General features: G+C 48.7%; 5 protein-coding genes, 1 non-coding gene and 2 pseudogenes across 7 annotated transcripts; 2 read left to right on the top strand and 6 right to left on the bottom strand.

The window, feature by feature from the left end:
* Positions 1-6,039: 6,039 nt before the first annotated feature.
* Positions 6,040-6,554, bottom strand: LOC120662934. Its single transcript, XM_039941981.1, has 2 exons — positions 6,414-6,554; positions 6,040-6,369 (listed from the first exon to the last, which is right to left on the bottom strand). The coding sequence occupies exons 1-2, from the start codon at positions 6,552-6,554 to the stop codon at positions 6,040-6,042; spliced, it is 471 nt and encodes a 156-aa protein (XP_039797915.1).
* Positions 6,555-11,648: 5,094 nt separating this feature from the next.
* On the top strand, positions 11,649-15,473 carry LOC120661880 (uncharacterized hydrolase YugF-like). The gene is made up of 5 exons (XM_039940872.1): positions 11,649-12,498; positions 14,426-14,518; positions 14,736-14,803; positions 14,917-15,058; positions 15,232-15,473. Exons 1-5 carry the CDS (start codon positions 11,821-11,823, stop codon positions 15,235-15,237), a joined length of 987 nt encoding a protein of 328 aa, XP_039796806.1. The 5' UTR covers positions 11,649-11,820; the 3' UTR covers positions 15,238-15,473.
* A 240-nt stretch (positions 15,474-15,713) lies between these two features.
* TRNAM-CAU lies at positions 15,714-15,801 on the bottom strand. Its single transcript is given in 2 exon segments — positions 15,714-15,749; positions 15,764-15,801. It is a non-coding gene; the product is annotated as a tRNA-Met (tRNA).
* Positions 15,802-16,125: 324 nt separating this feature from the next.
* On the bottom strand, positions 16,126-18,776 carry LOC120662933 (annotated as a pseudogene).
* A 15,174-nt stretch (positions 18,777-33,950) lies between these two features.
* On the top strand, positions 33,951-37,750 carry LOC120661879 (phospho-2-dehydro-3-deoxyheptonate aldolase 2, chloroplastic-like). Its single transcript, XM_039940871.1, has 5 exons — positions 33,951-34,640; positions 34,748-35,025; positions 36,024-36,300; positions 36,416-36,661; positions 37,196-37,750. The coding sequence occupies exons 1-5, from the start codon at positions 34,104-34,106 to the stop codon at positions 37,472-37,474; spliced, it is 1,617 nt and encodes a 538-aa protein (XP_039796805.1). The 5' UTR covers positions 33,951-34,103; the 3' UTR covers positions 37,475-37,750.
* Positions 37,751-40,569: 2,819 nt separating this feature from the next.
* On the bottom strand, positions 40,570-43,417 carry LOC120661878 (40S ribosomal protein S6-like). The gene is made up of 6 exons (XM_039940869.1): positions 43,267-43,417; positions 42,587-42,651; positions 41,817-41,874; positions 41,625-41,733; positions 41,251-41,523; positions 40,570-41,077 (listed from the first exon to the last, which is right to left on the bottom strand). Exons 1-6 carry the CDS (start codon positions 43,270-43,272, stop codon positions 40,833-40,835), a joined length of 756 nt encoding a protein of 251 aa, XP_039796803.1. The 5' UTR covers positions 43,273-43,417; the 3' UTR covers positions 40,570-40,832.
* Positions 43,418-43,687: 270 nt separating this feature from the next.
* Positions 43,688-48,605, bottom strand: LOC120661877 (serine/threonine-protein kinase SAPK2-like). 2 transcript variants are annotated; one of them, XM_039940867.1, is made up of 9 exons: positions 48,182-48,605; positions 46,649-46,723; positions 45,248-45,349; positions 45,111-45,164; positions 44,937-45,029; positions 44,769-44,861; positions 44,532-44,636; positions 44,327-44,425; positions 43,688-44,240 (listed from the first exon to the last, which is right to left on the bottom strand). In XM_039940867.1, the coding sequence occupies exons 1-9, from the start codon at positions 48,299-48,301 to the stop codon at positions 43,962-43,964; spliced, it is 1,020 nt and encodes a 339-aa protein (XP_039796801.1). In that variant the 5' UTR covers positions 48,302-48,605; the 3' UTR covers positions 43,688-43,961. The 2 variants fall into 2 exon arrangements, with proteins under 2 accessions (XP_039796801.1, XP_039796802.1); XM_039940868.1 differs by lacking the exon at positions 48,182-48,605 and adding an exon at positions 47,246-47,266.
* Positions 48,606-50,092: 1,487 nt separating this feature from the next.
* LOC120658068 lies at positions 50,093-50,801 on the bottom strand (annotated as a pseudogene).
* Positions 50,802-69,714: the final 18,913 nt, after the last annotated feature.

Below are 69,714 nucleotides of genomic sequence, written 5' to 3'. Positions count from 1 at the left end.
GGATTAAGCCGTTATCTCTTTCTACTTGCTCGTTCGTGCACGGGTGTCCGACCGATGCCGAGTCGATTCGGATCCCGTATCCTTCCGCGAACTCTTGGAAGTAGTGACCTGTGAAGTTGGTCCCGTTGTCGGTGATAATGGAGTTGGGCACACCGAATCTGTACACGATGTCCAGGAAGAACTTGATGGCCTCCTTGGAGTCGATCATGGTTATCGGTTTTGCCTCTATCCATTTTGTGAACTTGTCGACTGCGACAAGTAAGTGGGGGAACCCCCTGATGTCTTCTTGAGTGGCCCCACCATGTCCAGACCCCATACTACGAATGGCCATGTTATGGGGATGGTCTGGAGGGCTTGGGCCGGCAAGTGGGTTTGTTTGGCGTAGAACTGGCATCCTTTGCATGCACGGACAATGTCTTCCGCATTGCGCAGGGCTGTTGGCCTGTAGAATCCTTGTCGGAAGGCCTTTCCGACCAAGGAGCGTGGTGCAGATCCCAACTTGTATCTCGAGAAGGAGCTCCTTGCCCGGGGCAATGGGGATGCACTTCATGAGAATGCCAGTCTCTGAGGGGCTGCGCTTGTAGAGCTCGCCGTCGATCACAGCAAAGATTTTGGCTCGTCGGGCTACCCGACGGGCTGCGTTGCGTTCCTCGGGGAGGACTTCATGGAGGAGATAAGCCAATAGGTCTTCTCTCCAATCTTTGTTGTCTGCCTGGCTTGGGTCGGATTGTTCCGTAGCGAGGCAGACTGTTGCCCCGGGTACCTGGTCGTGGGCTGGGTCAGATGGAGCGTGCTCTTTTTTTGGCGCATGCTCTACTTTTTCTATTTTTGCTCTGTCTGTGGCCAGCTGCTTCTCTCGCGCGGACGACACATTCAGGTCGTTGAGGAAAACGCCGTTGGGCGCCGGCTTGCGCTCGGCGGCCATTTTTGCGAGAGCATCGGCATCGGGGTTTTGCTTCCGTGGAATGTAGTGGAGCTCCAGACCTCGGAATCTGCCTTCTAGCTTGCGGACTTCTTGGCAGTATGCGTCCATGAGGGGGCTCTCGCAGTTGGAGTTCTTCCTGACCTGGTTAAATACGAGCTTGGAGTCGCCGTAGACGTACAGGCGGGTTGCTCCGATGTCGATGGCTATGCGGAGGCCGCTGATGAGTGCTTCATATTCTGCAACGTTGTTGGATGCAGGAAAGTGGAGGCGAACTTCGTACTGGAACTTGCCTCCTTCTGGAGAGACCAGGATGACCCCGGCCCCTGCGTGAAGCATCCCCTCATAAGAGAAGACTTAAAAGTGATACAATATCAGTCCCAGGAGGCTGATAACACTTTTATTACATCAGATGGTACATCACCGTACAACTCTACGCGGAAGTGGGCAGTGAAGCGCCACTATCGCGAGGATAACAACTAACACCCACACAATGATATTAACTACGAGGAGGGGGTCGTCAGAGTCTTGCGCCATACGAAACTTCCAGCGGGTGACCCTACCCACAGGCAAGGTTGGGTACAGGACGGAACCCCTACTCAACGTCTTCGGGAACGTAGTCTGGATCTTCCTCTGTAAAAATTAAGAATGGGGTGAGTACAAACGTACTCAGCAAGTTCAACCACACCCACGGAGGGGGTATAAACAGAATATAATGCACAGGGTAAACCAAGGATAAGGCTAGGGTTTAATTTGCGGAAAGCTAATTTTTATGCATGGGTTTACTTGAAAGAAAGGTATTTTCAAAAGCCATTAGCTTGCACTGAGTACCACGTAGGGTTGTTCCACACAAGATCCAAGTTTTAAATTGCTACCGGACTCCTCATCCGCCGTAGCACACGGCACAACTGCTGGACACTTTTCCAAAACAACTCACACCAACCCATCCATTCCCAGAAGAAACACTAGTTGTGTGACCAAACTGTAACTTGCCCAGTACCGTGGGCACGGCTATCCGAATAGATTTATAACTCTGTAGAGGTGTGCAACTTTACTCACAAGTGGGGTAACACAGCACGGTCACCTTAGTGTCGGTGCAGATGCCAACAAAGCCATTACCCACCTTAGCTAGACCTGACTAGCCACCACGGGATCCATCAAGGGGCCATTGACCTATCTCCGAGGTTTAACCGGGGTATAAATCACACAGAGTTTATCCCTTCTCCTTGATCACCCGTTGCTCTCAGCTCTCCTGATGGCTATCAGACTAACTAGTGGATTTTATGCTAAGCCGTTGCGCATACAACGGTCGAGTAGTTTGCACGATAGAGGAGTTAGACAAGATGACACACCAACTCGGTCCTTAATTGTGACGAGATGGATATCTCCCAACCTTACTCAACCAAACAGGTACGAGCACACCATTCGGCAATTCACACAGAAGTGACATCCATCCCATCTAAACTCATTTTTTTGAAAATTCCACATTTTCCCTTCCCACACACTCACACATTTTCCTTTTATAAAATAAGTTGTACCGTGTTTAAGGTCCTAAGCGTTCTAGCAGCGATTAACGTCCAAACAAATCACATTCAGACATTAATCTAGGTGGTCAACAAATAGTTATAGCAAATCAAGGGGTGGCTATCCAACAATATTTTCAGCAATCAAGACATATGCAGTTTTGTAAAACAAGCCAATAGGTTGTGTTTATAAAACTGGGACGAAACATGCATCAAAGGATGAGATTGAACTTGCCGTTCTCAAAGCCTTCCAGGAAGTCCTGATCGAGGTACTGTCCTTCGGGCTCGGGGTCGCGAAACTGGTCCTCGTTCACTTGCTTGTAGTACTGCTCGTCGACGGGTTCTCCCTCGTTCACACCGTGATCTACGACGCACACAAGCAAACACACAATCAAGAAAAGAAATAAACATTTTATCGCTGAGCTCGAATCGGCAACAATTAAGATATGGAGATAGGAGTAATATTTTTGGGCAGTTCTCTAATGGCATGGCCAAAATTATATTAGAAATGGCGTGGTAAAGTTTTAGGTCGATCGGAGATTGTTTGGCGCATTAAATGATAGGTCAGAGAGGGGTTTAGGGTTAGACCGGGGTTCAGGGGCCTCTTTGTAATTAGTTTTGGAAATGGAAGGACTAGATTGTAATTTTTAGAAATACACGGGTTACTCTAAATTGGGCAGGGGCATAATTGAAATTGTGTTTATATGGTGGAAGGGTTTATTTGCGAATAAAAGAATGGGAAGGGTCTCTTTTGTAAAAGAGCTAGAAAGGTGGGAGGACTTTTTAGGAAATAGGAGGGGCAGGGGGTTATGGGCAAAATTGCCCTTTCTTCTCCCCCACCTCCCTTCCCGCAGAACAGGGGAGGAGGCCGGCGCGCCGGCGACGGCCCTGGGCCGGCGGCCTGGGAGCTCGTCGACGCTCGGGGAGTGGGGGGAAACGGAGAGGGCGGAACGGTGAGTTGATTCCCGGCCGCGGCTCGGGCGGAGGTGGCCCATGGGAGCTTGGCCACGGCGGTGGGCGGCGGCGACCGTGGAGGCGGCGCTGCAAGGCTCGACGGCGGCCCGAGGCTGGGGGAAAGAGGGAGGGGACCTCGGGGATTCTATTGCGCCCCTTACCTTGGGCAGAGGTGGCGCAAGGAGGCGGCTCCGCGGTGGCCGGCGGGGCTCGGCGGCTATGGTGGGCGGTGGCAGCGTTGGGAGCTCGGGAAAGAGGCGGGCGGTGGCTGAGGCGGCCGTGGTGCTCGGAGGCGAGGTGGAGGGCCTACTTATAGGCGTGGGAAGGTGGTGGAGATGGCGGGGCGCGGGTGGAGGCCGGCGAGCGGTGCGGGGCGCCTTTAATGACGTTTGGTGTCGCGACGCGGCGGCGGCGCGATTCGCGGCGGCCTAGGTTGATGCGACAGCTCGGGCAGGTCCTGGCGGCGCGCGGGCACGTGGAGGGGCCGGCTGTGGGGCTCGGCGTCGAGCATAGCGGCGCGAGCGGCGAGGCAGCGGCGCTGTGCGAGAAATGCGTGCGTGTGCATGGGCAGGGCACAGGAACGGCCGGCGGCGAAGGCGGGCACAGGAAGGCGGTGCCGGTGCTGACCAGCGGGCGGCGCGGTGAGCTTCGGGGTTGCGTGGAAAGCGTGCGGCGCGTGGGCAGGCGAGCGGGTGTCGCGGCGTGTGCGGCTCGACGGGCCGAGCGCGGCGAGCACGTGCGTGCGCAGCAGCGGCTCGCGCGGCGCGAGCAGAGAGAGGCAGCGGCGGTGTGCGTGCGCTCGGCTCGACGCAGCGGAGAGGGAGGAAGGAGAGAGAGGGGGGGAGGGAAAAAAGGAAAAAGGAAAAGAAAAATGGAGAAAAAGAAAAGAGAGAGAGAGATGGCGGGAATCGCGGCGGCGACCATGGCCAAAAGCGCACGCGAGCCGGTCGGGCGTGACTCGCGGGACGAGGGCGAATAGGGAGATGGGACAGTGATGGTTTCGGATGTCGGGACCGGTTTTTCGGTCGATCAGGAGATCAGGCCGGAAAAGCTCTGAGCTCAACTACGAAAAGAATTTTGAAAATTGTTTTTTTAGCATGTGATTTATTTGGTAAATTTTTGGGATGTCACACTGCGCCGTGTCCCATGACTGACCCGTCGAAGTAGAGGGTCCAGTACTCGTGAGAGATTTCTGGGGACGGAGCTTGGACTTCCGTCCACTCGACGATGAAATCGGCGAGGGCCTGGGACTTTATCGCCGTGCGTGGCACGAACTTGACGTCATAGCCCATCAGCTCGACTGCCCATTTGGAAATCCGTCCCACGACATCGCGGTTTCGAACAACTTCTCCGAGTGGGAACGAGGTGATGACCGACACCTCGTGCTCGGTGAAGTAGTGATGCAGCTTCTTGGCCGCCATGGTGACGGCGTAGAGAAGTTTTTGTGTCTATGGGTACTGCGACTTGGTGTCGGTCAGCACTTCGCTGACGAAGTAAACGGGTCGTTGGACCTTAAGGGCATGCCCTATTCTTCCCTTCCGACCACCAGGGCGGCGCTGACCACATGGTTAGCGGCAGCTAAGTAGAGCAAAAGTGGTTCGCAGGGATCTGGTGTGACGAGCACTGGCGGAGAGGATAAGAGGGCCTTGAGGCGGTTGAGGGCCGTCTGTGCCTCCTCTGTCCAGACAAAGGTGTTGGATTTCTTGAGGAGTTTGTACAGTGGTAAGCCTTGCTCTCCCAGCCGAGCGATGAACTGGCTGAGCGCCGCCAGGCACCCGGTTAACCTCTGGACACCCTTAACGCCGCGGATGGGCCCTATGTTGGTGATGGCTACGATTTTGTCTCGGTTAGCTTCGATGCCACGCTCGGACACCATGTACCCGAGAAGTTTGCCCTTGGGCACACCGAATGTGCATTTCTCGGGATTCAACTTGATGTTGAATCTCTTGAAATTTGCAAATGTGGCGCTCAGGGTGGCGGCCAGGTCGTCCGCGCGCGGTGTTTTGACGACGATGTCGTCAACGTAGACCGCGACCGTCGCCCGAGGCGAATCCGGCCGGTCGGGGTCGGTCAGCGGGTTGATCTGGTCGGAAAAGCAGGCTTGCATACATAGCGGGTTGCCCCTACGTTCTTGAGACCGAACGACATCGAGATGTAGCAGTATGAGCCAAACGGTGTGATGAAGGATGTCGCGAGCTGGTCGGATTCCTTCATCGCTATCTGGTGATAGCCCGAGTAGGCGTCTAGGAAAGACAAGATTTCACACCCGGAGGTGGAGTCGATTATCTGATCTATCCTAGGCAAAGGAAAAGTGTCTTCGGGGCAAGCCTTGTTCAGGCTGGTGTAGTCAACACACATCCTCCATTGACCAGTTTTCTTTTTTACAAGGACTGGGTTAGAGAGCCAGTCGGAGTGGTAGACTTCCTTGATGAAGCCAGCAGCTAATAGCTTAGCTATCTCCTCTCCTATGGCCCTGCGCCTCTCGTTGTCGAAGCGGCACAGTCGTTGCTGGACGGGCTTGGATCCTGGCAAAATGCGGAGCTCGTGCTCGACGACCTCCCTTGGGATGCCCGGCATATCGGACGGCTTCCAGGCAAAAGTGTCCTTGTTGGTACGGAGGAAGTCGACGAGCGCGTGTTCCTATTTGGTCGGCAGCTGGGAGCCGATCCGCACCGTCTTGGTTGGATCGGCGTCGTCGACCACAACCGTCTTGGTCTCGTCGGTTGAGACGAAGGCCGGTGCCTGGCTAGGCCTGCCAGGGTCAGGGCGGCACTCGGCGGTGGCGGCACGAAGCTGGCCGAGCTCAGCCGAGTTTGCTGCGGTGGTGGCGAGGTCATAGTACTCGCGGCTGCTCACGTAGGCCTGTTCGTAGGAGCCGCTCACGGTGATGACACCGTTTGGGCCCGACAGCTTGAGCTTAAAGTAGGTGTTGTTGGGCACCGCCATGAACTTGGTGTAGGTGGGGCTTTGCTGCCAAACGTAATCAGCAAGTCGATGTTGCCGACCGGGTACGCCTTCATGCCCGACAGGATGCCGTAGAAGGGGAAGAGGGATTCCCGCAAGCAGTCTCGCGGGATTCCCATGGCTTCCAAGGTGTCAACGAAGAGGATGTTGAGGCTGCTGCCTCCGTCCATCAGTACCTTGGACAGGCGCATGTTGCTGACGACGGGGTCAACGACGAGGGGATAGCTCTCGGGTCGAGGGACGTTTGCCGGATGGTCGTCCTGATTGAAAATAATGGGCGTGGACGCCCACTTCAGCTTTCTAGGAATGGAACTTGCGGCAGCACATACCTCGCGGAGCCGAACCTTCTGTAGTCATCTGGGGCACTCATCCTCCAGGCCGCCGACAATCACCAAGCATCGATCCACGTCCGGGAACTCTCCATCCGCCGGCTTCCCTCTGTCTAGGTCGGCGTCGGGCCTCTTGTTGCGACCGTCGTAGTCGGTCTTGGCTGTCCGTTGGAGGAGGCGCTTCATCATATCACAGTCCCCGAACTTGTGGTTCACCGGATAGCCATGGTTGGTGCATGGCTTTTCCAGGAGTTGGCTGAAGTGGTCGTTTCTCGGCGGGCGCTTATCTTGGCGTTCCGCTGCCGCGACCTCGCCGGTAGCGGGACATCGACGGTTCTTCTTGCTCTTCCTGTCCTCGCGGCTCGAGGAAGGCCTGTTGTGGTCACGTCGCTTTTCTTTCGCCGCGTGCGGGTCGCGCTCGAAGACGGCCCCAACCGCCTCCTCGCCGGAGGCGTGGCTGGTGGCGATCTCCAGGAGCTCGTGCATAGTGCGCGGCTTCTGGCACGCTAGTTTGTGGACCAGGGTCTTGCAGTGCATCCCGCTAAGGAACGCGCTGATGGCGTCGGCGTCGACGACGCCTGGCAGTGAGTTGCACTGCTTGGAGAAGCGCCGAATGTAGTCGCGCAGAGACTCGCCGGGCTCCTGCTTGCAGTTCTTGAGATCCCAAGAGTTGCCAGGACGTACGTACGTGCCTTGAAAGTTGCCGATGAAGACTCTTTGAAGGTCTGCCCAGCTGTCGATGGAGTCGGCGGGCAAGAAGTCCAGCCAGGCGCGGACGTTCTCTCCCAGGCATATAGGGAGGGACTGGATGATGAAGCGGTCGTCGCTTGCCCCTCTGGCCCGGCATGCAAGCCGGTAGTCTTCCAGCCACACGTCGGGGTTCGTATCCCCAGTATACTTCACAACGTTCGCCGGTGGTTGGAAGCGTTGGGGGAAAGGCGCCCCCTGGATCGCTCTGGAGAAGGCGTTTGGCCCGATGGGGTCCGGGCTCGGACTCCGGTTACGATCCACGTCTAGGTCGCAGAGGCGTCCCCCACGCCGGAGCGATTAGTGCTCCGGGTGGGGCGCGTATGCCCGCGCATCTTCTGCTCGAGCGGCCGCGCGGTCGACGTCGGCGTGGTGCCTCGCCTGCCGCCGGCCTCGGATCACGTTGCGCGCGTCGTAGTTGGGACCGACGCGATCGTGAATCGGTGGCCTTGGCGGGAGAGGGGTGGATACCGCAGCTGGGGCTGGTGCGCCGCCCGCGTCGGGCTGCCGCGCAGGTGGGGCGCGCTGTACTTCGTATGGCTCTCGCCCACCGTGGCTCGCGCCACCGGCGGGACACGAGGCAACGGCCTGCCGGCGGTTTAGCGAAGAGCTCTCCGCCTGCTGGACGGCGGCGAGTTCCACCATGTTCCTCACCTGGCGGTGAAGGTCCCTTTGGGCCGGATCCTCCGGCTCTGACAGCGTCTGCAGTAGGATTGCGGCTGCTGCGATGTTCTGGCCCGCACGGAACCCTTGCGGGAGTTGCATGTGGGCGTCGTTGATGATGTCGTGGTTGACCCTAATTGCGCGCCAACACGCGGAACCCGCAGGGTTTATCCCTTTTGACCCGGAGGGGGCCCGCGTGGGCTGTTCCACGGGCGGAGGCGTCTGTTGGCGACAACGGAGGTCTTCGTCGTGAACCTGCGCGTCGGCGAGCGCTCGCTCGTGCTGGTCCGCTGGAGTGTGCGTCTGCTCGGACGGCACCACCTCCGGCGGCGGGTCGTCGTCGGCCATGGCGCACATGCGTGGTGGCGCGGATGTGCCCTCCAAGAGGTTGTCCCCCGTGCTAGAGGAATCACTCAGGGAATCCTCGAAGCACAGGAGGTCGTAGACAGAGTCAGGGTAGCTCTCTGTCATGCCCACGAACTGCGACGCGGGCTAAAAACCTTGGGTGGCCTTGCGCACCTCCCGAGCGTAGACGCTCGCGGCGTTGCGTAGGCCGAACGGGAGTCACTCTGAGAACGAGCGGGGCGTCGAGAGAGAGGCCTGCCCGCGAGCTGTCGAGAGACGTTGGCCAGAGAGAAGAGGACCAAGTTGACGTCCTCGACGGCGGGGTTGGAGGCCATCATGAGCGCGATGCGGCAGAGCACCGCGCGGGTTGGCTGTGATGGCCTGCGCTTCTTGATGCGCCAGCGAACTGATCGCCGACGCCTCAAGTCGCGAGGCTTGGTGGGAGCAGAGGGCTCCTCTGTGTCCGCTAGGGCGGCTTCCTCCTCATAGAGGTGCAGTGCACCGAGCTGGTCAGTGACGAACTCCAGGCTTGCGAACTGGAAGGTCTGGGAAGGCAGGAACGGAGGAGGCGCCCACAATCCATCGCGAGGGATCGTGGGAAACTTCAGGGAGCCAAAACAGATCGTCTCGCCGCGGCTCGCCGCTGGAGCGGTGAATGGGGTGATCGAAACCATCCGATCGCCGAAGCAGTGAACGCACAAATCGCTCCCCACGGACGGCGCCAAAACTGTCGCTGCGGGAAATGGGCGACTACAAAACTACTCGATTGCTCGTTTGTTGTGCGCTTGATCGGATATGGTCTAGCACACAAAGACTCGATTTTTTAGACTGGTTCGGGCCTGAAATGCCCTACGTCCAGTATGGGGGGTGGTGTTCTCGCTCTATTGTTCTCGAGCCCGGGTGCTCAAAGTTCAGAGAGGAGCTTACAAGCTGGTCAAGCAGTGTCGAACCCGTGGGAGTCCAACCCTTTCCTACGTGGGGGGCTTTCCCTTTTATAGTCCAAAGTGGGGCCCCCATTTACAGATATCTAGCGCTGTGTCTTGACACCACCGGGGTGCAATTCGTCCTTGTCAGTCGTCGGGGCCCACTCGATCGGTCGGGAGTGGGCAGGGTTGATCCTGGCGATCTTCTGGGGCAAGGGACGATCCTGGCGATCTTCTTGGGTGGTGCGTTCCTCCGGTGTTGTCCCATCCTGGCTCAGTCGGGGCGGCGCGACCACTCGGAAGGTTGTTCGGGGGTCTCTTCCGGTCTTGTCCGCCGAAGCCCGTGTTCCTTACCTGTGGGGCTATCTTACGTAGCTCTGCCACCGGACGGCGCGCCTGGTGAGAGGTGTCTTACCGAGGCCTGCTCGGTGGCGTCCGGTCACACTCGCTGGCATAATGAGGTGGTGCACAGGGGCAATCATCATTACGGCGAGGGGAGGCAGCTTCTGCGGACGCCCTCTCCTGCTGTGTCGCGGGGTTCGCGCGAGCGGCGTTGTCCCCTTGTCAGGGAGTCTTGCTGGCTTAGCCCTTACCGCAAGATAAGGACGGCTAGCGTCTCGGGTCTTGCACGGAGCCTGTCTTGGCCATGCCTGTCAGGAGGCGCGGTGCCCTTGCGCTGGAGCGCACGTCCCGGGTCACCGGCATGGCTCTGACCCGGGGTGTTAGGTCGTGGGGCCGCCACGTGTCCCGGGAGGTCGGGCTCCCGGACCCGTTGGCTTAGCAACGAAGGCAGCTCCCCGCGCGGGTTAGTGGGCCGTCCCGTTCTTGGCCCAATAGATTTGCTGGACCTTCTTTTACATGAGTCGGCCTCGCTAGGGTCCCAAATTTGTATCCCCGTCAAGATATTAACACCCAGGGTGTTACACTACGTGCCAACGCATTATATAGTGCTGCCTTGCCCTGTTCTTGCATATCTTGTTCTGATGCTGTGCAAGGGAACGGGGGAGCACGGTGTGCACGTGGGAGAGTGTGCTTTGGCCTTTCGGAAGTTGAGGGCGGGTTTAGTTCCCAAAAATTTTCACCCAAAAATTTTCACCTCTCCTTTAAACACATGTATGAAGCACTAAATGTAATTAAATAACAAAACTAATTACACAGTTTGGATGTACATGACGAGACGAATCTTTTAAGCCTAATTAGTGCATGATTAGCCATAAGTGCTACAGTAACCCACATGTGCTAATGACGCAGTCAAAGGCCTCAAAAGATTCGTCTCGTGGTTTCCAAGTGAGTTCTGAAATTAATTTTTTAATTAGTGTCCGAAAAATCCTCCCGACATCTGATCAAAGTGCTGATTTGACCTCCAAAAATTTTTGCCGGGGAAACTAAACGCGCCCTGACACTCGAACGGCACTGCAGATGTCAGTGCAGTGGCGATTGTGCAGACTGCATCGGGGGAGCCGGTGATAATGATGAGGTTTGTCTGATCAATTGATCAGATAAACCTCATACATGCTGTATTTAGATGCGAAATATTTGCGAAAAGTGAAATTAAAAAATATTGTATCATTTTTTGTTTGTATGTGGTAAATATTGTCTTATTATGGACTAACTAGACTCAAAAGATTCATCTCGCAACGTACATCCAAAGTTGTTTTATTTACCCATATTTAGTGTTCCATACATACGTCATTTGCTATATTTAATATTTCGATGTGTCGGAAAGTTTGAAAATTTTGGAGTAACTCAATACAGCCCCAGATGAGCAGTTGACCCGGGGACACGTCGCGAGCGTGAGCGTGTCGGCTGGTGGAGCCAGATGGCCAGGTGAACGGGGGGTGCATGAATTTCCTACGTGGCTCGCACTCAGGTCGGGCGGCCGGGGGAGGGAGGAATCACAGGAGCGGGTAGGTCTGGCTGGTCTCCGGTGACTCTAGCCTCTTCCAGCCGGTCGGGAAGATTCCATGCCTGCCTTCGGACGGTAGATAAGAATCAGGGAAAGGCGTCTCGGGGACTCGACGACATGGCGAACCGAGCTCTCTTGTGGTACACGACTACACAACTAGGCCTTTTTCGCCCTCTTTGTGTGCAGGTCCAAATGCAACGGTGCCCCAACGTGCCGGTAATTCGAGTAGCCATGTTCGGACATGCACAGGCGTCTGGTACAGTAGACAGTGAGCCAGTGGCGTTCTCTCATTGTAGTAATTTAGTACGAGTACGAGTACTACACAAGGATTAGCATTCTCTTTGGAGAAGCCCCATGGCCGGCAGACACCAGTCTGCTGCCACAAACAAAAACACCCTGCGAGTGTGAACCGAAATTAGCAGAGCCCCCAGCCCCCAGGATTAACCGCACCACCGCCTCCCCTGCCCCCGGCGCGCGCGCACCCGACCCCGACGCCCCGCCCGCCGCGATCGCCGGCGGGCCGCCGCCGTCCCCCCCGGCAGCAATGCCTCTCCCCCCGCCGCCGGCCGCCGGCAGCAGGGGGCGGTGCGTGCTCAGCTTCGCCGCGGCGCGGGACCGCTGCTTCAGCCGCCGCTTCCTCAGGGCGGGGCTCCGCCCGCTCGCCATCCCGCTCCCCGCGGGGCTCGACCCGGCCCAAGCCGCCACCACCGTCCACATCTGGGTGCCGTCCAGGCCGCCGCGGAACCCGCTGCTCCTCCTCCACGGCTTCGGCGCCTCCGCTACCTGGCAGTGGGCGCCCTACCTCCGCCCGCTCATCGCCGCCGGCTTCGACCCCATCGTGCCCGACCTCGTCTTCTTCGGCGGCTCCTGCACCCGCCTCCCCGATCGCTCCGACGCCTTCCAGGCGTCCACGATCAAGGCGGCGATGGACGCCATCGGGGTCCCCAGGTTCGGGCTGGTCGGCGTCAGCTACGGCGGCTTCGTGGGCTACCGGATGGCGGCCATGTTCCCGGAGGCGGTCGAGAGGGTGGCCTTGATCTGCGCCGGGGTGTGCCTCGAGGAGAAGGACCTGGCGGAGGGGCTGTTCCCGGTGGCCGGGGTCGGGGAGGCAGCGGCGCTGCTCGTGCCGCGGCGGCCGGAGGAGGTGCGCCGGCTCGTCAGGCTCACCTTCGTGCGCCCGCCGCTCATCATGCCGTCCTGCTTCCTCTGGGACTACATCAAGGTTAGTTACTCTGTTTGAGCCTAGTTTCATTCTTCAGTGTTCAGTGTTTTTTTAGTCGAATTTGAATACTACACGACGGTCGGACATCTGCTGGGATTACAAAATCGCACTAGAGGGAATATTTAGGCACCTCTAGATGAGATAATGTTGTGTTTCGTGTGCTGTGGGATGGTAACTGGCTACCTTCGTTGAATCGTAGTAACTAGTTTCTCACTTGCAGCGTACTACATTGCTAGGCTTTGCTGATCTTAATCACCTGAAGACTGAAGTCATGAAACAGTTGCTTGCAGCACATTGAACCAATATACGTAGCCGCTTAGCAGAGCAGAGTACGTATTAAAAAAACTCACCAGATATATTGTGCCCATTCTTCCCCCGATAGAGAATTGCTCTGGTGTACTACTGAGAATTCCCAAAAAAATTTAAGATTCCCCATCATATCGAATTTTTGAACACATGCATGAAACATTAATTGTAGTTTAAAAGAATAACCAGTTGCACAGTTTAGATGGAAATATTGAGATGAATCTTTTGAACCTAATTAGTACATGATTGAACACTAATTACCAAATAAAAAATTTCACGAACTAAACACGCCTTGAAGCACGTGGCCAATCCTGGTCACACGTAGATTATGCCGCCGGCAAAGCGTCACAACACTTACACGTGTCACTAGCTTGCAAGCAGATCATCGCTTTGCCTTTGTCTCCATTCTCTTTTTTGCTTATGTTATTTGCTTCTGAGGAAAACAGAGGCATGGCCTCATGGGCACCAGCCATTTGCACGTGCAGGGCCCATGGTGGGTTTGTGAGTGGTGGCAACACACCCAATGTAATACGAGTGCTTCAGTAACTTTGTCTTTGCTTTGTTCCCGGGATCAATACTGAAATACACACTCTTAGTAGTATTATAAGTGACATTCTTTGAGCTTCCCTAAGTCACAAATCATTCATGACATCAAGCTTCAATTGCCACATTTACCGCTAAAGAAATGCTTTACCAGATATCTCATTAGGGATTTTAAATATGTTGAAGTCAATGCTTGAAGCTTCACTTTTATCTGAACTTCAGTTTTTTTTTTTTTTTTGTAGTCCCAAAGTATACCCAGAAAATAGTTCTTTTACTTGCAACTGGAGGCTGTTTCCATTTCCATAGACTAGAAAAGCTCATTTCCATGACGACGCCTCATAATTTTTAAACAAAGCTACCTTCTTTATGTAAAGACTCTTCAAAGCTACCTGCCACTTCCCTTTTGATCCAGTACTTTCACGACTACCTACCTGAAACTTGAGCCATCCTTCTGACAGTGGCTGGCTGCTGAGGGTTGAACATTTTTCAGCGAACTGGTTGCCATATGTAAGCGTACACAATAAGGTATTAAAGCAGGGATGTGCTGTTCAAACGCTTATTGTCATCTGAAAACAATATAACCGACGGATTTCAACCAATGTCAACACCTCTACACCCCCAAAAGCTATACACCATGCATCCATATTACCCCGCTTTTGTGGGAAGGAATTATTTTGAGTTTCCATGCTAGTCCAATGAATCCAAAGTATATGGATGCATACCTCTGCAGCTCTACTACATCCTAAGCCAATGTCATCAATCCACCCTTGTTTATGAAAAGTCAAAATAGAATTATCTGAAGATCTAGCCAACATTTCTGAGATCCAAATGGTTGAAGATTGAAAAATGAAATATTTGGTAACATCATATTTACAAAGCTTTAGTCATCATGGAGATTTGTTGTTCTCTTCGCCATATGTGAGCAGTCCTCTTCTAACATATATTCTTTTTGCATATTATCTTAATAAGGGGGGAAATTCCTTGTCCGTCTGTAAAATAAACAGCAATGTTTCGATTCACCTATGACCCCTAATGACTAGAGTTAGCTTCTAAGTGTGGCCATGTTTTACTATACCAGGTGATGGGCTCGGTCCATAACCAGGAGAAGACTGAGCTGCTATACGCTTTGATTAACGGGAGACAACTCTCGACTCTTCCAAAACTGACTCAGGTAGCTAGTTTCTCTGTAAAATCTTGCTTCTTAAAGCTAAATGCCAGCATGTTTTATACCGTCGTACTAGAGAAAGTACTACTAACTGCTTGTGAGTTGTGATAGTGTATTTCATGAACTTATGCTATCAACTAGACAACTGGTATGACACTAAGAAGGAACAGATGATTTGCAGCCTTCTGTACTGATATAGTTTTCTCAATTCAATCTAATGCAGCCGACGCTTATAATCTGGGGGGAGCAAGATCGAGTGTTCCCAATGGAGCTGGCTCACAGATTGAACCGGTTCGTTGATGCTATACCTTTGAGATTCTTTTAGTCGACATGAAGTTTATTACTTCACCAACACCCCCATGAAAATTGTTACTATATTGCTGATTACCTGACACAATTGACAGGCATCTAGATGGGAATTCTCGATTGGTTGTCATAAAAGACGCTGGGCACGCAGTTAATCTTGAGAAGCCCAAGGAGGTGTGCAAGAACATCATCGAGTTTTTCAAAGAGCCGGCCGCTGAAGCTGCAAACGGGGACGACAAGGTCCGGAAAACTTTGCATCGATCTCTAAGACCAATTTCTGACTAGCTCAATCCCTCGACAGTTGTATGGCATTCTCGGAACACACTCGCTCACAAGCGAACACATTCTCCATCCCGTATGTTGGCACGGTTCCTGCGGCGTATCTTGTAACCTTCTGTTGATTCATCTCGCAGGTATAGATAGCTTCACCGGCCAATGGCGGACAGGTCGTCGCTTGCATCTGCAGATCCGCTAGCTTGTGGCACGCAAACCAGGATGGATAGATAGATGTGTGTCATGCATGCTCTCCGCCATTGTTTGTTGTGGTGCTAGATTCAACGCAGTAGCCATTCACAAGCATGTAACGGAAAACACTGGAAACCAAAGTGCCAGTGAAATCCCTATGGTATCGCCTGTTCTCGCGTCGCATATGCCACTGCTTGTCCATGGGAAAATCGCTATTGAGCATTTGAGACTGATGCGCACGTCGCAGCAGGCAAGTGTTGATTGTAGGCGATCCCTGTGAACAAACGCTGACTGTTCCACCGGCCAAGGTCCCACATAGAAAGAGCGTCAAGGAAGACGGAAAAAAATCCCTGTGAACAAACGCTGACTGTTCCACCGGCCAAGGTCCCACATAGAAAGAGCGACAAGGAAGACGGAAAAAAAAAAGATGTGGGGTGAGAGAGGCTCGAACTCTCGACCTCAGGATCACTCACGATTAGCTATGAGACCTACGCGCTAGCCAACTGCGCCACCACCCCTTTGTGGCCATGGGTTTATATATATGTATTTAACATATATTTATCTTGTAGCACATTGGCCCTGAACTGTAAACATCCTCCCACTTGCCGCTCATTGCTTCAAGGATCAATGGCCGATTTTGTGTATAACGAACACTTGGATCGTGGCCAATTTCCTTTCATACCAGTTTCTGTTGGAGTTGGTGGAAAGCAAGGTGAAAGATGGTTACAACTTCGTGGAGGTGGGAGGGAGCAAGTTTTCATGCTTACGGAAGCCGGTAGCAGCCACACGGCGCACTTGATGACGCTGGCTTACTTCTGCCGAAGCAGAATTGAGGCATGCTATTAAAATTTGGGAACATGGTTCGTTGTTGCGGTGATTAATCAAAGTTGCAAACATCAGGTTTCTGCGTCTGTTTTACATTACTACATCAATCTATCATCCTCCGGCAATCCGTCCATTACAGCAGCACACGCCCGGATTCATCATCACTTGGCGGCTGTGGCGCGTGCGACCTCTTGGATGAACCTCTCGAGGTTGCCGCGCGACGACCCGCCCGGCGCGACCGCCGCCCTGGCCTTGTCCTTCCACTCGGCGGCCCTCCGCCTGGCCGCCGCGCCCCTCCCCTCGGCGCCCATCAGCTCCCTCACAGCCGCCTCCACCTCGCCGCGCGCCGCCTCGCGCGGCATCTCCATCCCCACCCCCTACTCCTCGCACGCGTACCGGCAGTTGGTCACCTACTCCGAGAAGAAGGGCCAGCACAGCAGCGGCACCCCGGCGCGGAGGCTCTCCAGCGTCGAGTTCCACCCGCAGTGGCTCAGGAACCCGCCCGTCGCCGGGTGCTCCAGCACGGCCTCCTGGTCGCACCACCCCACCGTGAGCCCGCGCCCGGACACAGCCTCCGCGAACCCCTCCGGCAGCGCCCACCCGCCGGCGCCGGCGTCGCGCACCATGTCCGGGCGGACCACCCACAGGAACGGGCACCCCGCGGCGGCGAGCCCCCACGCGAACTCGTCCATCTGCTCGCCCGTCACCACCGTGATGCTCCCGAAGTTGACGTACACCACGGAGCCCTCGGCGTGGCCGTCCAGCCACGCCGCGCACCGGTCGTCACCCCGCCATAGGCTGGACGTGAGCGAGGGCAGGTACGACGGCGGCGCCACCTCCGGGCCGAGCGGGCCCACGGTGAAGGTGTTGGGGAGGCGGGCGCGGATGGCGTCGAGCGCCCGGCGCTCGAGGTCGTCGAAGGTGTTGAGGAGGATGCCGTCGGCGGCCGGGGAGTCGAGCTCGCACTGCTTGATGTTGATGGTGAGCATGGTGTCGTCGGGGTCCGTGGTGCGGATGAACGTCGGGAGGTCGCGGAGGCGGGCGCTCGGCAGCATGCCGGCGATCCAGTCCACCGGGGTGTCCAGGTACCCGTTGCTGAAGCAGCTCTCGTCTGCGCGCATGTGAAGTAGTTATAGTGCATATATATTATGCTAAAGCTATTTATTTGTCAAAGTTTGATCGGATTTTTGTGAAAGAGTCACGTATTTTATGACTCAAGGTTTAGCAAAACATTAGTAGTACATATATATATTATGCTTCATGCACAATCCATTTTATTTGTTCAACCACGTCACATGTTGACTGACTAATACTGGGATGTGTATCCTGTAAACGAGGATGCATGCGCGTGCGTGATGATATATGATATTGGACCATAGCGTCAAATCTATGACAAAAACCCTAAAGAAGTAACTAATGTATGACATCTATGACAAAAAATCGTAGAGTTACAATCACATCACATCTTAAAGAAGTAACTCATCTCCAATTATATTGGTCTGATTTGATCTAACCTGATGTCCTGATCTGCTCGTGTCAATTAGCTGACATCCCAATGGGACACCCTTACCCCCTTGGCTAGCGCAGCCGGCTTTTTCTTTGATGTTATCTTATCTCCTACATCTTTTGATTTGTTCTGTGTGGAATATATATAAATAATAGCATGTTATTATCTCCTTGTGCGTGTACACATGGAGCTGAAAGAGATGGACTATCGCAGGTCCACCGATCACTATCGCAGACAATATATATATTCTTCTACTGCATTTCCCCTCTAACTTTGTGCTCATCTATCTACAAGTATCTGGTCCATGCAATTCTCCATGTGATTCTTGAATCATATATTTAAATTTGGTAACTTTATTTTCTGTAAAAATTTCTCATGGAGCATTTATATATATGCGTTCAGCTCAGTAGTTATATTCAAAATTCACGTTCATCTTTGCGATGTGCATCCGCTTATTGTAGTGCAGTCGATCGAGTGTTTGATCCTAGACTAGAAGAAAAGAGTCGCTACTGTTCAGGATGAATTCAATTAGGAGTTCGTTTCATTTGAAGTTCTAATTTTAGCCCCGCACCCCGAAGCCAGTAGATCAAATTCATAGCTATTATATTTGGTTACCTTTGAAAGGCACGTAGCCTCTCTTGACGAGCTGATCAAAGTTGAGGTACGCAAGGAACCCGCAGCCGCTGGGCGTGAAGAAGAGGTAGGCCGGCAGGCCCATCTCCTTGGCGACGTGCACCACGTACCCCATGGCGCCGTCGGCGACGACGCAGCTGACCGGCGGGACGCCGTCCGTGCGGTTCAGCCGCTCGACGAGCCCCCTGACGGCGGCCGGGCCCGTCCGGCGCGTGGCCTCGCAGAGCGCCCAGATGTCCTGCGTGGCGTCGAGGTCGGAGGGCGGGAGGCCGTCCGGGATGGTCTCGAACCGGAGGCCCTCGTCGCCGGCGTCGAAGGCGCTGGCGCCCCGCGCGCGGAGGCGGCCGTGGTTGTACTCCGTGTGGACGAAGTGACGTGGAAGCCGCGCGCGTGCAGGGCCTTGGCCAGCTTCAGGAACGGGTTCACGTGGCCCTGCGCCGGGTAGGGGATGAGCAGGACGTGCGGTTTCGCCGGCGCCGGCTGCGGCTCCGACGGCGAGTCGGCGACGACGCCATGTCGTTCTCCTCGTCAGGCTGCTTTTGCTCCGGCTGCGTGGTTAGGGAGGATGGGGTAGGCGGACGAATTAAGATATCAGCCGGTCAAGAAGGTCTGCTCTGCCGGATTAAAATTTGTTTTGTTGGATGCATCGCAGGAAGCCCGGACCAAAGCGACCTGGTGTGGAGTGTGGACCAGGGAGTGTGCACGACGAAACTAGCTGCTTTAAAATAAGCTTAAATTATACTGATACAATGAAAAGGGTAAAAACGTATGCTAATTATAAACTAATTAGATTTTATGATAGATTCATCTCTAAATAAAATTTAGGTGTTATGGAATTTATTTTATTAATAGTCTATATTTAAATAAGCCCAAAGCAAACCAAAAACCTTTAAGTACTGTGTTATAGACTTGAGTACTTGGCCTTGTTTGGTTCCTTGTGCGGTTCCTTACGCAAGTCGAGAAAAACATTCCATGCATAAAGTTTTGAATGAAGTCTATTTGTAAAACCTCTTCAGAAATAGGTATAATTTTTCGCGACGAATCCAATGACGATAAATAATCGATGATTGGCTATAGTGATACTACAATAACTATCCTCTAATTACGCGGTCAAAAACCTTATTAGATTCTTCAGAGTTCATAGCATAGGAATTTTGGAGTTGGTTTTGTAAGCTGGTTTAGTTTGACACCATAATTAGCCGTTAAAGTTTTGATTTCTTAGCATTCTAAAAAACCAAACGGGCCAATGTCGTACTATGTTCAGTTGTTATTCGTGTCAGTGTCATACTGTGGGAACTTTTTCATTTTTATATTTAAAAAAATCAAAATTTTAAAAATATATGGCGAATAGGGAAATTTTCAAAAATGGGTGCCTGTCGCCCATCCAGTGGGCGACAGGACCTAAATGTAAAAAAAATTACATTTAGGTCCTGGCGCCCAGGGCGCATTAAACAGTGAACTTGTAAAAATCGATATAAAATTGTAGAAAAATCGGAAAAATACAAACTCAACTGTTTTGGATTCTATGAAACAAGATCTACAACTTTTGTTATATAAAGTTTTTCATTTGATCAATGTATCTTTCTCTATTTTAAATACCAATTTAATGCACTTTTATTTAAATCTTAAGATCCATCCTTTGGATGCATGTCATATTTGACGAGAGTGTTGAATATGGTGAGCATAGGCTTGTAAAAAATTGGTAGGCCCAGAAAAAATTTCTAGAATAAGTTTTTAAATTAGATCTTGCAATATGTCTAGTTTAAATGGGTTATTTATCCTTGCTGATATACTGAGTATTAGAAGCTATAACTTTTACAGTACCATTATTTTATTTCCTAAGAGCTATAAAAAAAGTTTGGTAAATTTTAGATAAGTATAATTAGACCAAATGAATTATTTCAATTTTTCTAGGTACAAGAACTATTTTTCTTGATTTATATACATTGATCAAATGAAAAACTTTATGTAACAAAAGTTGTAGATCTTGTTTCATAAAATCCAGAACAGTTGAGTTTGTATTTTTCAGATTTTTTTACGATTTTATATCGATTTTACAAGTTCACTGTTTAATGCTCCCTAAGCGCCAGGACCTAAATGTAAATTTTTTTTACACTTAGGTCTTGTCGTCCACTGGATGGTGCCTGTCGCCCATTAGTGGGGTGACAGGCACCCATTTTTAAAAATTTCTCTATTCGTCATATATTTTTGAATTTTTTTTAAATATAAAAATGAAAAAGGTCCTGTGTCGCTGAAGCCCTCGGAGGCCGTAGGGCCGTACCACTAACCGGCCCACCTGGAAGGCTGGAAGGAAGCCTGGAACCAGGACAGGACAGACACAGTCCATAAACATCCTAGCCCAGTCCAGTGGCAACCCCACTCGTTGTCGTCGTCGTCGTAGGCTTGTAGCATTAGGCAGCCCACCGCGCCCCGTGAACTCTCTCTCTCATGCCTAGCCACAGCCACAGCCGACGTGATTCGCATGGCACTAAAAAACTCAGCGGTGGCCACGAGCCCACGACGCCGTCTCGTGCTGTGCGTGGAACAAGCCTATGCACGTTGTGCATTCGGCTCGTTGTTCCACGGCACCGTGCACATATCTGATAATATGGTAAAATTATAAAATAACGAGTTAGTCTACATCTGTACAATTAGATTTATATTAATCTATATTTAATATATTTAATATTTTTAATTGGTATCTGAATATCTTATATAATAGGGACCAAAATTTAGTCGGGATGATCAAATATGCCCCTTCTATGTCACAGCCTGAGTCCTGAGGAGAGGAGAGTCCCTGCAACTAGGGATGGCAATAGGTACAAAATATCTGTGTACCCACGAATACCAAACTTGATTGGAGCGGATGCTGGTTTAAATTTTGTGCCTGTGGGCATAGGCGCGGGTACAATTCTAAACCCAATGGTTATTTTCTAACAGGTTTGAAAAATTGATATCCGAATTCGCAAACCTGCAAACATTAACTTTTGTGATGTATCATGTGTGAGACTAGTTCATATTTGCTTAGATTTACTTTTTTCCTCAAATAAATGGTGTTGACATGTTGCTTGTTGTCTATAATTTATTAGTGCTAAAATATAAAGGTGCATTCATCGATATATTAATATTCACATGCTACTAAAATGTGTTTGTGTGCTTAATTTTCTAAAGCTTGCGTGTATACGGATGTGCCAGCGGGTGTGCTGGTATCCGCAAATAGCATGTACGGATGTCGTTTTCTACTTGTTGTGGGTTGCTAATACAGATGCATGTACGGATTTTAGCACGTGGGTACGAATTCACGAGGTTAATATCTACATGAATTTTACCCATTGCCATCTTTGCCTGCAACGGCAGCCCGCGAGGAAACAGGCGACCGATCGATGGCTCTGTCGCTTTCTTTCTCGCTTGACCTCGTGTGAAATATTGTGGTGGGAGCAGGGTTAATTTTCCCGACCGGTCCGGTCAAACCGCACCCTCCGGTAGCGGTTTATCGGACCGGTTTGACCGGAAACCGGTTATTCAAATCCGAATTCAAAAGCGCCCGTGCAACCGGTTCCGACAGGTATACCGACCGGTTAGACCGGTTTACCGGTCCGGTCTGACCGGTAACCGGTGTTTTAACAATAAATTTCGACGGTTTAAAAGTGATTCTCCGGTGTGAAATTAAAGGAAATTTTGGCATGACCGATGTACATATTAATGTAAATGACCACACCAAAGCAACAATTTATAATCATGCATACAAATATAATAGTAATAAGCGTGCATACAAATACCGAGTCATAAGCGTGCATACACTTATACACATCAATAAAAGTTCAACGTAGGAATGAGAAGACCCCCATTTGGGACGCGGTTTGGTATTCCGCGGTGGACATCACAGCGATACCTCGCACTCTAAGCAGCTCAGCCTTGTAGTGTTGCCAAGTTTGGCCCGTCCACGCCGATGTTGTCTCCCATTCCTGAACTAACATAGTGTAAAAATGAGGGTTTTTCCATTTGTACACCCATCTCGTCGGTGGCTGCATGCTGATGTCAGGTATGGGGTACAGGAACATAAGCTCAAAGGTGTCATTCCAATGAAAGAAAACTTACCCCACTTCTGTGTCTCCCTGACCGCGCTGACAAAGTATGGACTGTCAGCCTGTCTTCTAGGTACTCCTGCAATATGAAAAAACTTTGACCAAGCTTTACCAATAGCTTCCTTTGCATTCTTACCCTTCTGCGTCCAGGATCCTATATCAATCCTTGGTTGCGTCATTCCTCTTCTCCCACCGGCTGCAAAGTTATAGTCCTCCACCACAGGACTCTCCCTCTGCGAAGTGGCCCTTCGAAACATCCTCTGCATAGCATTCCCCCTCGTCGAATCACTACCCCCTCCACGCTCGTATGCACCTCCTCTCTGTTCCACCCCCCCATCGGAACTCTGCTTCCGCTCTCGATAGATCTATGGCACGCTGCATCTGAGCCTCCTCATCTTCTTCATCACCGGGATAGTTTCCCTCCGCCGCAGACTTCTCCCGTCTCAACCTCTCTCGAGCCCGGTCAGCAATTGCCTTATTTGCCCTATCAATATCACGCTGAAAGAACTCCCGCACATCAGGTGGCACATTCCTGCAATGGACCACCTCCGCCCCGCGCCTAGCCAAATGTTGTTTCAATATAGTCGCACCATCTTCTCCTTTTTGCGTACGACAATAGTTGCATCACCGTCCGGGATAAAGATTTTCACCATGTTCCCATACAACATCTCTATCTCTGCCTGCCATTGTCTATCTGCATAAATGGACAACAAAAACATATCAATCACATAAATAAAATCATAAATCCTACACCTAAATCTTACCTAAAATCTAAAACATATCATCCATACACCTAATTCTTACCTAAATCCTAAAACAAATCATCTAATATTCAAAATCATACACCTAACAAATCATTCTATTAAAAAAATTAGAGTTCATACCTTCTCTCCCGGTCGCACCGGCGCTACCGGCCGGCTGGCGGCTTTCAGGCTGCGGGCGCCGGTCGCCAACTGGGGGCGGCGGACAGGGAGCGGGGTGGGAGTCGCGCGACCCCCCAGCTATGTCTAGAACTGCTATGAAGCTCGCCAGCGCGGTGAGCCTTAATGGGCCGGCCCATTTTTTTTCTTTTTTTATTTAACTTCAAATCCCCGCAAACTATACTAAATGAACGAATTTTTGAGAAAAATTGACACCATTAGATTCGTCGCACCTTGAAGTATTTTTAGGAATTTTTCATTTTTTTGAAATCAAATTTGAATTTTGAATTTGGGCCGGTTGAGTACCGGCTGAAACCGTAACCGGTCCGGACCGGTTTGACCGAAATCGGTCAAAGACCGGTTCCCACCGGTTTCGTTAACCCTGGGTGGGAGCCGGGGCCTGGGTGCGGACGTGCGGTAGGTGGCGAAACGGAGCCCCGGATCGGCAAAGCTTTACAACGGCATATTCCAGCGGTGGAGAGTGGAGACCACATTTTCTTCAAAAAAAGAGTTAAATACACCAGTAGCCCTTAAACTTTTCTTGAGGTGCCACTTAGGTCCACGATCTTGGAAAATCGAAATCTGGCACCTTTAAGTTGTCATTTAGGGCCGATTTAGTCCATAACCCCCCCCCCCCGGAGCGTTTTTGCCAACGTGGACTAGCCACCGTGGATCTGACTGTGTTTTGGCGGGATTCTTGCCACCAGTTAAGGTTGTATGTTTTGCATTTAGGTCCCTCCTGAGTTGATAAAAGGGAAAAGGGGTCATCTGGTTCCCAGGCAGTCTGTTCTCTCTCTCTCTCTCTCCCGTTCCCCACCAGCGCCCCTGTTCAGGTCGACGCCATGAGAGGCGATTCAAGCGCCTCCGCTTTAGATCCACAAGGTGCAGAGGGTCTTCCGCTAATTTGGCACACGGATTGCAAGTCGAGGCAGGTAGTGCAGCGCGTGTCGCAGAAGCCATGGAGCGCCGGCCAAGTGTTTTACTGCTGCCCCAAATACAAGGTGAGTTAGGGTTCGATTGAATCGGGTTGTACTAGTGCCCCAAGTACTAATTGGGTCGTTTTTTGTAGCGAGATGGTACTGGTTGTCCATTTTGGCATTGGGAAGATGACTATGCTGATCTATTGGCGGGCAAGAGGGCCGGCATTGAGGCAGGCAAAGGGACTCTGGTTGGAGGCCATGAAGAAAACAAGAGCAATGCAGGCAGATCAATGGTGCAAGGGGAAGTTAGCTTGAGTGGGAGAACTATGGTGGAAGGGGAACTCGGCATGAGTGGTGCTGTTGGAATGATGAACAGAGAATATGAAATTGTAGCCATGTGTAAAGAAATAGTTAGTTTGGTGAAGGCAATTACCCTAGTTTCAGTGTGCATCATGTTTGTACTTATGCTGAATCTCATTGTTCAGCTTATAAAATGATGATGTATGCTATGCTATGAATGTTATCAGTAATGGAATGGAATGAAATTGAGGTCTGGTATGAATATTATCAGTAATGGAATGAAATTGAGGCATAAAGGCATTGCATTGAAGCACTGATTAATTAGCATTCCATCAGAAAATGTTTTGCTGCATCATTCCAACAGAATTTGTAGTGCTGCATCTATGCACTAACTTTGTCCTATCTTCCATGATGAAAGTTCAGGAAGAAGCAAAAGATATCGTTTTTTGTCAGGTAACAGAGACCTTTACAAAAGGAGCAGTATGTTTGCTGCTGTACAATAGCAAAAGCATGAAACCATCACTAGCTAAAGCATGAAACCATCACTGGAGAACTTCAGGCCTTCTTCTTTGCAGGAGCTTTATTTGCCTTCTTAGATGGTTTCATAGCCTTCTTTCCCTTCTTGGTTGCAGTGGTAGGTGGCACTGGCCTAGAGGATGGTTTGTTGGTGTAGCGAAAATGGCCTCTCATGCCATATTTCAATATAATGTTTTGGCGATTGATGACACACGCAACACTTGAACTAATGTGTTTGCTTAGATGATATACTCAGGCTTTTAGGTTCAAGTGATGACAAAGAGAAGAGAGGCGAAGCTAGGCCCGAAGGGCCGCCCCTACGGGGGTTCCGCTACCCGGTTAGCGGACGGGGGTCGAGGGGGAGCCGCCCCTCGCGGGTCTCAGGGCAGCGCCCTGAAACCTAAAAGAAATCAAGTCACCGGTTGAACCGACGCCAAGCAAATTACACACGTCGGTGCATTGACTTGAGCACGTCTGGGAAGTTTTAGTATCACCGGTTAAACCGACGTAAGGCAAAATGTACTCATCGGTGCAATGACAGAGATGGCCTGCGGGCTAGGGTTTGGCACCGGATGAACCGACGATAGGAAGTTTGAATACGTCGGTGCAATGGCAGAAGCAGACCAAGAAAAATGCATACATCGGATGAACCGATGATGCACCGGTTAATGGCGTCGGTGCAGTTGTCCAGAGAGTTTGTTTTTCAAGGATCAGAGGACAGTTGCACTCACCGGTTAAACCGACGCTAATATTACATACACCGGTCGATTGCGTCGGTTGATTGCCCGTACACGTAACGGCTAGTTTTCAGTGGGCAGTTTAGTATCACCGGTTAAACCGACGATGACAACTTGGGGAGCATCGGATTAACCGGTGTTAAGCACATTTCTGGCAGCTTTTCTCCAACGGCTATATTTGCTTGTGCTGCCTATATATACCCCCAAGGCCGCATCATTTGAGTGTGCTGGAGTTCAAAGAAGTATACTAGAGCTAAAGATCATCTCCAACCACCATAGAGCTTCATTGTACATCATATAGGCTTAAGCACACTTGTGAGAGTGCTTAGTGCTTGTAATAGGGATTAGTTCTTGCGAGAGCTCCCTTGAGAGAAGTCTTGCTGCGGCAAGCAACTTGTGATCCGTCGTGTGACCCTCCGTCTTGGTGTGGAGTGGCAACGACACTTTGTGCGGGGGAAGAGGAGGCCCCCTCCTTGGTGGAGAAGCTCCGTAGTGGATTTCGGCCGGGTGACCGAGAGAGACGGTGGCGGTGCACGAGACTCGGTGTCTTGTGGGCACTTGCCTTTGCTTGCCGGCATCGCCATTGGTGGCGTAGTGCAAGACGGTGATCGGAAGAGCCTCGGTGTCCCGTGGACGTAGGCGTTTATGCCGAACCACGTTACATGACCGTGTCTACTCGGGAGTTTGCATCCCTCTTGCACTTATCTCTTTACTTACCGCATTACGTTTCCGCACTTACTCTACCTTGCATACCTTTACTTTCCTAGTTAGTTTGATTAGGATTAGCTAGGTTGCAAGTCTTTTTAGGGGTTAGTAGAGAGTAGCATAGATAAACCTTAGTCATAACTAGCATGCGTAGGACGTGTTAGGTTTATCTTTTGCAAGTAGTTTGAGCCCTAGGTTAAAAAGCGATTAGCGACCCTATTCACCCCCTCCCCCTCTAGGGTCGGACACCCCGGTGATCCTTACAGTTGGACATGATGAATGTTGGATTTGGTAATCTCCTAGCCTGCAGCTCCCTTGTTCTGAGTTGAGAAGACTGAAAAAATCAGTTAGTAATATGGTTATGGTTTAGCTCTGCATGGAAACATAATAATTTGGCACACTAGTTACCTCTGCATCCAACTGGGACATCATAGTGTCTGTCATTTGAGACAAAAGTGGCTGACTTTCTTCTTCCAAATCCATGGAAACCTGACTTGTCAGTTGTTCATCTTCATATTCTTCTTATGGTGGCTGACTTTGATTTCTCTGTGCAACTAGCTTGGGCCGACTGCCAGCCTTTCTCATGGAGCACCCTCCCCTGTTATGCCCCTGGTCTCCACAATAAGAACAAGTGATTATTGTACCATGCTTGGACATCTTTGGTCCATACTTGCCTTCTACCTCTTGAGGCTGCTTCCTTCTATTTTTGGCTGGCCTGCCAACCTTCTTTTCATACACAGGAGGGAGAATGTCAGGTCCACCCACTCTCTGCCACATGCTCTTATCATTGGTAGGCCATATGGTAGGACCATAGGCAATGAGAAATCTTTTAGAGGAATAGCACTCATTTACTACTTCTTCTGGATGTATTCTTTCATGTCTCAAGCAACTGATTGTATGAGAGCAAGGAATACCAGTGAGGTCCCACCTTCTGCAGTCACACTGTTTGTTTACAATGTCCACTGTGTACTGCCTGTCCAAGACTTGAACCTGAAATATGCCCATTCCAGCTGGTTGTGCATAGCATGTATTTGCCCATTCTGTGTTCTTGAGTAGCTTCCTCTTAATCTTTGGACATATAGGTCACTCCCACAAATCACCCACCTCCTGTTCCTTCTTGTAATATCTAGTCATCAGTTGAGTCTTGATTTGCTCTAACATACTCAGGACTGGCATTTCCCTAGCATCTAGTGTGTACTTGTTGAAAACCTCACATCTATTGTTTAACAAGATGTCACACTTACAGTAGGTGCTAAAGAATGCTCTTACCCAAGTATTTGGAGGCATCTTTTCAAGCCACTCAAATGCCTTTTGATCCAGCACTTTCATCTTGTCCATATTCTCATTCCACCTGACCACTGTGGTAGATCTAGCACATGCCCATAGCTAATTCTTCAAATTTTCACCTTTGAAATGTTGCTGAAAATTTGAGTACAAGTGCCTCACATAGAACCTGTGCTCAGATTCTGGAAACACTTGCCCCACTGCTGGAATTAATCCCTACATGAAGGAGAACACATGTCAAAATCCAGAAATATTATTGATCATAAACTACACAATTGCAAGAATAAAGGTTCAGTTTTGGACCTTTTGTTTGTCTGTCATGATCCATGGATAAGTGTTTTCAATCCCAAGATCATCTTTGAGGGTCTGCAAGAACCACTTCCATGAGGACAGGGACTCAACCTCCACAACAGCAAAAGCAATGGGATAAATACAGTCATTTGGATCTATCCCAACAGCAGTAAGCATGATCCCTCCATACTTTGTCTTCAAGTGGCATCCATCCAGACATATCAATAGCCTACAGCCAGCTAAAAACCCCCTCTCATTCCTGGTAAAGCTGATATCCACCCTGTGCTTCAAGTTGTATTCAGTCACAGCCTTCCTTAGCATCTGAACTGAATCAAAAATCATGCCAACCTTGAATACAGGATTCTCCAAGTCTGCATCCCTAAATGACTTGAACTTCTTGCTCACTTGATCTTCACCATCTGAATCTGGCAAATAGAGATCATCTTCATCACTTGACACATCATCTCCAGTTGACATCTTTTTCTTAAGTTTCCTAGCTGAAGTACTTTCACCCTTGCCTATTTTCTTGCCCCTTGCAGCTCCCTGATCAATAACATCTTCATCAACATTCTCCACAAATAAGTCATCATCCTGATCCTCAAGGTCATAATCACTGTCAACAAAGTCTGAGTCACTGTCACTTTCCATTTCCTCATCTCTTGTTACCACTGAAGGACCTGCTGCTGTTGTGCCAGCTGCTGTGCCAACCTTAGGCACATTTGAGTAAAATGCAGGCAGCTTCTCTGCCCTGGCATTTTGTACCTTTGATGGGCTCATAACCTTAGGCAGTTCTGCTATTGGGTTTGTAACAATGTCCTCCCAGTTAATGCCACTGATGTTGTCATCATGATCAAAGAACACAACAAAGTTGCTAACCTTGCTAATCACTGAAATCATAAGTCGTGCCTCATTGTCTGATGCAATCAAACTAAGGCCATCTGACAAATCTGTCCCAGGTAGCAACCAGTATATCTTCAGAGAATATGATGCCTGATACCCTAGTTCCCCAACAAAATCACCCAACCATAGAGCATACCATGTCTCTCCCTCACAGTGATCAAACCAGTTAACTTTGCCATCAACATAAGCCCTATTGCAACCTTGACCAACAAAGAAACCACCATGGTGCACCTCTATAGTGAACTTGTCACTATCATCACCTACATTGCAAGACCATAATTCAATTTTGCCCTAATCCAAAAAACAGTCCAAGAATCTAAACCCTAGCCGAAAAAAAAACCGAAATTTGCGCACCCAGGACCTACAAAATCCACACCTAAACCTGCGACTACCACTAATTCCATGGATTGGGAGTTGGATGGACTCATCGTAGATAGGTGGCGGTTCCCCTGCTCGACGCAAGGTGGGTGCCATCGCAGCCTTTCACTGCAATCGCTGCTGCGACCCGCTCAGGCAAGATGGCCCTCGACCCTTCTCCTTCACTGCATCCGCGACCTGCTCCTCCGATTGCCGTCGCCGGTCGCCACCCAGCCGTCGCCGCCGCTTCACCTTCGGCAGCGACGAACTCGAAGAGGGCAGAGGGAAAAAGAAAGACATTGGGGGGAACTGAGGGGGGTACCTGCTAATATCCATGGGCCACCAGTCCTGAAAAGAGTGGCCCGTGCCTAGTCAGATCCACGGTGGCCAGTCCACGTCGGCAAAAACGCTCCCGCGGGGGGTTACGGACTAAATCGGCCCTAAATGACAACTTAAATGTGCCAGATTTCGATTTTCCAAGATCGTGGACCTAAATGGCACATCAAGACAAGTTTAAGGGTCACTGGTGTATTTAACTAAAATAAAAAAAAGAGTGGAGACCACATGCATCTCCTCCGCATCTTTCAGAGAGGAGTGGTGGAGCAGGAGCGTGGCATCTGGATCTGTTTTTTTTTTAACGTACATTTGGATCTGGTCAGGTCACGCACTGACGGTTCAAACGTGCTGGCCAGCCCAGGTCTTAGAAATCACCAAGCAGCCTCGCTTTTTTTTATTATTATTGCGAGGGAAAAGAGATCTTTATCGATTAACAAGTGTCAGAGTTACAAGCATGAACCAGCAGTAAAAGCTCAATACAGGAATACCAGCTAGGAACACGGCCGAGCTACTGGCACGCCTAGCATGTTGTGCAAGTTCATGAGCGATCTTGTTTTGATATCTTCACCTGACCAAGCTTCCGTATCAATCCTGAACAATCGCCGATCTGCAACCCTGATGTAGTAGCGTCCGTCCATGGCATAGATGACGCCGTGAATCTGCCGCAGTTTACCGGCAGGGTACCGTGCCGGGACTGGAGTTGAAGCCAAGCGTGACTCTCCCGCGGGCTGCGGCGAGGAGAAGCCGTCACCAGAGGGAGGAAACGTATCGAGCCAGTCACCGCGTGGTCGGCACCTGCTTATTTTGCTCGGCGCAGGGGGGCGATCCCGTGTGGATCTGCTGGTCTGAATCCTCTCGATATGCTTGGAGGCACCAGAATCGCCGTCTCGGCGTCAGAATGGTTAGCTTTAGCTAGCTGCATCGCCACCGTGCTTGGCCTTGGCCAGCACATGTTATCAATTTTGTTAGAAAAAGGATATAAAGGGAGAGACGAGGAAGCAAAGTTTCCGTCCTTTTCTTTTTTTGAGAGAGTATAATAATCTTGAAGTGGCCGGTGCTAGTGCTAATACTTTTGTTAGGTGAGGACAGATGAAGATTATACAGCCTGTCCGTCATTATTTCCGATCACGCTTGGTGGTCCAACTTCGGCTTATTAGGTGGCGTGGCAATCACTTTACTAACAACCACCTTTTCTTGGCTTGTTATTAGTTTATTAAGATTAAGTAACATTCTTGTCTCCAAGCCAAGGGCAAGTGTGTAAATTAGTTTAGGATCTGTAGGCTTGTTCCAAAACCTTCTTCTCAACCAGTAACAAAGCATATGGCAGTCAAACTGCTTCTACTTTCCTACTATTCACCACCGTATGCCGTCGCAGGGTCCACCGAGCAGTGACGACATCGCTATCGTTGATCAGCAAGTGCCGAGCAAAGTGAGCATATTTCTGGTCCCGATCGCAACACATGGGTGTATCTTAGTGATGTGCGCATGGACGTCCCTCTTGATTTTCACAGGTTTTTTCCCCATCTCTTGCGAGGCATTTTCTGATGAACTTCGATGCAGCATCTCCGGTACCGTCCATGCCGTTTCGTCAGAAAATGACACCCAAATTCCTCGCAAAAAAACAAAAGCAAAAGAAAACGACACACAAAGTCTCACAATGTTTCAGGTTGCGCGCAGCTAGGAGACAGTTGGTCGCACAAGGCTGACCCGTGTTTTTTTTTCTGGCCCATAATTAGTATGTGGCCCATATAAGATATCAGTACACGCCGACGTGGACATGCAAATAAAGATTCAAAGGAAAAATTCACAACTTTTGATCAAATGTTCAAATAACATTTTGATTGTAGTATTGTGTTCGTTACAATATGGTCTTCAAAACTACTTCACATTACTACATTTTGATAATCTTTTTCTCGGAACATTTTTTATGAATGTGGAATAATGTGTTCTCGAAGGAAGAACAATCGTTCAGCCTTTACAATAAGATTGTTCCAGAGAAATAAATATTATCCAAATATGTTCAAGTATGATTTTATTTTAAAATTCTTGTAAGAGACAGAATCGTGTGATTGCATTTTGACTTCAATATTTGTGTTAAAAGATATTGCTTTTTATATTGAAAATAATTTTTTCCTATCTTTCTTGGGCTCCATATCGAATTAACAACTTGTTTAAAAATTAGGGAGGGGATGCATATCCCGACCGCGACCCAACTGTGCCAACTCATGAGCAACAAAAATTACAAGCTCGTCTTATTTTATATTGAGTTAAATACACCAGCGGCCCTCGAACTTGTCTCCAGGTGCCACTTAGGTCCACGAACTCGCAAAATCGAAATCTTGCACCCTGAATTTGTTAAGTTATGCCACTTAGGTCCATACCCCTTGATATGGCGCCACGTGGCATGAATATATGCAAAAAAACTCCTCCAAAGTTGCTATCTTCTACATTCACCCCCTCCCCCTCCCATTCTATCTCTTTCTCTCCCCCCACGCCTCCCCTGCTTCCTCCGTCAGTGCGCCGCCGCCTTGGAGCTCGCCGCTGGCCACGCCCTCCAGCACCGAAGCCCACCCGGCGTGCGTCACGAAGGCGCCCACGGACGCGTGGCGCAGCACGGCCACCTGCGGCGCCCAGGGGACCACGCCTCTCTGCCGCAGCCACCACCTCCGCCGCCGGTCGTGACCCCGGTCTCAAGCTCCCCGGCACAGAGCCGGTCCCGCAGCCCCTGTCCTCCGCGCGCGGGGCGGCCGTGGCGCGCGCAGCGAGCGCGGCAGCCGCAGCGGGCATGGCGGGCGAGGCCGCCGCCGTTGCGGGTGCCGGGGCACGACGAGCGGGCCGGCACGGCCGCCGCGGAGCGCGGCGGGCATGGCGGGCGTGGCGGCCACGGCGCGCATAGCGAACGCGGCGGGCATGGCGGGTGAGGTGGCCGCGGCGGGCGCGGCGAGCGGGCAGGCGCGGCGGGCGCGGCGAGCGGGCAGGCGCGGCGGGCATGGCGGTCCGCGCGTGCTCCGGCGAGGAGGCGGGGGGATGCCCAGATCCGCTCGAGCTCTGGCAAGGAGTATGAGGGAGGAGGGAGGGAGGGGCGCCGGCGAGGGAGTGGGCTCAGGGTTCCGCCACCGCTTGTCGTCGCTGCTCGAAGGAAGCCGCGCCGGAGGAGGGAGGGGCTTGCTCGGAGGAAGCCTCATCGGAGGAGGGAGAGGCGGCGAGGCGGGCCGAAGCTCCTGCGGGGCTCGCGGCCGCGGCCGCGTGCGGGTTGTGGGGTAGCGTGCGCGAGGAGGGAGATGGGACGAGCTCGGTGCGGCGGAGGGAGGAGGGAAGAGGAGGAGAAGGGAGGAAGGAGGGGGCGGCGCGCCGCCGCCACCTCCGCCATGCCATGGCCTCCACCGTGAGGAGGGGTGCGCCGGCACAGAGGAGGGAGGAGCGAGGAGGGCGGTGGGACCTCCGCCGCGGGCCACACGAACGCGTCCCCGACCACGCAGCTCACCTTGGCGCCGCCCGCCGCGGTGCGGGCCGCCTGCAGCCCGGCCTCCATGAAAAGCAGGTTTCCCGGGAGCTCGGCGCCGGCCGCCCGGCGGAGCTGCGCGATGGAGCCCGCGGTGGAGAGGAACGAGAGCGTGGCCCCCGCGGGTGCCCCCATTCCCGTCTCTTCCAAGAAGACGCCGACGGCCTGGATCCGCCCCGTCCTTGGCGCATCGCGGCATCGAGCGAAGGAGCTGAGTCGGCGGGGCCGGCACACGCGCTCGGTGGCGGAGCCACCGGAGCAGTGAGTGGGAGGGGGCGGCAGAGGGAGCAGGGAGGGGTAGGGGCGGCGGAGGGAGCTAGGAGGGGGAGAGCGCGGCGGAGGGCGCAGGGGAGGAAGCGGCGGAGGGCGCATGGAAGGGAAGATGATAAAACTTAAGGGCATTTTTTGCATAAATTCATGCCCCTTGAAAGGGTATGGACCTAAGTGGCACAACTTAACAAGTTTAGGGTGACAGATTTCGATTTTGCGATTTCATGGACCTAAGTGGCACCTGGAGACAAATTCGAGGGTGTAAACTGAACTTTTCTCTTTTATATTTTTATCTTTCTGCGATAGGGTCACTGCTACTAGCCTACTACCCTCACGTTTAGGCACCTCGTGGATGGAGAATCTCCATGCAATCAGAGAGGGGGGCAGCGGGTCCGACGCCGTCGGGCCTGCGCAATGTGGCCAGGCCGGGAGCCACATGGAGAGGCACAGAGTTGCGCTGGGCCCCCGATCCCACGGCCCGTGCGTGCCACCAACCAAGCCGACCCACTCGTGGGTCACACGTGATGTGATCGCGGCTGGCTTGACTCCTCCGGCCGGCGGCAACTACCAACCCATCTGCATCGCTCACGGCTACCAACCCCTCCTCCTCCTCCGGCCGCCATTAAATACCGGCCCGTTCGCCGCCTCCGTTTCCTCAGAGGAGACGCTTTGCCCCCTGCACGCCTCCTCCCCAAACCCTACCTACTACCCCTCGCCAGCTTCGCAATCGCAATGGCGCTCGCCACCAACTCCGCGGCCGCCGCCGCCGCAGCGGCCGTATCCGGCGGCGCGGCGTCCCAGCCGCGCCGCGCTACCGCGTTCCTCCCGCTGAAGAGGCGCACCATCTCGGCCGTCCACGCCGCCGACCCGTCGAAGAACAACGGGCCCGCCGTCCCCGCGGCCGCCGCCTCCAAGGCCTCGACCTCGGCGGTGGCGACGCCGGAGAAGCCGGCGCCGCAAGGGAAGTGGGCGATCGACAGCTGGAAGTCGAAGAAGGCGCTGCAGCTCCCCGAGTACCCGAACCAGGAGGAGCTGGACACCGTGCTCAAGACGATCGAGACGTTCCCGCCGGTGGTGTTCGCCGGGGAGGCTCGCCACCTCGAGGAGCGCCTCGCGGAGGCCGCCATGGGCCGCGCCTTCGTCCTCCAGGGCGGAGACTGCGCCGAGAGCTTCAAGGAGTTCCACGCCAACAACATCCGTGACACCTTCCGCATCCTGCTCCAGATGGGGGCCGTGCTCATGTTCGGCGGTCAGGTGCCGGTCGTCAAGGTAACGACCTACCCATCGAATTCACCATAAAATTCGTCCACCCACCATGTCGATTTGCTAGATCTGATCCGGTCTGTCCCGATTTTTTATGCGTATGGTATTGGTAGGTGGGGAGGATGGCTGGCCAGTTCGCCAAGCCAAGGTCCACGCCATTCGAGGAGAGGGACGGAGTTAAGCTGCCGAGCTACAGGGGCGACAACGTGAACGGAGACGATTTCACCGAGAAGAGCCGCGTTCCGGACCCGCAGAGGATGATCCGCGCCTACGCGCAGTCGGTGGCCACGCTCAACCTGCTCCGCGCGTTCGCGACTGGAGGGTACGCTGCTATGCAGCGCGTCACACAGTGGAATCTCGACTTCATGGATCACAGCGAGCAAGGTGATAGGTGAGAAAATTCGTCTCTTTTCCTGCGATTTTTAGCAGCACTTTTTGTATGGAGGTTGCTACTTGCTAGGCACTTCTGGTGTGGAGGTTGCTAAGTCGCTGTCATGTTGAAACGAATCTCTTTTCACATTTCTCTTATCGCGATAAAGAAAAAATAACTAGTTGCCTCTGATAACCTAATTTTACCATGGAACTAACTAGTATTTACACTGAAAACTTTGTTGAAATTTGAAAATATAGATGTAATTAGGAACATTCTTGAAATGTTAATTTTTGGGGGTTGACTAGGTGAATATAGCGATGGTGCTCAGCTTTTTTGTTGTTTTTTATTGTTCATTAGTCGGCAATGTTGTAAAACAATCACGTGGGATTTGTTGGCTATAGACCATAGTAGAATATGGGATATTTCCCTTTACATGCCCCCTTCTCTCGAGGAAACTGCTTGGCTATAGACCATAGTAGAATATGGGATATTTCCCTTTACATGCCCCTTTCTCTCGAGGAAACTGCTTACAGGGCATCGCTGTCTATCTTCCTTTGTATATCCTTGTCGTCAAAATTGATTTTCTGCGCGTACCATAAGAAAGCACTATTGTCAGTTATAAATCATGTCATTATCTTACTGGATATTAGTAATCCTGCATTAGTCACTTTTTTGTGCTCCATCATGCAACCAACCCTTTTCTTATGGATCATAAATATTTACCTCCCCGTTCAAAATTTAGTCAAGTCACAGATAGTCTATATTGTTCATTGATACAAATAATATATCTTGGCTGAGTGTTTAGCTTTTTAGGAAATGTGTTTTCCCACCAAGCCACCATTATAATGGCACACATAAAACAAGACTAACTCATGAATAGCTACTCCTTTTATCTCTGCATGACCATAGGAGTGGTGGATGCAATCATGCAATTTAATTGAATTTAGAAATTTGTGTTAGTCAAATAAAAAAATATAATCTGATGGTTTGAATTGTTTTCACTGGATGCTGTATAGGTACCGTGAATTGGCTCATAGGGTGGATGAGGCTCTTGGATTCATGAATGCAGCGGGGCTTACAGTTGACCACCCGATAATGACGACTACTGACTTCTGGACCTCGCACGAGTGCCTTCTCTTACCATACGAGCAGGCTCTTACCCGTGAGGACTCCACCAGTGGCCTTTTCTATGATTGTTCAGCCCACATGTTATGGGTTGGTGAGCGCACTCGCCAACTTGATGGTGCTCATGTTGAATTCCTCAGAGGTGTTGCCAACCCTCTTGGCATAAAGGTCAGCTTTATAAATCCATTTTTGTATTGGTCAGGTGAATTCTAGGTATTGTACTTGAGGTCTTGTGATGCTGATTGTCAAATTGGCATGCATTTTGTCATTTTGTGGAATGTAGGTGAGCGACAAAATGAACCCCAGTGACTTGGTGAAACTGATTGATATTTTGAACCCTACAAACAAGCCTGGAAGGATAACCATAATTACAAGAATGGGGGCGGAGAACATGAGAGTGAAGCTGCCTCATCTCATCCGTGCTGTCCGCAATGCTGGCCAGATTGTCACATGGATTACTGATCCTATGCATGGAAACACAATCAAGGCCCCTTGTGGTTTGAAGACTCGTCCATTTGACTCTATTCTGGTGAGTTGCCTTCAAGCACTTTCCTGTTCATCCTTTGCTAGTATGCATTTCTAGTTTGATAAATTGGGAAGAGGCTCAATTTTGTTTGGGCATTCAGATAGCTGTACTGGACAAATGGAATGATATCTGAACTTTAAGAGTTTGTGCATAGTATATCCTGTATCAGAAGTGTATATCTGTTCTCTAACTGATAGACGTATGTCTACTTAGGGTACTTATTCTTAATAAGTCAATAAATTGGAGTAAAATCATTAATTCATTTTACACATGAGTTTTCGCATGTGTTCTAATAGCAGCTGTTTACTGATGTCCCTTCAGCTACATGAACAAATGTCTAAATACCACTCCTTTATGTATAAAGCGCACTGTTTTTTATTGATGAAATGATTGACACATTGGATGTGCATAGTTCCGTCTTTATTCATTTACTCTAGCCATGTATTTTCACTGGAGCATTTACAGTTTATCTAGGAACATCTTGGCATTACAACTGATTCATTAGACTAATCATGAGGTTTATATAATACCTAACAGGCTGAAGTGCGTGCATTCTTCGACGTGCATGACCAAGAAGGGAGCCACCCAGGGGGTATCCACCTGGAGATGACCGGGCAGAACGTGACCGAGTGCATTGGTGGATCACGGACCGTGACCTTCGATGACTTGAGCGACCGCTACCACACCCACTGCGACCCCAGGCTGAACGCCTCCCAGTCCCTGGAGCTTGCCTTCATCATTGCCGAGAGGCTCAGGAAGAGGAGGATGCGGTCAGGACTCAACAACAGTCTGCCGCTGCCACCACTAGCTCTCTAAACGGCTGATGCCGAATAGAGAGGGTAGGAATAGTTGCGACGACTTGAAAGCGGTGGCCGATGCCTATTTATTCGTTGGTGGGTGCTCTTAGCATAAGTTACATACTCGTGAGCTATAGGTGTAAAACTATGTTTTTGTTTGATGCTTTGGGTGTGAGACTTGCCGACTTAGCTGTTTCTGGTGTTTTGACCTTGGTAAGGAGAAAATAAAGAGAGAATGGGATTGCAACGCATGATGAACTGATAATAAATTGATCCCCCGGTTCTGTTTGGTTCTCTTCCGAGGCACCTCCTGTGGTTGCAGGGATGTGAAACATGATCGTGGGATGCTGTGAATGTGATGTGCAATGTTTGTTCGTGCGGTTCCTGATCCTTGGGTAGAAGCGTCAGATAACCTTTGCTTGTTTTTGTTTATCGCCTCTTGGTTCTTTGGTTTCTGCTCCAGGTCATGAGTTCTGCATCCAATTTGCAAACTGGAACCATTTGGTGACAGCATCCAGTGCAGGAGCTTCTTTTGGGACATTGCAAATTTGCGATGATTCTTTTTCAAAAAAAAGGAAAGACGTCAAATTGTTATAAAAGCACACAGATTTAGATGCCACAACGCGTTGCATGCTGACAATACATTTCCTAAGCCATTAAGCTTAGACTGTTAATTGGCATTTCGCTCTCCTCGGATCAGTCACCTGGGCAAAATTACATTAACGTCAATACGCGAGCAACACCATAAATTATGTTATACAAGTGTGGGTACATCCATGATGCAGAGCAGAATGAGCATCACTTCATCTCAGTACAGCGCTGAGACGGACTAGCCTCTCAACGAGGTTCAGGATAACGCGAAACGAATGACCAGGCCGGACTAACATCCATTTTACAGTATCCAATCAATGTCAAGCGTACCAAACCTTCTACCTGCTTTCGTAAATTCCTCACACCAAGGTTCTTGTGTTCGTAATTCAGTTAGTCAATCTGGGTCTTTTTTTTTTCAAGGTCAGTCAGTTACGTTCAGTTAGAGTTAGCTGTTAGTAAGAGGTACCTGCTGTACTGGTAGATCAAGGGTGCCGGTAATATAGGAGAGTAAATTGCCGGAAGCCAAGGAGAAAAAGATTCAGAGTGTAGAGTGGGGTATTCAACTCTTTCCTCAAGTACTCCCGTGAGATTGGAGTATAGCCTGGATCCGTGTCACTAAGACGTCATCCATGCATATGGGCATGTATGATTGGTTTCTATCATAAAGTGCAAACATTTGAAATTAGTAGCACCAAAGGAAAAGAAATACTCCTACAATATCACCAAAACTGTCTAAAACCTACCTTGATCACAGTAAATAGATGAACATCTGTTATGCAGCAGAGTTGTTTCTATGCTGTCCTGTTTTGAGCATGAGAGAAACCTTGTAGCTACTTTTCTGGTGCAGTGACCTCTAATCACCTTCACTGCATAGTAAGTTAATCTACTGAAAATAGTTTTCATGTCTCTAACACTGTAACCAGTAGCCCTGTCGCCATTACGGTCATCCCCATTACCTGCATCTAGTTTCCTGCTGCCATAGTGCCATGTTCGAATACTCCGGCACAGCAGATGAAATGCATATAAAAAAACCAGCCAAAATTATGCATGACACCATGGCTTCATTACCTGCACCTAGCACTTGTCAATTCCAGTCATAGAGCACATTCCCTTTTCTCTGAATTTACCAATTTGCATGCCTGCACTGCATGTCTAAAATAAATTCCAAACTAGCCAACCTACAAAAATGGTCTTGCACTCTCGCATCTTAACTTTTGCTTGTAACTGAGATAGTAGTACAAGGTACACTTTGTCAAACCTCATCAATAATTTATTTTATTGATCTTGTTGTCCATGTTCTCAACTCTGAATGACTATATTCAGATGTCAGCAGTAGTAACCAGTACACTTTCTTCGTTAGTGTAGTTAAGATTTCACATCGCAGTCTTATCTAAATTTTTGTTTTCATTTCGAGGTGCTCCCAGATTTGAAGAAAGGGCCTGCTTGAAGGAAGAAGCTTTGCAGCTACTCCCTTTTTTTGTAACTTAAAAGTCCTTGTGAGATACGGTGCTCCCTTGCTGAAAGAGCTAATGAGATAAGGTTCATCTCAAATAATGTAATCTATCATTAGTAGTTGGTTTAATTCAATCGGATTGAACCAATATGCGAATTCTGAATTTAACCTTTTCATATCAGTTGTTTATTCTAGAATTGTTTCCCCTTTTTAGCAATAGTACTCAGCTCTCTGTATCAGAGACAGGCAAGTAAATTAATAAACATTGAGCAAGCCAGCTATCTCTACTTTCATGCGGGACTGTGGACTCAACCATCAAGTCCACGAATACGTATCAGCTGCGTAGTTATTTTAGTGGGCAGCCACAAATCCACAAAAATAGTTGGCGGCAAGCTACGTGGGTTTGCGGTCAGCTACAACCCGCCCCGCTTGCAACGTGATCTGCTTCCACAACATTGTTACCATCCTGCCATGCCCTGACAGAAACTTTCAGCTTGTGAACTCCAGCAGAAACCCGACGAGAAAGGTCAACGACGCCATCGCCAACCGCAGGCACTTTCCAGTCTCCGAAACTGAGCTGGAGGACGACCTTCTTGTGATCAACACCAACCAATGACGGGCACTTGTTCATCTCCACAACCAGAAATGGTACTGACAGGCCATTACTCCAATGTTCGATGCAACAGGTCTCCGAAACTTGACTTAAGAGATATTGTGGCCTCTACTCCAATGTTCGATGCAGCCGAGCAGGCACGAATGAACTGGAATTAAGCAAACCCTCCATCTGCTTCTAGTCTGAAGGTAAAAGAGCTTACCGGCGGGGATATCACCAACACCGTTGCTGGCTTGCCGCCCTGCTGAGGTGAGTGGAGTACTGGAGTTCCCCCCGTGCCGACGCCCAGGAATTATTTCATCTGATCTTAAATTGACAGGATCATATGTGACGATTCAACTAGGTCAACCGAGATAATCACAGAGGTTCGACTGTTTGCTAGCAGAAACGTGGCTTATCTCGGTGGTCGAGTCAATAAACAGTCGTAGATGCTAGCAAAAAACTGGAGACTACAATCAAAACCGCAAGATCAGATAAGATTGACATATTGGCAGAGAGCAAAGTTATATAAAGCTATCTGATGGGTCCAACTTTCACAATAGAAAACAACATGGTAACTCAAATACCAACAAAGCCTGACGCATGTTCATGCAAAATTGCACTCGAGAAAGCTAAAGGGTAAGGGTAGGGGGGGGTCGACAGATCCAACACAGAACATGAGGGTTCTCCAACTATAGCTTAGGTAGAGGCATTCAGACATCTCTCAAACTCTGAACAATCTTAAGCAGAGGTGGCAGCGGAAGCCTTGGCGGCAGCAGAAAGCTTAGACCTCCTCTTGGCCAAGCTCTCGCTCCGCCTCTCCCTCTGCTCCTTAAGCCTCTGGGCAAGGAGCTTCTGGTACTCGGCAGCCTCGGACTTCTTCTTGGCAATCCTCTTCTTCTTGTCAGCGATTCTAGCGCGCTTCCTCTGGAGGGTCAAAGGGGTCACCAGACGCTGGATCTTAGGAGCCTTGCTCACCTTCTTGCCTGCAACAGAAGTATTCAGGTTAACATTACAACACAAGACTTATTTCAACTCACCCCTCAATATCTTTATTTTCAAGAGGAAGTTCATCGCAGAAATGCTAGAATAGCTACGTGTGAACTTGAATCAAGAAAATAACCAAGGTAGCTCTTCAGCTTGAGAGAAGAAAGCTCACCATTCTTGGTAGTGAATGTCCTGCGGTATGTGTTTACATACTTGCGGACATCATCCTCCTTCGACAGGTTGAAAAGCTTCCTGATCTTGGAGGCCCTTTTGGGTCCCCTCATCCTGGGCTTCTCGGTGTCAGTCAGACCAGGCAGATCATTCTCACCCTTCTTGACAATCACCAAGTTGATAACAGAGAGGTCTTGGCTGACAATGCAACCACGGACAGACTTCCGCCTGCGCTCACCATCACGCCTACCATAACCACGGAAGCATGGAGTGCCTACAGAACTCACAATAAATGTTCAGCAAAGAACATCTAGGGAAGAGAAGATATAAGCTGATCGATAAGGGTACTGTGGAAACAAGACTGCAGCCACTTACCCCTGTGTAGCAGAAGGCGAACACGGCCAGAAGTTAGCACTCCTTGCTTCATGGGAAAGCCTTGCTTGTCACAACCCCCCATGATCTTGAAAACATAACCCTTGAACTCCTGCAAAACCAAAAAAAATTATACACATATTTGAGCATGGAAAACAATGGATTAAGGATAAAAATAAGTTATCCGAACATTACCTCACCCAGAGCATCACCATTGACCTCCTGAGAGATCCTTTTGTCGAAAAAGAGACGCCTGTAGTTGATACAAAGGTGTTAGCTATAGGAACCAAACAAATAAAGCAGAGCCGGAGCGAAACATCATATATGCAATCATAGCCGCACAAGGCAGAGAAGCAAGCAGTGCACTTAAACAAATAATTAAATAACTTATATGCTATTATTTTTGGCTTTTCAAATTAAATTTCATTTTTTTGGGAAAACTTCAGGATGCAAAAGTCATAAATAGCTGCAGTAAAAACATATTGACAAATCCTAGGGAACAGAAAACATCAGGTTTTATATATCACCAATGATGTCAAACATTTTTACATGATCACCAACAGCTTGACAGAACCAACGTGGGTCATTCATCAAAAGACTTGACAATATTTGACAGAAATTCGAGAATAAGCAAACACTAAATTTTCACATGCAACAAACATCTCACATAAAATCAGAAACAACCGCAAGCAAAACATAGCTTGCTCACAACATAACAATTATTGCATTTAACTAGAGTTAGACACCCTATGCCATAAAATTTAATAGTATACCCTAACTAATCGCCACTGCCCACGTTGCGCCCGACACACCTCTACATGAAGCTAAGCACTGAAGGAGATGTACGATTCCCAGAGAAAACTCGGATCAGATGCTGAACAGCGTTTAGTTAAAGCAATACATCACAAACATGGATCTAAAAAGAACAGAAACAGCAAAACAAGTGGAAGGCACGAAATACTCACAGCTTCTGGTCGTCATCGATCTCAAGCTTCTTCTGGCATCCGGTGGTCGGGTTGGCAATGTTGAACTGCAACCACAAAAGGCAAGCAAATCAGACACTAGACGACCACAAAACCCCATCCAAGAAAAATGAGGCCCTTATGGGGCAATCGTTCGATAGCGACGACCGAAAGACTATTCTTATCCCTTTCTTCTCTTCTTCCTCCGCCGGTCGCAAGATCTGCGCCACCAGCGCCCCCACCCCACGCCACCACACGGCCGACGGCGCCGTCATCGGCGTCGAGGCCGACAGCTTTCACCGCCATGGCCGGTGGCGACCTCGCCGCCCACGAACAGCTCTCGCTGCCTCAACCCAACCCTTCAGTTGCTCGCCCCCAATCCTACCCCGCCCACCGGTTCTCATCCACCGCCCGGCGGACGTCACCCTCGCCGTCTCGCCTACGCCGGGCCGACCGCCGGCCGCGGCCTCCCTCCAAACCCGGCTCCTTTTCCAACCCCCGGCACCCCAACCCCCGAAACCCCAAACCCCGAATTCCCGAATCCTAACATTTCTTCAGTTCCGAGCAGCGGCATCATCCCCATCTCCGGGCGTCGTTCGTTGCTATCGGTAGCAACGAACCAACGCCATATAAGGATTTTGCAGAGTCGGGCATCAGGGTGGTTACGGAGAGGAGCAGCGTACCTTCATGGCGGCGATGCAGCGCGAGCTCGCGGGTGGCGAGGAGCTCGAGCGCTAGGGGCGGCGGCGGCGGCGCGAGGGCTAGGGTTTTGAGCGAGAGAGATGCGTGGAGAGACGGGTAGAGCTTATATAGGCGGGCGGAGACTAGAAGCGGGCCGAAACGAGAAACGGGCCTCCACCTGAATGGCGCGTGACTTGCCCACCCAATCGGTCTAATGGACCCGACACGCTTCTTGGGCCCATCTAATTTTGGGTCAGCATCAATTCGAGCCCATCTACCTTTTCTCTATAGAAAAAATTGCTTCCTTTCGAGGGTTTCGTTTGATTTTCCTTTTCTCGGACATTTTTAGACTTTCAGTGATTCAGTAAACTCATAGAGATTTCGGCATGCAGTGCCTAAAAAACATCAAGCTAAAGGTCAACGGAAAGAAACAAGCCATTGCGAATTCATGAGACGACCCCTTCATACAGGGCGGAGGATCCGAACTCTAAGAATCCAGCCTTAAAAAGTCTATTATTTATCCACAACATCACTACCTCCATTACAGAAAACAAGTGAAATCACAACAACAAAATGGGAGCGCAGAACACGCTTAAACAAACAACTTGGATCAACAGCACAACACAAAAAGACCAGAAGAGAGTGGGAGTTCACTGCAGCTTCGGCGTCGGACGGCCTGAACCAACCACTTGTTCTGTCACAAGGCACAGACGAAGTCACCGCTGTCCTCCATGTCGATATCGTCAACGTCAATGTCGTCCAGCTCCATGCTCCCCAGTCCGGGGATCTGCCCGGTGAGCTTCATACCGTCGCCAGGCTTGCGGGCCTCCTGTATGATGGCCATGATCTCCTCCAAGCTTTGCGAGGGGACGTTCATATCGGTCATTAGCACGCTGATCTGGTACTCGTCGGTCATCTCGATTGGCAGATTCTTCAGGAACCACGGGTGGTTCTTGATCTCCGGGATGCTTATCCGCTGCGCACAAATACCCAATGAATGAGAATGCAGAAATTCTGTGTGTGTTCGTTTTCATCAAAATGTTTAGGGTAAAAAACAATTACTTGCTCAGGGTTTGCAACAAAAATCCGGGACAGAAGATGCCTGCATTCCATTGAAACTCGGACAAAATCAGGTATGGCATATTGTATGCTGAGAATCCGCTGCACGAAAATCAGAGGCATGAGCTGAGTGGAACAAGGTGAAATATAAAACTTCATAAGTTCATACGCACAAGTGATTGTTGTGTGACACTTTGGGTCAACTTACAGTAAGAGTCTTGCGGAAATTCTTTGGTTCGTCAGGGTCCTCGAAGGGATAAGCCCCGACAAGCATCACATACAGAGTTACTCCACATGACCAAACATCGGCAACCTAAATTGCAGAAGGTGAGTGCTCAGTTTTAGGAATTTGGACTGCATTTTTTTAGACTATGCAAATTAGTTTTTTTACCATTCCACAAGAAATAGACAACTAAAAAGGAGAAATAGCAAAGGTATGGATCACCTTTCCATCATATACCCTTTTAGCAAGCACCTCGGGAGCAATGTAAGCAGGTGTGCCAACAGTTGATTTGGGCTGAGAGTGCAACACAGAAGACTGGAAAAGACGAGTGCACAACAGTTTTAGTTGGCAAGCTGATTATTTAAGGTAAGAAGAATTGCAGTAGTTTACCTTGGAATAACCAAAATCGCATATCTTTAGCCGAGGTGCTATACTACCATCCAGCAAAGTATTTTCTAGTTTCAAATCTCTGTGACATATTTGCTGCAGCAGTAAGAAAAGATAGTGTCATGTCACAACTCATAAATATTCCACTTAATAGTTGCTCTTGAAAAGTTAATATACCATGGAGTGACAATAGCTAACTCCTGAAATCAATTGTTGGAAGAAGAACCTTGCCTATGGAGAGGAATAAATAAGTGTCAATAGCAAAACATGTCTTGGGTAAAATGACAGATTCCCTTGTAGTAAATCTGATCTACCTCATCCTCACTAAATCTCCCTGCATTGCAGATCCTTTCGAATAGCTCGCCACCAGCAGCATATTCCATAACTATGGCCAAATGTGTGGGAGTTAGCACAACCTGAAAAACTAAGTCTGTCTTTAAGTTTGCAATCTAGAAATTATGACAGATTCAAACTTGTGAGAGAAAAAAAATGCCGTAATCACAATAGGGCCCTGCAGTAGAGTTTTCCATTCAAAGAAAGTATATGCAATAACCACCTTAATGATAGAACGTTTTGGGAAGATGTACAAATAGATATCTGTATCTAATTAATTCCTCAACATTTAATATCAAATGATCACTAAAATAAGTATTTTTCCAGTATAGCCAAATTAAAACACCACATATTGGTTGCCTCAGAACAAGAATGTGAGTTTTTTCTCGAACCCGCCAGAACAAGAATGTGAGTTACCAATCATAATTCATAATATGACTTGCACCTAATTCTGTTCCGAAAAATCTGGAAAATCTTTTATAAAGAATTCCATGCAAACAAGAATATATAAAACAGAAACACCATTATTTGCAAAAGAGGACAAAGCAAACTGCTAGGGCTGCTGTCACTATAGCCAATCAACAATTTTGAAGCGTTGACAAACAAGTCCCAAGCCTGAATGACATAGTACTTCCCCGTCTTAGAGGGCATGGCACCAGTCAGGCATGCATAGCAAGCTGGTGAATGCTGATAGGCATCCAAGTATCCAACAGACGTTGAAACAAGTTGCCAACTAGTCGTACACAAGGAAAAAACAGACAAGGACTCCAGAAGTGGGAATCTAAAGGTATTATTCTACCGCATAATTATGTAACCACACATAGCATATACACCAACTACTCAAAACAGTAAAGGCACATATGAGAATTATAATAGAACCTAACCTACTCGCTATCGGCTAGAGCCATTCAACTCTGAAATGTGGAGACCCCTTTCACCTTAAATTCCATTTGTCCAATAAAAAAATGGAGAATGGATGACATATCATGCAGAAAAATATCTGAACGAGTAATAACCCAGAAGCATACGAGTTGAGCATCATATCATGATTTCTTAGAAATTGAATGTTCTCTTATGCATTTGAATTTCAATTCAGAAGTTTTAGCAATTGCGATGAATTTTTTTATAATATGCACTGGGTGGAGTTTTTCCAATAAAATAATAAAAGCACCAGAAGCTCTTATGGGATATTTTGCATAATTTTTAGTGTAGTATGAAACAGAAGGTATTAATGCATTTAGAAAAAATAACATTTACCATACATGGTGTAAAGAATCAGATTTGTCATTGCTCTCAACACTAGAATTGGATCTTATGACAGTGTTAAATAAATTGAATATTTAAGTTTTTATTGCTTTCACAGAGGAAAAAAAGGAACTTACCTCCTTGAATTTAACAATATTCGGATGCCTCAGTGATCTATGGTTCATGATCTCCCTTTGGACATTCTCATCAATCTATGGAAGTAGAAGAAATAGTTTTAGCAATTGATAAACAAACACAAGATACATAAGCATCGTTTGGGAAAAAGCATTTTTCTTAAGTGAGTGAGAGCAGTCAAGTGTGATGAAAATTGTAACAGGCAAGACAAAATAATGGTCATAGGTAAACAGATGTTGTAATGAAAACACAAAGCAACTGATCAACTAATCTAACCCAGATACATAAAACCCAACACATGATTTAGCAGCTGCACCACAATAATAGTACTATTAGTCAACTACAGAGTTCAAGACGTCCATGGCACAGGGATTATAGCTTAAAACAGATCCTAGCCTCCTAGGAAGTGAAATTAACTTGAAGCTGATGTTATTAGCAAAAATATGGGGAAAACAACTAAACCAGAAGCAAGGTCTGTTGTTGGCTGTTTTGTCAAATTAGTATAAGATTACAAGTTTTCAATAATAGCATCCATTTAACTAGTAATATCCTACAGATATGATTGTATGAATTATTTATAGTAAAGCATGTGTACCTACCATGACAGATTTTGCTAACTCTGGACAGCTCCAACTTTACTAGCTTCCTCGAAAATGAATAATTAAGGCTGCATAGTCCTATAAATGGAACTAACAATACATGAAGTTTGCATATCACAATCCAAATAAGACGTTTGCAGTGTCTAATAAAACATGGCACGGAGAATAAAATTTGACAGACTGTTCACTCAGTTTACAGTTCATCTAATAAAACGTGGTGCAAAATTTGGAAGTGGTCCTGAACTCAGATGCAAAATTGAATTTTCCCAACTGAAGCTAAAGCTCTTTAACAAATCAATGGCACAATATACATAATCATCTGAATCCAACAGAGATAGACTGATGGGAAGATCAATCAGTACCAAGGCAGCCAGGTGCAAGATTCAGCTCTTGTTTGGATTGAGAAGCATAGTAACATTTGCATGATCAGCCAAGTGTGACTCATTTAAGGCCAAGCAAGCAAAGAGCCCTGCATCCATTGCTAGTAAACATACTTTACGATGTGAATAATGGAGGTGGTCCAAATTCATGCTCCATTTCTAAAGCTTCAATCATTCAGATGAAAATTTCAGACACACTAAAAAAACAGAACAGATCGGTTGGGAAATAATGACCACACCAACTCTCGAACAAGATGTACCACAGTACCGCCGAGGCGCCGATACATGGACATGGCAGGTAGGCAGCGGCAAGAAACCAAATTAGCAAACAACCAAGTAACCCCAATCAAGGAGTTCCTTTTACGCACTACAGGAACCTAAGCAAAACCTAGGACTAGGAGGCCCAAAATCTAGACCCCGATCAAAACCCACCTTCGAGAAATCGCACTAACCGATCGGGCGCACTCCATGACCAAAACGTTTTTGACGCGAGAGATGAACCCAATTGAGGGAAGGGGAGAGCCGGAGACGGTAAGAAGTCAATAAGGTCGGTCACCTTCATTCCCCTCTCGATGAACTTGACAGCGAAGAGCTCCTTGGTCCTGACGTCCCGGACCAGCTTGGCCACCCCGAAGTTGCCCGATCCTATGTCCTTGATCACCTCGTACCTCTCCATCGCCACCTCCCTGTCAGGCTTGCTCCTTGTCCTTCCTACGGCTCGTAATCAGAGCCACTGGTCTGAACGCACCGGCAGGAGCAAGAAGCAGCAGCAGGCCAGCAGCTACCTCCACCAATCGGTCAATACCGAGAGCTGCAGGGCCGATGAGTGGAGCCGACTGTGGAGGGAAGGAGGAAGCAACGGAGGAGCGAGGAGTGGAAGGAAGCAGGAGGCGGGGGCAGAGGAGGGAAGGTGGAAGGTGAGGGAGTGCGGTGTGGAAGGGAAGAAGGGGGCTTTTGATAGGGCCCGGCCGGGTCGAAGTGGGAGGAGAGAGAGACGTAGCCATGTAGCCATACCAGTAGTATTGCCGTCGTCATCGGCCGTCGTGGTGGTGGTGCACGCGTGGGCTCGCTCGCCCTCCCTCTGAAGTGGTCGCCGCGCTGGTAATCGCCGAGAAAGAAACCCAGGGGAAAAAAAGGTAGAATTTTTATTCAACGGTTCGGGCGGACCGGGAGTGGACAGCCGAACCCGGTCTGCTATATGATAGCTGCTCCATGAGGCTTCTACTTCATACAGTACAGTCGAGAAACAGTGTCACTGCTTGACAATTGCTGCTGAACCCTGTGAAATTCAGATTTCTGGATCATGTAAACCAATGCAAAGACACTGGGACTGATCCCCTCGTGATTCTCTAGTCAGTTTCCTCTGGACGGAACTGCAGCGAACTGTCCTGCTGGTATATTGCGAAAGTTGGGAATCTTCAGTTTTCAACAGTTGATGATTCGTCAAAGATGTGGCTAATCGATTCAACTTATCCTATAGTTGATGATGCCTGTAAAGGAGAAATTGGTTATTATAGGACTCCAAAGATTTGGTTTCTCTATAATAGGACTCCAAACAACGGTTTCTCCTAAATAGGACTCCAAACATTTTCTCTAAGTTATAATAGGGTTTTCTCCCCTTTTATCATGTTTTAAGCCATAAATACACATAAATACATCCTTAAATACATGCAGCTCGAGCTCCCTCTCTAGCTCCTGCTTCTCCCGCTCCCGCTTGGTGACCAGCTCGTTCAGCAGCTGCAGCGCCTCCTGGTCGTACTCGGACTTCTCCTCCATCATCTGTTGGTACTGCAGCGCCTCCATCTGCATCGCCGCCTTCTCCTACAGCATGTTGATCATCGCCATCATCTAGTTCACCGCGATGGCCGGGTCGCTCTGCTCTTCCTCCAGTTCCGCGTACAGCGCGCCCAACGCCTTCCGCTCGGCCTGCAGCGCCGATCTCAGCTATTGTGGCGCCGCTGATGAAGCTGCTGTGCCTGATGGTCATCGGCCTACTCCTCACCAACCCGCAGGTCCAGGTTGTGCCCAGGGCCACCTTCAAGCTCCTGAGCAAGTTCGTCTTCGCGCTCTTACTCCCCTGCCTGATCTTCGTCCACCTCGGCATGATCTTCGTCCACCTCGGCAAGTCGGTCACCATTGACAACGTCCTGCACTGGTGGTTCATCCCGGTCAACGTGCTCATCAGCACTGCGATCGGGTGCATTCATGGGTACATAGTGATAAAAAAAATCCCTCATCATCATGGCGTACATGGCGTGCTGGCAATATTTAGCACAAATTAACACAGTGATTCATACGTAATTACAAGTAATATATAACAGCAAGTATTTAGCAAACGTTGGTTCATCTCATAAAACCATGTTGGTAGCATAAACCATGTTTGTACCATAATGATGTTCCAAAATAGATCAAAGTTATATGAAATAAATAATGAGTTTACATCTCATCACAACTAAAATAAATACGATCATCCAATGTTTAGCTTTCTCCTCTTTGGAGTCATCTTTTTTGGTGGCACCGAGGTAGGCATCCTCACGGGGCTAGCGTTGTCAGGTTGTGAAGATGTGTCATCTCCTAATAACATTGCCACCATGCTGCAAATAAATACGATCAATAATTAGATGTATGGAAAAACAATTGTATAGTGAATGTGTTAATATTGCTAACCTTCTTGTGACCCTTCCTGGACTATCCCGTAGGATTTGTTCCCTAGTTGGCCTCTGTGGGGGTGCTAGGTCCTTGCTGCATTTGTTTTGTGACATTCTTCCTAGGGTGCCTACGCTTCCTACAAGTGATGAAATAAATTAATATTGATATTTTCATTTAAGTTTTTTGATAAAGGAAATCATCAATTACTCCTTTTTTGCGGTCCCATTCAATGGGCACTTGGAACTAGCTTGTCTATGACCTTTTCCTCCGCATCTTTTGCAAGTCACAGGTCCTCTGTGCATCTTTTGTCCTTTTGCGTTTGTTGGAACAGTATCGTTATCACCTTCACCCTCATGCCATCCCTTCTCACCTTCACCCTCATTGGTAGATTTACCTTTCTTCTTATGTCCACCTTCATCCCATCCCTTGATTCTTAGTTTCCTCATTCTTTCAACAGATGATTTTTCCAAAGGTGCACCAACGCCAAATGGTAGGTCAACATGTGGCCACTGTGTTTTATCTGTCATTGGTTCAATCTCTCAACCATAAGCAGCCCTGAATCTATTCACAGAGTAGTAGTCATGCACAAATTGTTCTAGGTCCACTCCCCTTTGGCGGGTTGCATAGGCCAGCACATGTTGACATGGCTTACCAGTGTGCTGCCATTCAAGACAAGTACATGTTCGTTGGCCTAGCTTGACAATATGCCTCATAGAAACCGCTCCGCTATGGTCCCACACCTCTGCACTCCAGTTAGAACATGGTACAATCTTCAAGTGTCCCAAACCTCTAGTGTTTGCTCTTAGCTGAACCATAATAGCTGGGAGTATCCTGCCTTCAGGTAGCCTATATGCAATATTTCTTCTCTTGTTCCACAGTAACATGATCATTTCTCTGATCTTATCAGCAAGGTCAGCGACTGGTAAGTCCTTATGGTCTCTGATGCAGTTATTAAATGACTCAGCAATGTTGCTAGTTATGTAGTCACATTTAATTTCTGGGTTGAAAGCACACCTATACCATAATAGCTTATGATTGGCCTATAACCATTGCGCTGGAGCTGGTGATCCACTTACCATTTTTGCTATATTGTCATAGAAAATATCCTCTCTATAAGCCCGTGCAGCAGGATATATCTGGCCAAACCCTCTAAATCTCTTCTTGAAGTTTTTGACCATATGATAAAAGCATTCCCTTTGCTCCGTCTTGGGGAATACATTCTTCACTGCATTCTCCAAGCCCTTGCAAGCATCAGAACAAACAGCAAGGAGTGGAAGGTTACCTATAGCTTTCTTCAATTGTTCCATGAACCAAGTCCAGTTATCTGTTGTTTCCTGAGCTATGAAGCCATAAGCGACTGGATACATCCAATTGTGGCCATCAACTGCTACTGCTGCAGCCAAATGACCATTCCACCTCCCGTTAAGTGCTGTAGCATCTACGCTCAAGTGAGGCCTACAACCTTCCAGGAATCCATCAATGCATGGTTTCAAGGCACAGAAAAAACGGTGGAAATATATCTCACCATCTACCTCAAGAACATCAATCTCAACGACACTCCCAGGACTCCGCTTCATCACCTCGGCCTTCCACTTAAATAATAGCTCAAAGCTATCTGACCATTTCCCATAAATCTCTTCAAGTGCTCTTTTTTTACCCCGTTGTTCAGTGCCATATCCAATTGTACACTTATGACTTGGATTTGTCTCCAACCTCATTTTCAGTTCCTTAGTACCAATGTTTGGTTGAATTCTAAGGATATCCAGAGCCCTGCTAGCAACCCACTTGCAACTTGGAGTTGTAACCTGCATCCTCTCGCTAGACACACAGTCATGTTTATCAACTAGCACAGTTACCTACAAAAATAGAAAAAAATGATATTAAATTACATAACTAGATGAATGGTTGAATTAAGTGATACAAAAAAAATACCTCCACAGTAGCGCTGCCATCCAATTTCGATCCATTTATCCTCCAAGTACAAGGGCATGTCGCTTCATCACCAGACTTGCAAAAAGCCCTATATTTCTTCGTTGTTGACTTCTCTACTCCTAAATGGAACTCCTTCATGGCATATGTCCGCACTGCCAGTTTGAACTCTTCCATTGTTGGGTACTGTGTCCCAACCTTCATCGATGGGCTGTTTTTATCATATGAAATGATAATCTCACCCGGTACGGCATCATTAGTAGGAATGGCATTACCATCAATGTCTTGACCAAGCTCTAAATCATTTCCTTGTTCATCCATTCGACGATGGTGTCCTTGTGTAGGTATATTTGGTGTGCCCTCATCTGCCAAGCCTAAAAGCTCGCACATTTGACTCTCGCTCAAAAGTTCAATTCGTCCCTCATCATCATGTGTGTCAACTATCTGTATGGTAGACCAATCAACTCTTTCTGTATTTTCGACATCATTTACTTGGGACCTAAAAAAGCAAAATCTAGTTTAGTGTACTAGTAACATTGATGGTAACATTGATACTAATATATATATATAGAGAGAGAGAGAAATTGTTAATGGTCTGCATGGTCTAGTACTGAACTTGCTCGAGGGATATACTGAACGTTCAATCAGATAGGCTACATGCATGGTCTAGTACTATATCATTTATTACTGTCTAGCGTACTATACTATTCCCATGTCTTGAGCAAACTGAATAGTACATATAAATTGATCGTAAATGGCAAAAAAGAGATATCGGTAGTGCCAATACCTCTGCACGTCAAGCACCGGAAGATTGTACTCTATTCTCGGATGATGAACAGTGGGCAGCAGAGCTCTTGCTAGACCTACAGCATCGTCGCTATGGTTCGGCTGTGGAAGGTCATCGGCCGCCATGGCCTGCCCTCCAGGAGCACCAGCTGCCGTCACTGTGAGAACCGCCCAATTTGATACTATTTTAAATGAATCGCTTGTCATTATCATCCAGATGAGAGTTAACACGTGCTTACCAGAGCGCGTGCCACGTGTTATCCCACATCTAGTGACACGAATAACCGACACGTCATTCATCCAAAATAATATCAAATCCGGTAGTCCCGGTATGCGCTCCAACATACGCCCAGAATCAGCATATGCACATACCGTTTACAATCGAATACATCGCCAAAAATCCACAAAGAGCAGTTTTATATTGTCAGAGTTCACAGCTTAATATTACAAGTTCAACATAGGTGGGTTTCAAACTTCTCTTACAAGCCTTGGGCTCACGAAAGTCATATTAAACAGAAACATAAAGTTTATTGCATTTACATGCTCTCGCGAAGCTCGTTTACGATAAAGACTTACTAAAGTAATGACGCCTTGCTCAAGGACATCATTACAGCCACCACGACCTATTCTTCCCCCGCGTTTGGATCAGCGGGGTAGAAATGGCCGAACACCACTTCGGGCTCACCTGCAACTAGGTTTAGAAAGCAACTTGAGTACAAAAGGTACTCGCAAGACTTACGCGATTACGTACACAAGGATCATGCAATGGCTCAAGTAAAAGCTTTAAGGTTAAGTAATTATTGCATAAGCACTAGCTCTCTACACTATCACCTATCAAAATTAATTAATCTTGCCCAACCCAACACTTTTAGTTGATTAAGAGAGTAACATAATCTATAACTGATCATAGCTGTAACATGAACCACTCTCAGCATAAACGATAATCTATGAGGAGTTCATGGGTTAAAGAGCGTGCTCATAACCGAGAGCGTGGCAATTCGAATTGATTTAACCTTGCAAGGGTGTACTACTTTACCCACACGACGCAAGAACCATGCGACTCACCCAACCCGCTAAAGTTGGATAAGAGGGTACTCGCGTCAACCGTTCCCAACAAGACTCAACCGTTGAGGGTACGCCCAGCTTGCGCGTGGAGATTTAGTTCCACCGGAGACTTCTCTAAACTTTCCTACACATAGTTCCACCCGGGGACACACTAAACCTCCCTGCATAGCCCTTGGCCACGCATCTGGGACCGGGCCCCAATGATCAAGTCAAAGGAGGTAATTGGCTCATCCGTTCCATTATATTGGATATGTGGTAGCACGGAAAGGTGCTCAGAACCAACGTCATCCACTCGGTCCTTAATCGATCCAAGCGGACTATGCCCATGTGACTTCATTCTCTAGGCCCTACCATTCCGCTCGAATCTCGATACTACCAACTTCTACTTGCCCTAGCTCAAGTGCGATCAAGGATAAACAGGTAAGTGTGATACTCCAAACCATTCCTTTCTAGCAAGCAATATAAGTATTCTAAGCAGAGCTAAGCAACTAGTCAAATTAAGTTAATAGCTGACTAACATGTGGCAAGGACATGGTTAAACAATTCAAGGAAGGCTAGTGCATCAAAGTAGGTACAAGAATGCAATACATAGATAATATATATAACCCAATATTACCCGGTGAGATAGCTAAGCTAAATTACATTAAATAGGTGCAAGGAATATGCTTAGCTGCTTGCCTGGGTTAACTTCCGACTCGACCACGAACGGGATTCCGGGTTCAGGCTCCACGGACTCGGCGGGTTCCACGGGTTCGTTCTCCGACGACTTGGTCACTAAAATGCATGAATGCGTTGCACGAATTAAGGAATGAACTAAACAGCAAGCATAAAACATGAAATAATTTGAGCATGCAGAGGACATCACAAAGAACTCATAAAAATTGGTTTTGCAGCAAAAGCATTTTCCTATAAATAACCATAAATAGATCAATTTTCAGCTACTCTAAGCAAGATAAATCAGAAAATGCATGCAAACTTAACTAAACAAATCCAATAAAAATATCATTGAAACTAGGCAGGAACACAAGGCTAACAAAACTGGTTTTGCCATTTTATCACTTTCCTGCACAAAGTTCTAGAATAAACCATTTTCAGACAAAGTATAGGAAGAAAAACTAAAACTTTGATAAACAGCAAGAAAGCATGTGAACAAGCTGTACCACTGAAAACTAAACCTCACAAGGAGTCTAACAAAATTTAGTTTGAGATTTTTCAAGTAGTATACAAATAACTAAGCAATAAACTCACTTTTTCAAGATAAATCTATAGATAAATCTACAACAAAGTAACATGCAAAACAATATTTTTCCTAAGTAGATCTCATCTAGAGGAATCCAACAAAACAAGTTTCATAATTTTTGGAGCTATACATGAATTTCTACACATTTTGGAAGATTGCAGATAAATAAATCCTAAAGAAACCCTAGCAAAAACGCTAGTTACACCCGGCTTCCACGCCCACAGGCGCTGACGAGTGGGGCCGTTGGCCAGCGGCCCACCCAGCCGGGTCAAGGCAGGGCACGCGCCCTGACCGCGGCGTGGGCGCGGCCACGGCCCACGGCGTCGCGGGCGACGCGCGGTGCGCGCGCACGGCGACGGCGGCGCGGCGAGGCGGGGCCAGAGCGGAGAAGGGGAGGCACGCACGGCGATGCGGAGGTGGCGGCGAGGCTCACCAACGGCGGTGCGGGCGAGGAGCGGCGGCGGACCGGCGGCGCGACAAGCAGAGGCGACGGCGGGCGGAGGCTTTCGCCGGCGGCACTGCAGGGGAGGAGATGAGGCCAGGTGAGGGGCGAAATCAGTCGAGGATGGGGCGGACTAGGTGGCGCGTGCGCTAAATTGTGGAGGGCTTCACCGGCGGCGGCGAATCGCGGCGGCCGGCGGAGCTCGGAGCGGCGGCAAGGGAGGGAGGAAGGAGCTAGGGTTTGCGGGGAGAACGGGAATGGGCTCGACGCGGATAAGGAGAGGGGGCGAGGGAAGAGGGAAGGGGCGGCACGGGACGCGAGATTGGCCGGCACGTGGCACGGACGTCGAGGATTGACCGGCGGCGACGACGCGTGCGGCGCGACGCGGCAGAACAGAGGAGGAGAGGGAAGGGGCTGACAGGTGGGCCCGGGCGCGATTTTTTTTCTTTTCCTTTTGTTTTCCTGGGTTGTGACAGTCACCTCCCCTCCAGGAGCACTAGCTGTCGTTGCCTCCCCTCCAGGAGCACCGGTAGGCCCCGACGCGCCTAGGGCTGTTGCCCCGGCCGCGGGAACAGCATGGATTAGGGCAAGGGCACCACTTGGACCGGCGGCAGCTTCGCTGCATCCATGGATGGTGTGACGGAACCGCCAAATTAAAACTCTAATTAAGCCTAATGGCTGTCATTTGAACACATCGGGCGCATTAGCTTAATGGCTTAATTTGGCGATCCTTTCTCAACCCACGGCCCGATCGAAACAACACCGGTAGTCCCACGCGAAGGTGGGCGCAGATGGTACAAACACGACACATTACTTAAAAATAGAAGAGCGATCCTGACATGAAACATTTAGTTTTACAAACCGAGTACAAATACATAAATAATTTACAAACTTAACTTTACAATAGATACGACTGAAGCTCAAATATAAAAGATCCTACCACTACTCTAATTTTCACCAGTTCTGATCTATCAAGACCGGTCAGACCGGTCCGCGCAAAACAGAACGGCTGCACACTCAGCCCCAAGTGTACAACTCGATCAAGCCCTAGCCTAAGGGTCTCTCTCCACCACTTCCCACCCCTCTGCATCTCTGCGGATGAATTTAACGCAGCAGGGGCAGAAATCGACGTCCGAGTGTCCTGAAACAATAATTGTGGCAACAAACCCTGAGTATACTAATACTCAGCAAGGCTTACCCGACCAGTGGGTATAACTTAGCCCACATATCTAGACATGCAAAGCTTTCTGGCTGGTGGTTATTTTTGCATAAAAAGCTTCTAAAAGTGAGTCCTTATTTTTCCACTTTTAGCCCAAATTCTATGTATAACAATCATTAACTAATATTTGCACCTGCTAAGCAATCATAACAACATGAGGTATTAATTCATGATAGATATCTCCAACATTACTTTAATTCCATATAACATTACTACGATGTGGTGCTGTGATCAAGGTGCTCATATCCGAGATGCGACGTACGGCGGATCGATCCGATTTAACCTTGCAAGGTAGACCTAACCAACACGGCACGTATTTGCCCCGTCGGACTATACACGCCAACCATTCCCCTCCCCGCCTCGAACTACAGAACCACCCCACCTTCATATAGTCAGTCGAGCTCAACGTGAGACCACCAAAAGTAAACATATGCATCCCGTTTCTCCGCGACTACTCGACTCGCCCTACGGGGTGGTGATGCAGTTCTGTACTTTCGAAGCGAAGCAGTACTAGGCTTACCGGTTTCGACTACCTCCTACTCCCGGCATGTGGTTAGTACAATTCAAACTCGATCACAGGGCCAGGCAACGAACGGTCCTTAACCGACACAGGCGGGGCTAACCTTTCCTCCCGTCCGGTCTCCGATTACTCTTCCTTTCTTACCTAACTCCATAATCCATATATTCAGAATTACTAAATACCCTACATCTCGCGAGTGACCCAAATCACTCGACTTCTACCGAATTCTATTAAGCGTAGCATACCTATCGTCTTCTATATACTAGTATAACCCGAGGAAACCTAGGGATCATGCATCTAGGGTTTCAAACAAATCCTAAACCTAATGCACAGGTAATAGTAGAAATATAATCATAGGTGTGATAATTCAAAAATAAAAGGGCGTGCACCGGGGCTTGCCTTGCGTCTGCTGCTCAACACTGGGGTGAGTGGGGCCTTGGGCCGACACCCCGCGAACCTCCTCCTGCGGGGCTGACCCCTGCGGCTCCTGTGGCTCCGCAACCACTGCGTATACGGCTCCCTCGGCGGCAGCGTCTACACGTATGCAATGATATGAGAATGTATGCAAATACGATATGCAACAACAATCCTTGAAATGCCCAAGTAGAAACACTACAATTTACCCCAAATTTATCCAATTCTACACCCAACAGTTCTATTAAAACCCGGAATATCCGGATTCATACCCGGAGTATCCGGATTCCGAAATCCGGAGTTTCCGGGCCTATACCCGGAGTTTCGCCCGGAGTGTCCCAAACCCGGAGTATCCGGGCCTATACCCGGAGTTTCGCCCGGAGTTTTCAAAACCCGGAGTTTCCGGGCTTATACCCGGAGTCTCCGGGCTTGACAGCATTTTCGCCCCAAGAACTGAAATTTTGATTGTGACAAAACCAACCCACAAAAATCAAAACCCTTCTAGACCCTAGTAGAGTGACTCATAAGAAGATGATTGACCCAGAAGAAATCGTTTAAAACATCCTAGAACGATCAATCCATTTAGCCCTAGCTTGGGTACCTTCTCAAGTTGAAACCGAAGGCCTCCCCACGGAGGAATGAATGGAGCGGATGATTCTCCACGCCGGTAGAAGTTCCCTTAGCCTTGGAATCAACTTGAACTTGAAGATCTTGGGGTCTAGGGCTTAGGGAGGAAGGAGTGCTAGTGAGGGAGGGAGAGGTCTCATGAGGGAGTGAGTGAGAGGGAGAGAGTGCTCGTGGGGGAGAGGAAGAGTGAGCTGTGAGGGAGAGGGAGAGAGAGATTTTTATTTAAATGGTTGTGGGGCCCAGATGACCAAATTAGAAAAATAGAAACTCCATGCCCGGAGTATCCGGGCCAATGGCCGGAGTATCCGGGTGTTACAATCCTTCCCCCTAAAAGAAATCTCGTCCCGAGATTTAATCAATATGCTAAATGGAAAGTTAGGAATTGACTAGTACCTTGATAAACTTGTAGCAATTCTGGACATTTAGTCCGAACAAATTCCTCCGTCTCCCAAGTTGCTTCCCGCTCAGAGTGATTACTCCACTGCACCTTATAGAATTTGCTGGTTTGATTTCGAGTAACTCGGGTTTTGAAATCAACAATTTTCACCGGGTGCTCGGGGTACACAAGATCTGGCTCCAATTGTAACTCATCTATATCCACAATCTTGGCGGGAACACGGAGGCATTTTCTGAGCTGCGAGACATGGAATATATTATGGACCGCGGATAAGTGGGCGGGAAGTTCCAGGCGATACGCTACCGGCCCACATTGCTCAACAATAGGAAAAGGCCCAACATAGCGAGGTGCAAGTTTTCCTTTGACCCCGAACCGCTGGACCCCCCTCATTGGAGATACCCGCAAATAGACATGATCCCCCACTTGGAATGAGATAGCTTGCCGCTTTTTGTCCGCGTAACTCTTTTGGCGGGATTGAGCCGCTTTCAAATTTTTCTGGATGAGCTGGACTTGATCTTCAGCTTCATTAACTATATCCGGCCCAAAGAAATTTCTCTCCCCAGCTTCCGACCAATTCAATGGCGTTCTACACCTCCGCCCATATAATGCCTCGAAAGGAGCCATTTGGATACTCTCTTGGTAGCTGTTGTTGTAAGAAAATTCTGCAAGCGGCAGACATTCATCCCACTTTTTACTGTAAGAGAGTACACAGGCTCGCAGCATATCCTCCAGAATTTGATTGATCCTCTCTGTCTGGCCGTCCGTCTGAGGGTGATAAGCTGAACTACGAATGAGCTGAGTACCCAGGGCCGAGTGGAACTGCTCCCAGAAGCGTGCGACAAACTGGGCACCACGGTCAGAAATAATGGTCCGGGGTACCCCATGCAAGCTGAGGATCCGACTGATATACAACTCAACATAGTGTTGTGCCCTATAAATGGTCTTCACTGGAAGGAAATGGGCTGACTTCGTGAGACGGTCCACAATCACCCAAATAGAGTCATACCCCTTTGAGGTCTTGGGAAGCCCAACAATGAAATCCATACTAATATCTTCCCACTTCCACGAGGGTATATTCAGGGGCTGCAAGGGACCAGCTGTCCTCAAATGACTCGCCTTCACCCTTTTGCAAATATCACACTCAGATATATATTTTGCAATTTCCCGCTTCATCCTCGTCCACCAGAATCGCTGTTTTAGATCTTGATACATTTTATTACTGCCCGGGTGAATAGAATATCGGGAAAGATGAGCCTCATCCAGAATTTGTTTCCGAAGCTCAAAATTTTTAGGCACTACTAACCGTTCTTGAAACCAAAGAACCCCCTCACTATCTTGCTGGAAGCATTGAACCCGAGGATCATTCTCAGTGAGCCGTTGTTTGATCTTATGCATTCCCGCATCATTTTTCTGAGCCTCCACAATCTGATCTCGGAGGGTAGGTGTGAGGGTAATGTTAGTAAGTGTACCTTCAGATACAATGGCCAGATTTAATTTTTCCATTTCTTGGCACAAGGTTTCATGCACCATCGAGGCTGAGGTGCAACTGCAACTAGCCTTGCGACTCAGTGCATCCGCAACGACATTCGCCTTACCCGGGTGATAATGAATCTCCAAATCATAATCCTTTATCAGCTCTAACCACCGCCTCTGGCGCAAATTGAGCTCACTCTGGGTAAAAATATACTTCAAACTCTTGTGGTCTGAGTATATGTGCACTGGATTGCCCAGAAGATAATGGCGCCAGATCTTCAATGCATGCACCACTGCTGCTAATTCCAGATCATGTGTGGCATAATTCTCTTCATGCCGCTTGAGGGCTCTGGAGGCATAAGCAATCACACGCTGATCCTGCATAAGGACGCAGCCTAGGCCCGTACCTGATGCATCACAATACACATCAAAAGGCCGGGTAATATCTGGCTGAGCGAGGACAGGGGCAGTCGTCAGAAGCTTTCTCAAAGTCTGGAAGGCCTGCTCGCATTTGTCATCCCAAATGAATCTCACCCCTTTCTTAAGTAACTCAGTCATGGGTCTAGCAATCTTAGAAAACTCTGGTACAAACCGGCGATAATAGCCTGCTAGCCCAAGGAAACTCCGGATCTCTGGAACAGACTCTGGAGTCTTCCAATTCAGGACATCCTGAATCTTAATAGGATCAACTGAAATCCCCTTGTCTGAGATGATGTGACCCAAGAACTGGACTTCCTTGAGCCAGAAATCACATTTGCTGAATTTGGCATACAGCTTGTGCTTCCGCAGGCGCTGAAGCACAATACGGAGATGCTCTGCATGCTCTTCTTCATTCTTGGAAAATATCAAGATGTCGTCAATGAAAATCACGACAAACTTATCTAGCTCGGGCATGAACACCGAGTTCATGAGATACATGAAATGAGCAGGGGCATTCGTTAGCCCGAAAGACATGACCAGATATTCAAAAAGTCCATATCTGGTGGAAAAAGCCGTCTTGGGAATATCCTCAGCTCTAATCTTTATCTGATAATAGCCAGAGCGGAGATCAATCTTGGAAAATACTTTGGTCCCGAATAGCTGATCAAACAGAATATCAATCCGGGGAAGGGGATATTTATTTTTGATTGTGACGGCATTCAGAAGTCTATAGTCCACACATAACCTGAGGCTTTCATCTTTCTTTTTCACAAAAAGTGCAGGACAACCCCAAGGTGAAGTGCTAGGACGGATATACCCCTTATCAAGCAACTCATGCAATTGTTTCTTTAGCTCGGCTAGCTCATTGGGTGGCATACGATAGGGTCTTCTAGAGATGGGTGCCGTGCCCGGTTGTAACTCAATGGCAAACTCCACGTTTCGATCCGGTGGCATGCCAGGCAAATCATCCGGAAAAACATCCGGGTATTCACACACCACTGGTATATCGGCTAGGCTCTTGCCCTCGGTGTGGTGCACAATAGGAGTCATTGACTTATGGTTCATCAGGGATAGTGTCATGGAACCATGAAGAGGAGAGTTTACGTACACCACATATGATGACGTATCTAGTAAAATCCCATGAAATTTCATCCAATTCATTCCAAGGATAATGTCCACTTTCTGGGTCGGCAGCATAATCAGATGAGTGTCAAAAAAATTTCCTTGGAATTGCAAAGGTACTTGTTTAACCGTTTGATTGGTTATTAATTGCCCCCCAGGCGAATGGATATTGTATGGAATTGACATACTTCCTATTTCCAATCCAAGTCTAGTAGCACACTCCTTGCTAATAAAGGTGTGAGATGCCCCAGAATCAAATAATACCGTAACGGGTTGATCGTTTATGGAAAACGTACCCGCCATCACTGGAGCTCCCTCTGGAATGCCATCGAGGGTGGTGTAGTGCACACGCCCAGGTTTGAAATGGGCCAATTGCTGCTTCTGGTTCTGCTGACTCGATTGCTGACCTTGCTTGGGTGGCATTGGGCAATTCCGTGCAAAATGACCAGGCTGCCCACAATTATAGCATGGGAAAACATTGGGGCGCATCCCCGGCTGCTGCACCCATACCTTCTGCTCATTCTGCTGAGGAACAGAAGGTCTGACTGTCCCCTGAGGCTGTGTGTACTGAGGTGGCCGGTAACTCCACTGCTGCTGTGGCTGGTGCTGAAAAGGGGCTCGCTGTGGGCCCGACTGCACCAGACGGAACCTCTGAGGAGCACTGCTCGAAGAACCCACTGCCGGTGCCTTTCTCTTCTTCTCCGCCTTGTGAGCTAGATGGGCGTCCTCCTGAATGATAGCCCCATTGACTAGCTCACTGAAGGTGTCAAACTTGACCATTGCCAAGCGATCCTGGAGCTTGCTACTGAGCCCCTGCCTGAAACAGGCCTGCTTCTTCTCATCGGTGTCTACATGATACCCGGCATACTGTGATAGGGCGTTGAAAGCCTGGGAATATTGCAGGACACTGTTGTTACCCTGTTTCAGGGCCAAGAACTCGGTGAGCTTCCTGCGGATGACCCCTGCTGGGATGTGATGTGCTCTAAAGGCGTCCCTGAACTCCGCCCAGGTGAATCGAGTACCTGCAGGGAACATAGCCACATGGTTATCCCACCATGTGCGTGCGGGACCCCGGAGTTGCTGAGCTGCAAATCCTGCCTTGTCGTTGTCATTGTAGGGGTGCAGGGTGAACTTGGACTCGATGGTCCGGAGCCAACTATCCGCCTCCAAGGGCTCATCCGCTTTATGAAAAAGCGGGGGCTGAGTACCCAGAAACTGCTCATATCCAGGAATAGGTGGTTGGGGGTGTTGGTCAGGCCGCGGCACTCTGCCCTGCTGCACGATCTCTCGGAGGAGCGCCGTTTGCTCGTCTCGTCCGGTGAGCATGGCCGCAATGGCCTGAGCCAAATCAGGAGGGTTTGGAGGTGCTGCCATTCTGCATTCACCCATGTTTGATTTAGTCACAATATCTGGTTTACCCAAAATAATCAACCATGGAAGAATGCAGAAAGTATAATTTAAATCAAAAAGCCGGAAAACTTTTGCAACCAAATCCGGAGTATCCGGAATAATATCCGGGATATCCGGACACCCCCTACCCGGAATATCCGGAACTATATCCGGGATATCCGGATCTTCATGTCGTGTTTACAACACCCCCAAAACTTAAGATGCAGAAATTTTTAAAACAATGAATGACATGATGCATAATGCACGATAGTCCTACGGTACCCTCTCAACCAAAACTAAACCTCTAGCTACTCCTCTAACATAACTATATAGGGCTTACCACGACTACTCCTACCCATAATAGTAAACTACATTCATCCTAAGTCAGAATTCCATTTTTAGTTTGTAATATCTTAAAATTAGTCATGCTCGTACCACCCCCGATGCGTTTCGGCTCTGATACCAGCTGTGACGGAACCGCCAAATTAAAACTCTAATTAAGCCTAATGGCTGTCATTTGAACACATCGGGCGCATTAGCTTAATGGCTTAATTTGGCGATCCTTTCTCAACCCACGGCCCGATCGAAACAACACCGGTAGTCCCACGCGAAGGTGGGCGCAGATGGTACAAACACGACACATTACTTAAAAATAGAAGAGCGATCCTGACATGAAACATTTAGTTTTACAAACCGAGTACAAATACATAAATAATTTACAAACTTAACTTTACAATAGATACGACTGAAGCTCAAATATAAAAGATCCTACCACTACTCTAATTTTCACCAGTTCTGATCTATCAAGACCGGTCAGACCGGTCCGCGCAAAACAGAACGGCTGCACACTCAGCCCCAAGTGTACAACTCGATCAAGCCCTAGCCTAAGGGTCTCTCTCCACCACTTCCCACCCCTCTGCATCTCTGCGGATGAATTTAACGCAGCAGGGGCAGAAATCGACGTCCGAGTGTCCTGAAACAATAATTGTGGCAACAAACCCTGAGTATACTAATACTCAGCAAGGCTTACCCGACCAGTGGGTATAACTTAGCCCACATATCTAGACATGCAAAGCTTTCTGGCTGGTGGTTATTTTTGCATAAAAAGCTTCTAAAAGTGAGTCCTTATTTTTCCACTTTTAGCCCAAATTCTATGTATAACAATCATTAACTAATATTTGCACCTGCTAAGCAATCATAACAACATGAGGTATTAATTCATGATAGATATCTCCAACATTACTTTAATTCCATATAACATTACTACGATGTGGTGCTGTGATCAAGGTGCTCATATCCGAGATGCGACGTACGGCGGATCGATCCGATTTAACCTTGCAAGGTAGACCTAACCAACACGGCACGTATTTGCCCCGTCGGACTATACACGCCAACCATTCCCCTCCCCGCCTCGAACTACAGAACCACCCCACCTTCATATAGTCAGTCGAGCTCAACGTGAGACCACCAAAAGTAAACATATGCATCCCGTTTCTCCGCGACTACTCGACTCGCCCTACGGGGTGGTGATGCAGTTCTGTACTTTCGAAGCGAAGCAGTACTAGGCTTACCGGTTTCGACTACCTCCTACTCCCGGCATGTGGTTAGTACAATTCAAACTCGATCACAGGGCCAGGCAACGAACGGTCCTTAACCGACACAGGCGGGGCTAACCTTTCCTCCCGTCCGGTCTCCGATTACTCTTCCTTTCTTACCTAACTCCATAATCCATATATTCAGAATTACTAAATACCCTACATCTCGCGAGTGACCCAAATCACTCGACTTCTACCGAATTCTATTAAGCGTAGCATACCTATCGTCTTCTATATACTAGTATAACCCGAGGAAACCTAGGGATCATGCATCTAGGGTTTCAAACAAATCCTAAACCTAATGCACAGGTAATAGTAGAAATATAATCATAGGTGTGATAATTCAAAAATAAAAGGGCGTGCACCGGGGCTTGCCTTGCGTCTGCTGCTCAACACTGGGGTGAGTGGGGCCTTGGGCCGACTCCCCGCGAACCTCCTCCTGCGGGGCTGACCCCTGCGGCTCCTGTGGCTCCGCAACCACTGCGTATACGGCTCCCTCGGCGGCAGCGTCTACACGTATGCAATGATATGAGAATGTATGCAAATACGATATGCAACAACAATCCTTGAAATGCCCAAGTAGAAACACTACAATTTACCCCAAATTTATCCAATTCTACACCCAACAGTTCTATTAAAACCCGGAATATCCGGATTCATACCCGGAGTATCCGGATTCCGAAATCCGGAGTTTCCGGGCCTATACCCGGAGTTTCGCCCGGAGTGTCCCAAACCCGGAGTATCCGGGCCTATACCCGGAGTTTCGCCCGGAGTTTTCAAAACCCGGAGTTTCCGGGCTTATACCCGGAGTCTCCGGGCTTGACAGCATTTTCGCCCCAAGAACTGAAATTTTGATTGTGACAAAACCAACCCACAAAAATCAAAACCCTTCTAGACCCTAGTAGAGTGACTCATAAGAAGATGATTGACCCAGAAGAAATCGTTTAAAACATCCTAGAACGATCAATCCATTTAGCCCTAGCTTGGGTACCTTCTCAAGTTGAAACCGAAGGCCTCCCCACGGAGGAATGAATGGAGAGGATGATTCTCCACGCCGGTAGAAGTTCCCTTAGCCTTGGAATCAACTTGAACTTGAAGATCTTGGGGTCTAGGGCTTAGGGAGGAAGGAGTGCTAGTGAGGGAGGGAGAGGTCTCATGAGGGAGTGAGTGAGAGGGAGAGAGTGTTCGTGGGGGAGAGGAAGAGTGAGCTGTGAGGGAGAGGGAGAGAGAGATTTTTATTTAAATAGTTGTGGGGCCCAGATGACCAAATTAGAAAAATAGAAACTCCATGCCCGGAGTATCCGGGCCAATGGCCGGAGTATCCGGGTGTTACAGATGGGCGACGGCTCCGCTCCATCCATGCACGGGCGGCGGCGTGGAGAGGTGTGGAGGGCGGCGTGAGGAGTGCAGGGCGGCGTCGTTAGTCGCGGCGGCGGCGGACGTGCTGCGGAGTCGCGACCCTGATCGGGAGAAAAGAAGTATGATCCTTTTTTTAGGGAAGTAGCGATCCTTTTTTTTTGATGGGGGAGTATCGATCCTAATACAGTATATCCATCGTATTAGATGCCAAAAGAGATTAAAAGGGAACAAAATCCTATTATAGCTTAGGAAAAATATTTGGAGTCCTATTTGAGAGAAACTAACATTTGGAGTCCTATTATAGAGAAACCAAATCTTTAGTCCTATAACAGCCAATTTCTCCCTGTAAAGCTGTGTGGAAAAGCTGAGAGAAGAGGGGAGAGAAGGGGGGCGTCTATTTGTCGCTAATTGCGATTGGCGACGATTGCGTCGTAGAAGCCTCTCCGGCGTCACTCCCCCGCCAACCCCCACCTCTCTCGGCTCTGGCGCCGCCCCCGGCGCCTCCGCCGCCGCCAACCCTAACCAAGCTCGCCGTCGCGCCGCCGACGCATTCTCGTCCCCGCCGCCACCACCGCCCACCGGGGCTCCTGCCCTGCCCGGCCGAGCGCCGCCTCGCCCTCCGCCGGCCGAACCATCGCCGACGCCGGTCCTCCGCCGCCCCCGGCCCCCCTTCTACGGCCGCCGGCCATTGGAAGCCCCGGCAATCCGAAACCCTAAAGCTCCACCGCCGCCCTCCACCACACATCGCCGGCGGCCGCTCCCCCCACCTCCCACCCCCGGCCGACCTCCCCCACCTCCCACCCCTCACCGGCGTGCTCGTCTCCGCGAGGAAGATGAACAGTGGCGGTGCTTATTCTCCTTCCTCCTCTTTCTGCGATGGCATCGCTCGCACTCGCGCGCGCGATGAATAGATTCGCCGGGAGAGAAGGACATGATCACGAAAAGATGATGTACTATTAGTCTCTGATAAATCCATGGCGCCTTTTATTTCCTCGTCTGATTCTCACAGCAACCTGCTGCCTGAAATCCACGAATTCCCCTGACGTGCTCACCCCAACTGTCGTCGGCAAAAATAGTGCCAAATAAATAGCCCATCATAGATGTTGTAGATCCAATTAGGTCAGAGCTGGTGAACATTAAAAGAATTTGGAATGTCCATCCATATGGCATAACCCGAGCCGCAAAGGGAAAGGAGGAGCTTGCCATGCTCTCACGTATGAGCAGGAAAAAGATTCGCTCTGCTGAGGTGGTATGGTGCTAACTGAACAATACCGCTATTTTAAGGTGTGTGTGGGTTGTACAACAGAAATAGGATACCGCCACAGAAATGATGCCCAATTTAGTATACACGCATTATTGCGGTGTTTTAGGTGGTTTTACCTGAATCAACTGGAATCATTCAAAGCTAGACAACATCGGTTCTGGATACAAAATAGTTTAATGCAAAGCAAGTACCTAAAGTTCTAAGGCGTTACCCTCAGCTTCATGCACTTGTTGAAAGCTGTTCGACCTGTGTCTGCTACCAACACAAAGCCAAAAGCAGCACAACCTGTACCAAAACAAATCAGTGGCCTGGGAATAAAACCCTCCTTGATGATCTCCCAAGCGACCAGCCTACTGAGCGAAGATATTACAGGCACTTTAATCAAGCGCTCTTGAAGAATCTGATGGCCCTCTCCACTCCACTCCACTTCTGAAGCCATCTGACGAGCCACATTCTCTGATCTTGCTTTCATCTCTGCAATCCGAGTACGCGCTTGTTAAGGGTGTGTTTAGTTGGTGAAAAAGTTTGAATTTTGATACTGCAGTACATTTCGTTGTTACTTAATAAATAATGTTCAATTATAAACTAATTAGACTTAAAAGATTCAGCTCGTGCTAATCAGTTGGACTGTGTAATTAGTTATTTTTTCAACTATATTTAATGCTCCATGCATGTGTCCGAAGATTCAATATGACAGGCATTGTGTAAAATTTTTTGGGAACTAAACAGGGTTAAAGTGCTAACTGCAAGCGAGCGTGCGTTGCTCTGCTCGCCTGGACTTGCAAAAATTCCAACAGAAGAGCGGGGGCTTTGGAAAAGAAAAAAAAATGCTAAATCTTTATTTAGATCACTTTGCATTTTGGTTTTTTGCAAGAGAATCTTCAATATTTGAAGTATTAAATATAGACTAATCACAAATCTCGTCTGTAAATTACGAGACGAATTTAATGAGCCTAATTAATCCATCTTTAAAGCATATCTACTGTAGCATAACTGTAGCAATTAAGTGTCTAATCATGTCCTAATTAGGCTCATTAGATTCGTCTCGCGATTTACAGTCCATTTGTGTAATGCGATTTATTTTTTGACTACATTTAGTACACCATGCAAGCGATTTATAAAAATTTTGTATTTTGCCTTTATGGATCTAAACAGGACCTAAATACCATGAATGGAAACTTCTGGAGGAGGAAATTGTCAAAAAGGAAGCTTCTGGATGAGCATGGTCTTGTTTGGTTTGGCGCTACAATCCTAGCGCTAGAAGAGAATCTTTCCCGCATGAAGGACTGAATGAAGTCTATTTGCAAAAAAAATTTAGAGATGGGTGTAACTTTTCGTTACGAATCTAATGATGTTAATTAATCGCTGATTTGCTACAGTTATGCTACAGTAACCGTCTTCTAATCGCACGATCAAAGGCCTCATTAGATTCTTCAGGGTCGCTAGCGTGGGGATTCTGAAATTGGTTTTGTAAACTGCTTTTATTTGACATCGTAATTAACGGTCAAACTATTACTATTCACTAACATACTGCAAACCAAACGGGCCTCATGTTTTAAATTCTTTGCCATCCATCTGCTCGTGAGTGGATGGCGAAAGGTGAACGGCGTGGCCACCAGGCCCGCAGGCACAGTTTACGGCACTCCTGGCGTGCCTGGCACCAAACGACCAATAAACAAGTGACCAGATGCTTTGACAAACAAATTCTTTTGCTGCTTGCCCGGAAGCAAAAGAAAACCGTCGTGTTCGTGGCCTCATGCATCCACATGTCTGAACGCAGACGCGTGTTGTCGTGGCACGCAAGTGACACCCTGATTAGTACTGTCAGAGTTGAGGTTCGTGCCGTGCTTATGAATAAGCTCCGCATCTCCAGCAGGAACATCCTATGCTGCCACGTAACTGTACCTGACTTCGCAAAAAGTTGCAAAAAAATGTTTTAAAATCACGCGATCGTGTACGTGGAGTCATGGTGTATCTGTACTTAACTCGAGAAGGTGTTTAGTTGGTGAAAAAGTTTGGGTTTGAGTACTGTAGCATGTTTTGTTATTATTTGATAATTAATGTTTAATCATAGATTAATTAATATTATTATATTCATCTCGTAGGAATTAGTTAGACTGTGTAATTAATTATTTTTTCTAACTATATTTAATACTCTATATATGTGTTTAAAAACTTG

Source organism: Panicum virgatum, chromosome 2N (assembly GCF_016808335.1).
Source record: "Panicum virgatum strain AP13 chromosome 2N, P.virgatum_v5, whole genome shotgun sequence".
In the NCBI taxonomy this organism is placed as follows: domain Eukaryota; kingdom Viridiplantae; phylum Streptophyta; class Magnoliopsida; order Poales; family Poaceae; genus Panicum; species Panicum virgatum.
Note: the sequence above shows the minus strand (reverse complement) of the source record. Positions and strands in the feature narration are given on the sequence as shown.

Excerpts from the sequence above, each read along its gene's own strand:
- LOC120661879 (XM_039940871.1), top strand. The coding sequence starts at position 34,104 with ATGGCGCTCGCCACCAACTCCGCGGCCGCCGCCGCCGCAGCGGCCGTA. Across the intron at positions 36,301-36,415 it reads CCAACCCTCTTGGCATAAAG|GTGAGCGACAAAATGAACCC; the intron begins GTCAGCTTTATA and ends TGTGGAATGTAG. Across the intron at positions 36,662-37,195 it reads GTCCATTTGACTCTATTCTG|GCTGAAGTGCGTGCATTCTT; the intron begins GTGAGTTGCCTT and ends AATACCTAACAG.
- LOC120661877 (XM_039940867.1), bottom strand. The coding sequence starts at position 48,301 with ATGGAGAGGTACGAGGTGATCAAGGACATAGGATCGGGCAACTTCGGG. Across the intron at positions 45,165-45,247 it reads GGAGATTTAGTGAGGATGAG|GCAAGGTTCTTCTTCCAACA; the intron begins GTAGATCAGATT and ends TCCTCTCCATAG. Across the intron at positions 44,862-44,936 it reads GCGATTTTGGTTATTCCAAG|TCTTCTGTGTTGCACTCTCA; the intron begins GTAAACTACTGC and ends CGTCTTTTCCAG.
- LOC120662934 (XM_039941981.1), bottom strand. The coding sequence starts at position 6,554 with ATGCGCCTGTCCAAGGTACTGATGGACGGAGGCAGCAGCCTCAACATC. Across the intron at positions 6,370-6,413 it reads GCATCCTGTCGGGCATGAAG|CAAAGCCCCACCTACACCAA; the intron begins GCGTACCCGGTC and ends TACGTTTGGCAG.
- LOC120661878 (XM_039940869.1), bottom strand. Across the intron at positions 41,734-41,816 it reads ATGGTGATGCTCTGGGTGAG|GAGTTCAAGGGTTATGTTTT; the intron begins GTAATGTTCGGA and ends TTGGTTTTGCAG. Across the intron at positions 41,078-41,250 it reads GACATTCACTACCAAGAATG|GCAAGAAGGTGAGCAAGGCT; the intron begins GTGAGCTTTCTT and ends CTTCTGTTGCAG.
- LOC120661880 (XM_039940872.1), top strand. The coding sequence starts at position 11,821 with ATGCCTCTCCCCCCGCCGCCGGCCGCCGGCAGCAGGGGGCGGTGCGTG. Across the intron at positions 14,519-14,735 it reads CTCTTCCAAAACTGACTCAG|CCGACGCTTATAATCTGGGG; the intron begins GTAGCTAGTTTC and ends AATCTAATGCAG. Across the intron at positions 14,804-14,916 it reads CTGGCTCACAGATTGAACCG|GCATCTAGATGGGAATTCTC; the intron begins GTTCGTTGATGC and ends CACAATTGACAG.